Here is a 72089-nt window from a genome sequence, read left to right as displayed (position 1 = left end):
ATTTAATAAGTATTCTGTACTTTCACCCAACAATTAAATAAACAGAAAATACCGTAAAAATTGAATTTAACTTGAAAATGCTATTTAAAAACACAAGTACCTCATTTAAAATACGTGCTCATTTTTTTTTGGTATTATTATACAAACACCGTGACAGCGTTAGGGTTAGGGTTAGGATTAGGGTTAGGGTTTAGGGTTAGGGTTAGGGTTAGGTTTAGGGTTAGGGGTTAGGGTTAGGGGTAGGGTTAATTCGCTGTCACGGTGTTTGTATAGTTTTACCTTTTTTTTTTTAATACATTTTTACAGCCAAAATTGAATTATGTATCAGTTAAAATAAATATATAAGGTGTAAAATGTTATCTGTGTAAAAAATGAAATATTTATAATTAAAAATAAACATAAAATTTGATAAAAAGTAGATATTTCAAGGTTAGTGAACATTTATTTAGAAAAACACTGAGAATTTATTTTAATTAAATCCTCAGTGTTTTTCTTACTGGCATTTCTGTGTCCATGTGGGATTTTTTTTTAATAATATTGTTTGTGGATTTGACAAACTATTTGATTCTTTTTATAACCTTTTAGTTTAAAGAAAAACTTGAATAAATGAATATTAGTAGATTTTAAATTAATGTTTAATTAAAAATATATATAACAAATAAAATAAACGAAATTAAGTCGCGACATTAAAAATAAAATCAATTTCAGTCGCTCCCGATTATGTTTCTATATATAAAAAAAGGTTTCATTTTATTTTTATATTAAAACTAATTACTTCATGCGAAATCTTATTCAATGTTTCTATTTTTTATTTTTATTTTAGAAAATAAAATTAAAATTCAGAAGAAAAAAAAAGAAATATTTTAAATAGTTTTTCTTTTGTACGGACAGATTCGGTGAGCAAAAATATACACAAACTTACTTTTTATACGATTGGATCGTTCATCTATGGAACAACAAAAAATATAAATTTATCTAGAAAAACATTGGACCATTTCTTTATGGTGAAAAAACGTATTTTTATTTTAGGAAATAATAATAATTTAAAAAACGAAAATAAGTTAATGTTTCTTTTTAATTGAATTGGAATCGAAAAATGAAATACAACGGTTTCCTTTCATCTTTTTTTCATATGTGTCTTGGCTGTCTTGCTCCTTCGTTTTATATTTTTTTTAAAAAAGGCCGTGTTATATATACTAAAACAAAAAGCTTTTGCTAAGAAAAAGTTATGGATTCAGAAGAATTTAATATGTATACATTATCTTGTAAAATCGTGGATATCTGAAAACTAAAATAAAAAAAAATAAAAGAGAGAGCGACAGAGAAAAGAAAGGTGATTAATAATAAAAGGAATTAAAAAAAAAAAGAGGCGCGATGACGATGATTGTAATGTCGTTGATGCTGATAAGAATTTCTAAAAAGGGTTTTTCGGGCCTTTTTCTTTTTTAAAAGTACACTCAATAATAATAATAATAAAAAAAACTAAAAAGATTTTTTTAATATTCTACATTTTCTAAAACATGGTATTTTTATGTAATTTAATATGTAAAGTAATTAAGCTTACCTTTTTTTTTTTTTTTAAACAATCGAGAAGGAAAGAGAGGAAGAATGTACAAACTGGCCGGGATTTTAAAACGACAGATAAAAATGTTCAAAGGGAGGTAATCCACTATTAACAGATTAAAACTTTAAATAAAAAAAATGTTTTTTGTTTTATAAAATTCTATTAATTTTCGAACTCTAAATATAAAAGAAGTTCCATCGAATTTCGAAATACTAGAAATTAAATATTTAAAACTGTAAACAAAACGATAGGAACAACATAACTTTTCTTTATGATGTCTGGAGGCAAAGGTAGAATATTTTAAAACGGGGGACATGATCACCGTCGACACCGGTTTAGTCATTGTTCTTGTTTAAACAAAGAAAAAAAATATCATAATAGACCTTCAATAAGCCTGAAACAGAAAATGATACTTAGAAATTTTTTTTTATATAAAAAGGATTAAAATCAATTATCCTCCTATCAAAATTAGAGATTACAAATTTAAAAGGTTAAAACGAAAATATTTTTATTTAGAAAAAAGTACAAAGACAACTGGAATTCGTATTCCAACAAATTGAAAAGTTATTGTAGATACTATTTTTAGAAAATTTTAATTACAATTTACATTTGACATAAATACATGATTATCTTGACCATTACGGTTTCAATTTGATTTTCGGTTGCTCCTTCGTTTTTGATTGATTGTTTTTACGGTATCTTTTGTTTAATAAATTGTTAGGTGAAAGTACGGAATAGGTAAAGAAAGCACCTCCCTCCCCAACTTAACAGGTTTTTTTTTTTTTTTTTTTTTTTTCTAAATAATGACGATATTATTTAGAAATAAGAAAAATTCTGTAGATGGGGAGGGACAACCGGAAATGAAATGGAAGCTATAACCGTAAAGATAACCAAATAAATTTATAAATGGCATCAAATTTTAAAACTGAAAGCTTAAATAGTTTTAGTATTTGATGCCTGCAACAACGTGCCCCCCCTCACAATTTTGCTTTTCAAATTTCTATTAAGCACCAAAAGTTCAAATTTTTTAAACAAAAAGATTTTCAATTTGTATCAGAGTGAACTAAAGTATACCTGCCTCCCTATCTCTAAAATCTGTACTTTTAAGATTTATCTAAAAAATTTCTTTGATTACTAAATATTAAATATTAAACTAAATGATTGTAAGAAGAATAAAATTATGGGAAAATTGTTTTTATGCAATTAGGGGTTCTGTTTTGCTATGTAAATGTCTTGTAATATATTATTCAATCTATCAAGTCCAAAGTAAAAAAAACAGAGGATTGATTCGCATGAGTTTTGGCGAATAACAAACAAGGTCCTAAATAGATGCGTCTCTTCTATCCTGACCGTCATCAACAGGCCCAAGGCGATTTCGTTAGCATCTGACAAAGCCAAATTCTTTGCCAAGAACTTTGCAGAGAACTCAATCCTATGCAATCAGGGTCTCTTACCTCCTGAATTTCCCCCCAAAACTGAAAATAATCTGAGCGACATCCACATATCTGTTTGTGATATTGCCACACTCAAGAACTTTGATGCCAACAAAGCAATTAGTCCTGACAATATTCCAGTTATAGTACTCAAAAAGCCGTAACCCGAACTAGCACTTACAAAGCTGTTCAATCGATACATAAAGTAGAAATGCTTCCCAACCAACACCTCATTAGTTTGTCCAATATTTAAAAATAGTGGAGATTGGTCTTCTGCATCTCAATACAGACCAATTAGTCTTGTGTGTGTCATGAGAAAGTTGCTTGAATTGGTGTTAAATAGAGAAATTGTCAACCACCTCAGCAAAAACAATCTACTCAGCAGCAATCAATATAGTTTCCCTCCAGTGAAATCTACAGCTCCTGTACAGACTGTAATTTCACTTAGGATCAGTGAATCTACTGACAGGGCTTTCCTCTCAAGAGCAATAGCTCGACATATCAAAGGCATTTGATAAGGTTTGACATAAAGGTCTATTTCACAAGATTTCTAGTTACGGAATATCTGGAAATGTCTTCTCAACCAAACCATAAAATATTTTTCTCCGGTGGACTATACAAGTAGTCGTCGATGAGTAAAAGTGTGAAGCTCAAAGTATCAACATTGGCGTGCTTCAAGAAACCATCCTGGGCCCAACTCTCTTCTTTATCTTCATCAGTAATCTCCCAAATCACATTCTAAATTCATTTGTCAACATATACACATATGACACTACGATCTATGGCAACATTTCAAAGGCCAACAACAACCAAGATCTCTCTCTCCTCCAACCTTGAGTATGTGGTGCAATGGGGCAAAAAATGACTACTTAATTTTAATGCACCCAAAACTAAGCTTTTAGCTTTTCACCATAAATACTCTGATTCCTACTTGGCTCCAACTGATATAAATTGCTCTCGTCTAAAAGAGGCTTACTGTTTTGACAAGCTTCTACGACTGACTTTTACTCCTGACCTGAAATGGAAGACTTACATCAAATCTGTTGCCAATGTCGCTGGAAAAATGGTTGCATCATTTTAGCGCTCCAAGAGGTATCTGACTCGTGACACAATTCTGTACTTGTATAAGAGCCAGATAGTCCTAAAATGGAGTAATGAGGCCATATTTGGGCTGGCCCTGCTCAGAGCATCCTATCTTGCCTTGACAAAGTTCAAAACTGGCTTTGAAACCTAGTAGGTAATGCCCTTTTTTCTTCCTTTTAGCCTTTTCCCCACAGAAGAGACGTTACGAGCCTGTCTCTACTCTATTGTTATTTTCATGGCAAGTGCTTGTCTGAGCTTCAACTTATGGTCCTCCCCTTACTAAACTTTCACAAAAAACACTCGTCTAGCTCCAACAACTACCAACAGTTTCACCCACTCTTTATCTGTGTCAAAGTTCCATGAACAGAGCTTATTTCCTAAAACTGCCCATCTGTGGAACTCTGTTCCGCTGGTTTGCTTTCCAGCTGACTACGATATGGTCGTCCTTAAGTCCAGTGTAGAAAAGTTCTTGTTGAGCCTCTATCCGCCCCCTAAAAAATCCATTTCTGCTCCATTTCCACCACTATTAATATGCTGTTGTGTCAGTGACTACCGCACATTCATTAGCCCTTATCTTTGAGTGGCTTTTGGGCTTTGATAAGTCCCATGTAAAAAAAAAAAAAAAATACCAGAGATTCCAGTCAGTGTAAAAGACATAAACTATAAATGACAATTAATGCTAAAAATTGGTAATTGCAAGTCTTAGATCTCTTCACTATTTTAATCATAGTCATCGGCAATTCGATGTTTAAAGTATCACAAAAGAGAAAAGCTATACTGACAAATAGTTATGAGCATTAGATCTTCTAGCCATAACATCACAAAAGGTATGATCTATAATGACATTTTGTGTCATAGGTAGTGTTACGTCTCATAAAGACCATGTGCCCTGTTGCCTAGAGTGTATTTGAAGTCTTACGACGGAAAGTATAAACACCTCTCCAAAAGCAAAATTCTGAAGACAGATTTATTGAAATTGAAGAAGTTAAAAACTGAAAACAGAAAGAAAGAATAAAACAGAATTAGCGTGAAGCTTGGAGTGGAAGAGAATGCAGTAAATGCTTAAAAATATGGCAGAATTGAATAAGTCCAGAGAATAAAATATCAACGAAATAGAAAAGTAAAAAAAGAAATCAAAGTCCCAATGAGAAAATGAAAGAAAGGAAAAAACTTACAGTGAAGGTCTGACGTCAAGGAAAAACATGTTGAGGCAGTAGCAGCTAAACCCTCGTTGCAGTCACCTCATAGAAAGAGAAAAGGGAAACACCAGTGACAACTCATTTACCCATAAAAAAACTTGAGGAAACTAAGAAATTCCAGTAGATCTACCCAGAAGTAAATTAACAGGAAATGGTGTTTTCATCAAAAGTGTCCAACCTTTATCTATGATATAAAAAAGATTTGTAAATAGAACAAAATGTTCTATTAAACTATAAAATCATCATTGAAATTGAAAGTAAAAGACGCAGATAGTTTATTAATGAAATGTCCTTTTTCAAACCATTATGGAAATTAGTTAATCTTATAACTTTGATCAAATATGATTAGTATGTTAGAAATTTATCTACTTTTAAAAGAAAAATAAAGTTATAAATTATTATGCAAGGAAAAAACAGTTTTGCAGATACTGAAGAGGATCCTAACAAGATTAAGGGTGCTCGATATAAAAAATAGAATCTAAGTACAGTAGACCCCCAGGATACGTTTTTTTCAGGTGACGATGTGGAATACAATGTTTTTCCGGTCCCTGGTTACAGTATTTGCCCTGCCTTATGGTGCTATTTATAATGTTATTTGATTATATACATGTGTATTATATAATGTACTGTAGTTTGTCACTAATTTTTAATGCCGTACCCTTTGGTTCTACTGTATAATGAAGAAATATATAAAAAAAATAAACATGCGAAGGTGTTTAGAAGAAATGCCTCCTGTTTTTTATTCTACCTGAATGCATCAGAGGAGATTGCAAGTTGCATTGTTATGATGACTGAACTCATGCATTCATGATTTGAAACTTTCATTTCTCTGTTGCAAATATTGATGGTTTGAGACTATCTTCTGATGCCCATCTATGATGGGTTGCTACATGTCAAGGACGGGTATCAGAAGCAAAGATGCGTTAGGAATTCCAGGAAAATGTGCATTGAGAATGATGGTGACTTTGTAGAAAAATAAATTCTGGAGCAGAAAAGGTCACTCGTTTTAATGGGATCATTCCCATTTTCGTAGCTCTTCAACGTTTTAGTAAAAAAAAAAAAAAATAGAAGGCTTTACTTTTGGAATGACTCTCCTATGGGAAAGCACGTTTTGGACACCTATGCACAGCCGTTGTTCATCACTGGCAAAATTGCATTGAGAAGGCTGGTTGCTATGTAGAAAAATAAATTCTGATACACAAAAGGTCACTTGTTTTAGAGGTATCACTTTCGTCTTTGTAGCTCTTCAACTTTTTTAGTAATAAAAAGAAAGAAATGTTAATGATGTGATGGTAGCTATGCATGGGCATCCATATCGCACTTTGTCACTCATATCTATGTCGACACTCTAAAATTGGGAAACCCATCTCCTAACTGTTCTGACATCAACTGTACCGATTCGTAAACATTCAACAGGCGTTGGCAAATATTAATCAGTTCACTTTTATATGCAAGAAGGAATTTAATGATGTGCCTCTGCTTCTGAGGCATGCTCATGACAGGTGTTGTTTTCTTAGAGTCTCACATCATTGATATCTGCAACAAAGAGGTGAAACTTTCAGGTCATGAATGCATAATTCCAGTCATCATAACAATACCACTTGCAATCCCCTCTGATCAATTCAGACGGAATAAAAGATAGGAGGCATTACTTTTGGAACGACCCTCATATAATTAAGAAATATATAAAAAACAAACATATTATTCAAGTTTGAACACAGACTTGTATATTTTAGAAGTTTATTAGAAGAGGTCCTTATATACGAACATTTCAAAGTAATAAAATTGTACTCGTCTGCAGAAGAAAACTTGAAAAAGTGAATATATATTAAAAAAAAGTTTCAACGTTGCATCCCTTTGCCTGTTCTACAAGTACTTTAACGGTGAATGCTCTGACGAACTGCAAACACTTGTGCCCCTTCGACGTAAATACCTCTGACAAAACCGACAAGCAGCTACATCCCCCCCCTACACAGTAGATGTAAGAGAGCCTTCTGCTATCATAAAAAACCTTGACACTTCAAAAGCATGTGGACCCGATCTCATCCCAGCTGTGCTATTAAAAAAGAGCTCAGCCGAAGTAGCTCCAGTTCTCTCCAAACTCTACAACAAATGCCTTAATGAATCTTGCTTTCCAGGCTGTTGGAAAACTGCTTCTGTGGTACCAGTATTCAAGAATTCTGGCGAAAGAACTGACCCATTAAATTATCGCCCCATTAGCCTCCTCCCACTTTTTGCCAAAATATTTGAGACCTTAATTAACCATGCTCTAGTCCATCACCTTACGGATGCTAAACTTCTGACTGACCAACAATATGGATTTAGACAAGCCCGTTCCACAGCAGACATCCTAACTGTAATCTCTGAACGTATATACCATTCACTGGACAAAGCGGGAGAGGGCAGAGCGGTAGCTCTAGATATATCTAAGGCTTTTGACAGGGTATGGCATGAGGGTCTCCTCAGGAAGATTAGATCATACGGTATCACTGGTAGAATACTTAACATAATTAAATCCTTCTTAGATAAGAGAAAAATCCAGGTTGCCCTCAACGGTCGTACATCTAAACAATATGATATAAATGCGGGAGTGCCTCAGGGGTCTATCCTTGGACCTCTACTGTTCCTGATATTCATAAATGACCTCCCCGACAAAATTGCCTCTGAGATGGGTATATATGCTGATGACACCACACTCTATAACAGGCATGACAGGAAAACAAATGAACATATATCTAAAGAAATGGCAGAAACACTAGAGGATGACCTCCAATCAGTAGTGGAATGGGGACAAAAATGGATGGTCACGTTCAATGCCGCCAAGACTAAACTAGTTTCATTCAATAATTACAAGAAACCTTCTCTACCACCTATAGCAATGGCCAACGACTCTTTATCTGAGAGTACGTCTTTCAAGTTCCTTGGCCTAATGTTCACAGGAAACATGAGTTGGAACAATTACATCGAGGGCATTGCCAGGGCCGCTGCAAGGAAGGTGGGCTCTCTCTACCGTGCTAGAAAACTACTAACACCCGAAAGTATCCTGTACCTCTATAAGGCAACCATCCGCCCATGTATGGAGTATTGCTGTCATATTTGGGCTGGTGCATCGGCTACTAGTCTCTCGCTCCTTGACAAGGTTCAAAAGAGAGTCGCAAATCTGATAGGCCCTAAACTGGCATCAAAGCTTCAGCCTCTTTCCCATCGACGAAACGTTGCATCCCTCTGCTTGTTCTACAAGTATTTTAATGGTGAATGCTCTGATGAACTGCAAGCACTTGTGCCCCCACAACGTGAACACCCTCGACAGACCCGACAAGCTGCAAAATCCCACCCCCACACTGTAGAGATCCCTAGATGTAAAAGATTTTTCTCCTCCAGTAGTTTCTTCCCCAGAACCGCTAGACTTTGGAATTCCATTCCAGGTCACTGCTTCCCCAATTGTACTGACATGCATAAGTTCAAGTGCAACGTGAACCAACATCTTGCTGCCCAAATCCCTACATAGTACCCCAGTAGTTATTTCCCCTGATAGTAGCCCCCTACACCAAAGTGGCAATGTGCCTTGTTTGGGGTGAAAATGTAATAAAAAAAAAAATAAAAAAAAAGTTTCTTCCCCAGGACAGCTAGACTTTGGAATTCCCTTTCGGCTCCCTGCTTCCCCAACTGTACTGACATGCAGAAGTTCAAGTGTAACGTGAACTGACAGCTTGCTGCCCAACTCCCTACACAGCACCTCTGATGCCTATGTTTCTGATAGTAGCCCCCTACAACAAAGTGGCAATGTGTCTTGTTTGGGGTGAAAATGTAATAAAAAAAATAAATAAATAAAATTAGTATTTGAACAATTTTTTTTTATTGGTAGACGAGCATCAACCGGTATTTCCTTATTTTTTTTAAGTTGATATAGGATGTTGTAGTAATTCTATTTAACTTGTAAAATGACGTCATTGTGCAAATATAGTTCGAAGTAAATTTCATCAGCATTATCGGGGAATCGTTTTTCCATCCACTTTTTTCCTCCAACTATGTCATTTTAATTTTACTAAATTAAAAAATAGAGAACTTAATTTAATCATTATGGCATCGCTTTGGCCATTAATTAAACCAAATTCGATACTTGCCCACAATTACATTGAGGACATTGCCAAGATTGCTGCAAAGGTGGGCTCCCTCTACTGTGTTAGAAAATTACTCACATCCGAGAATATCCTATATCTTTACAAAGCTACCATTTGCCAATGCATGGCATGTTGTTGCCACATCTGGACTGGTGTATCTGCCACTAGCCTCTCACTTTTAGACAAAGGAGTCACCAACCTAATAGGTCGCGCACTATCAACCAAACTCCAACCTCTGTCCTATTGCCGAAATGTTGCACTCCTGTGCCTTTTTTACAAGTGTTTTAATGGAACGTGCTCCTAGGAACTTGAAGCACATACCTTCTAGGGTGCCTTTTTTCTTTCTTAGCTTTTGGGCAAAGATCAAAGTGTAGTATCTTTTCTTATGCTGCACTACACTTTTTTGGTCTCAGTTAATGGAGGAGAAATCCTTCATGACTGATACATTTTATATTTTTGTTACTAATTAGAGTGCCCCTTTTTGGGGAGCTGGTTTCCTCCCCACATTAAAAACCGACCTTGTGTCTAACTCTTCCCTCGTGAGAAAGCAAGTAAAAAAAAGAAATACTCTTGACTAACCTTAGCATTACAAGCGTATGCTGTATTTTTGTGGATATCAGCAATATTACATACCTAATGTGCTTCAAGATGTCATATCTTTTGTATTTGTGGGTCAATTTTTAAAAGAATTACATTGATGGAAAGAGAATAAAATAAGAATTTCAACGTTATTAATTTTTTTTGTTTTTTTTTTCATCTTGTTCACGTTTTCTTTTTTTGCTTTTCCGATTTTAAATAATTTTAACATTGTTCGTTTGCACAACGTTGGATTTTTTCGTCCCCCCCCCCCCGATTTTTTTAAGAAGTTTTAACATTTTTTTTTATATATAATATTTAAATAGGGTTATTACTTCGCTTATTCTTTTATTTGGATTTATCCCCCCCCCAACACACACACACACCTCTAAGCACCCGGGCAATGCCGGGTACCCCCACTAGTAACAAATAAAAGGTACTTTTGCACTTATGCTACCATGCTGAAATAATAACGTTATTATTTAGAAACCCATTCTTAACATGAGGAAGGAAGGGTGTTTTGTTAATTATTCTGTACTTTCACCTAACAATTAAATAAAAAAAAGATATCAGGAAACTTTAATCTATTTTTAACTCATTGTCAAGACCATTTTTTCGAATCTGTAAAACAAGCCTGTTTTTTTTTTTACTGAGGATATCTAAATAATAATAATAATAATAATAATAATAATAATAATAATAACAACAATAAGATTAATAATTTTTAATAGGCGGTTCGATAAAGAATTTCGTTATGATACATTTTGTAAATTTTGACCTTGTTTCCACCTTAACATTTTCTTTAAAATGACTACCTTTTAAGGTTTTCGAGTATGCTGAAAACGAATATCGCATTTAAATTTTCCGCAAATAAGTAGCTTTCCGGATATTAAGCAATGTCATTTCTTACATTATTGCTGGTGGCCAGCTTGGTATGCGCGTTTGTGCATAGTTTCTTGGGGTTGCGTTTGCACGCTTGTGCATACCAAGATGGCCACTAGCAATAACATAAGAAATGACATTGCTTAATATCCCGAAAACTACTTATTTGCAGAAAATTTAAATGCGATATTCGTTTTCAGCATATACTAAAACCTGGACAAGTAAAATCATTTTAAATGTTAAGGTGGAAACAAGGTAAAAAAAATTACCGTTTTATTTCTTTGTTTACATAATTGAATTTTCAGTAAAGGAACAATAGAAATGACAAATTACCATCAACTGGTAAATATATAGTTGTTGCTTATCAGGATTCCTGGTATCCTGGTACTGTGAAAGTTACATCGAGGATTTATGTAGAGTACGATTTATGGTTGCATCTCAGAAAATAGAGGTATATTTTGGGCCAGATACAAAGGATTTACAAAATTGAAAATTGGACTGGTCCAAAATACGTAAGTTTTAGTTGACTATGGGAATTTCCATCTTTTACAGAAATCCAAAATCTATATGAAAAATTTTCTTCAATTTATTTCTGAGATTAATTCATATCTACTCAATTTTTTTTTTCTTTGAGGGGAGTAGTAAATACCGGCCATGAATGCTCTTTAGGCATTCAATGGCTACACCCAAGATTAAGCTCTCCTTTGGCGAGGAGGCAGGAAAATGCCTATTCTCAATAAAGCTATATTTAAATACCACTATAATACTTAGTTTTGTTCATAAATAGACACCTATTGTATGATACCATGCGCCGGTTTAAAAAATATTGAAATTTGTACATCTGAATTTATAATTCATGGTTTATAGTAAAGAGATACATCAAATTTGACTGCATAATCAGAAAAAGCACACAATTTTACATAAGAGTGCCAAGTTTCATGAGAATAGCTTGAAAAATAAATAAATGGTGGCGAAATTACCGAATTTCTTGAAACGTTGAGGTTCGTAATTTAGCCCACTTTTTATAAAGAAAAATGTCCACGGAAAAGCCTAAATTTTGGCACTTAAAATTCTCATAACTTTTGAACTACTGATGGTATTTGCATAATTCAAACGGTTTTAAGCATCTTTTACATAGCTCTTTTAATGCAAGTTAATAAAGTAACAATTATCTAAAAAGAAAAAAATCAACTACTACTAACCCAACAAGCAGCAAAATTCCTCCCTACATTGTAGAGATACCTAGATGTGGGAAAACCTTCTACTCTAATAGTTTCCTTCATTAAATTGCTTTCTTGATTTTACTGACATGCAGAAGTTCAAGTATAATGTAAGCAGACATCTCATTGCTCAACCCCCTACATAGTCTCAATGAAAATTTGGTCCCGAAAAGTAGTCCCTTATGTTCAAGTGGTACTGTGCCTTATTTGGGGAGAAATAATTATAAAAAAAAAAAAAAAATTGACCGCCACCCTTGCCATATTAAAAACAAAAATAAAGAAAAATCTATGTTGATCAAGTAGTTTTATTTTTAAACAAGCCTGGGTGCCCGGCGTTGCCCGAGTGGCTGGAGATGTGTGTTGAGCAAAGAAAAAAAAAATTTAAAAATGGTAGTAGGCAGGCAGACTTGAACCCGTACCACAAAGGAGGAAAAGAATGTGAAAAAAAGCAGATAGTGAATTAAATGAGTTGGTAATTAACTTTTTCCCGGGTGGAGGATATTGGCATGAGGACGAAATAAAAAATTTAAAAAAAAAAAGATAGAAAGAGAAGTGGGATTGAACTTGAAAACGTAGGCTAATTAGTTTTCCTCACTAACCATTAGGCCATTGTGGACAGTGAACTCAATGAGTTGGTAATTAACTTAAGAATCATAAGAGTCATCACGCATGCACAGAAATGAATGTTGCTTTTAAATCTGGCCATGGGCCAGTAAAGCTTCCTGCTTGCTGCAGTTTTATTTATTTGTTTCCCCATGAAAGCAAATTAGACACAAGGTCGTTTTTTAATGTGGGGAAGAACTAGCCTCCCCCCCCCAAAAAAAGGAGGCACTCTGACAGTATCCAAATAAATAGCAATTGTCTGATATGAAGGGTTTTCCTCACACTGACCAAACCTAATTACTTAAGTGCCAAATGAAGTAGCAGAACAGATACTACACTTTGAGGTATCAAATCTTTTATTCACATGAAAAATATATAAAATACAAAAAACAAATGAACAAAAAATTTAGGCACAAGCCCAACTCCAAAAAGGAGCGAGGTGAGGTTGGTCGGTCAATTTCGTCTCTTTGGAACTAAAACAAAAAGGATTTCTCTTAGCTAGCATCTTTTACTGTGTTTACCCTTTCGTAATGTGGAGGGGGTTGTTCCTACTTAAATCCAATTTTTAAAACATTTTTTATTTGCATGAAAATACAAAAAAATCATAATATTTCATTTGTGTCGAGGGTGTGGGGGAAGAAAAAATAAAAATGTGGTTAGTAAGACCCTCCCTACCCCATCTAAATTGATAGACTGCCCGTTTCACTCTGGATTGTAAAGGAACCAGGGTTTTGCGGGCAGCCTGTGAGTGGGGGAGTGTCCTCAATATGGGGAAAAAAAGACAGGGGAGAAAAGAAAAAATTGGTGGGTAACGGGGTGGGGAATATTAGTGTTTGATTTCTCCTCCAAGATGGGTGAAATTTCGAGTGGGGGCAAAAGAAAAGATTGTGGTTGGGGGGGGGGTCTTGGAGGCTTTCTAAACGGGTGGGGGTGGGGGGGAGATTTACTTGGCTAGCTAAGTGTCTAGAAAAAGTTACACCAGAAGAAAGGTCGTATGGACCCCCAAAGCTGAGTGCGCCACACCTAGGTGAGAAACATGTATTCAAATTTCGCCCCTCTTCATAACCACAGACTTGCTACATGTATCCATCTTCTTTCAAAAACTGCGTGATGCAGCCTTCTTCTATCACATCTGATCTTCACCCATAGTTGGTGTTTAAAGAAAGTGATCAGATTCTGATCAGAAAAATACAGCACTCTCTGGCCATCTTGCAGTCATGACACCCAAATCACCATTCTCACCACATCCAGGATTGCAATGTATACCATTTGTCTTTCCCAGTCTCATAGCGGCCTCCCGTTGTCCACGACGTTGGAGACCCAGTCTGAACTACACGTCGAGGATCCAAACCGAGCCATCCGTCCAGCTGAAAGGTGCCAAGAAGTTTGTGTTGTCACTCCAGGTGCCCAACTGCAGTCCAACTAACTTGCTGTGGTTTATCTCGGCCCCCATGATTCTTTCGTACTGAGCGAGCATCTCCGACACGATCTCGATGTCTTTGAAACTCGATACAAAGACCGTGACATCATCCGTGAACGCGGATACCTTGGAAGCTGAGTCACCTGGCAGAGCCATTCCATGCAGAGCTAAATTTGCCTCCCCACATCTCAGTTTGCGAAGCAGTGGCTCCAAAGCCAGGGCGTAAAGCAGGGGCAACAGCGGACAATCTTGACGAACTGATCGACAGGTAACAAAGGGTTTCGAGTGCTTTCCGTTGACTTGCACGACAGTGGTGGACTGTCAATACATCACGAAGATCCACTTGAAGAAGTCCGGTTTAAAACCTTATTCAACGCTTTGGACTGATATAAATTGATCAGCACAGCTTCCATGTCTTCTATCCCTCTAGGATCGTGCGGATCAGTTGCAAGTTGTTCTGAATTGATCTCCCTTTCACAGCGTAGTCCTGTTCCGGTTCAACTAATTCGCCAATAACAACCTGCAGCCGATTCAACAGGATCTTGGCCAAAATCTTCAACTCTGTGTTCAGCAGAGTTATGGGCCTGTAGTCATCTAGTTCTTCCCTGGCATGCCCGTCGGCTTTCCTCAGCAATGTGATCACTCCTTTTGTGACTTTCCCCGGGATGGATCCCTGCGCAAACCAATGGTTGAACACATCCATCAGAAGAGGCAGAAACATGGGCGACAGCCTTAAATATAATTTGTATGGCAAACCATTGAGTCCCAGTGATCTGTCACAGCTGACCTGCTTCAGCACAGTAAAGACCTCCTGCTTCGTCACCCGACCCTCGCAACTAACCACTTGAAGCGGGGAGAGTCAGCTAAATAGTTGATAAACATGTAGACCGCGACGGGACGGCGGGAACTTTTTAAAACTTGATCAAAAAAACATGATGGAGATAATATCCGTTTGCGAATGTGAGATATTACAATCTAGGAAGTATGCAAAAACTCCCGGAATCTAACCGATGTGAGAACCCTCAACCCAAAAAGACTTTCGTGGACATACACAAATGCACGCGCCTATTTTGCCTTTTATATATATAGAAGATAAGAAAATTCAAATTTATGGCCAAACGAACATCTTCAAAACAAAAAAAAAACACTCGTCTAACTAAAACCACTATCAACAATTTTCCCCACTCTCTATCTGTGACTAAATCTAAACGCAAATTCCATAAACAAAGCTTCTTTCCTAGAACTGTCCATTCCACTGGCCTGCTTTCCAGTTGATTTCAAGATGGTCGTTTTCAAGTCCAATGTAAACAAGTTCTTGCTGAATCGCACCCCCTAAATAATCCATTTATGCCCATTTCCACCGCTAATTATTGTTGTCTCAATGCCGATCAAGAAAATACAACTTTGTGAGTGTTTGTTTTGCCATTTTTTAAAAAGTTTTATCCAAACATACGCATAGACAACTACCATTTATATATTATATACAAAAACCATTCTGAAAAATGGACAAATTCATTTTAATATTTTCTTAAATATACACACATACGAAATTTAAAAAAAATCTTCTTACGTTTTGAATTATAAGAAAAATGGAAAACATTAAGGACACAGTAATCAGAAAGAAACCTGTACGAGCCTTTTTCAAGTCTCACACAAAAACACACATCCACATTTCAAGCTATGTCATATACATACGCGCACACAAACATATGCGCCCATGTCCACACATGTCCACATATTTACGTTCGCGTACATACACCCACATTCACGTGTATAGACACACACGCTAACGCGCACACATGGACGACGTCACTTCCGCTTTCTAAGGAAAAATACACATGCGCAAATGACCACCGGAAACGAGTATAAAACAAAGAGACAAGCTGTTTCTAACCTTTTTAGGACCAACTCTCGACCAGAGACGTTGGGCTAACCAGCCGCCTCCCTTTCGGGAGGCGCGCGCGCGTCATGCCCACTTACTACTATGTATGGGACACGAGCTAACAGACCGTAGGTACGCATTCTCACTCTTTCTCTCTCTATCTACCACTGGTCCCTGGAACACCACCGTGTAGCTGACTGCTAACATGGCGTACAGCTTAACCTCTATCCTATCTATTCTTTCAACAGCAAATAAACGACGTTTATCTTATCCATCAATTGAGTCTTTGTTTCCTTCAATTCCATTCGTTTCATTATTTTCTTGTGGCAAGCTAGGGTATTATACCCTGGTCCACTACAAACCTTATTTTGGTTGTCACCGGAAAGTGGAACTCAGACAGAGCAGACAATTCTGTGTTTAACCGATTTGGAGAAAACTTCTGCTGTTTTGATGTTTGAAATAAAAGAACCTGTTTAATTGCATATTTACTGAGATAAACGACTTTCTGTTTTAAAAGTCATCCACACTAAACAGTGTAGCTGAATTTAAATAATTTTTGTAGCAATATCATCAACTGGATCTGTGTTTATCATGTAGTTTTATCATTTTAGGACAAATACACATTTTCTTTTCCATTGTGTTGAATTCATTTTATTATACTGTGAAAAATTCATATTTTTTAAATAATGTTAAGTAAACATTCATTTTATTTTTAATTTATCATATTTATTAATTTAAAAAATTTTTTTACTTCCAGTATTAATTATTTCTGTAAATAGCCATATTTAATTATAAAATATACAAATAAATGACAATAAGTCTATATTCCAAATTCCAAGATGTTGTCCATCTTACCGTTTATTTCTTTCAGCATATGAAAATGTCCAATTCTTGACGGCACCTGTTTCGTAGTGCAGAAACATTCATATAATTATGTCAGTTTTTGAATCTTTTCTACTCTGACTCATCAAAAGAATAGGAACTGATCAACTTTTAAAGAAAATAAAAAGAATACGAACATGATTACATAAATCTGAAAAAAAAATCGGAAGAGTAGTTCGCAACTGCTTTATGAATTTGGAATATAGATTTTTTTAACCATTTATCGTATATGCTTTGTGGTTACATTGAGCTTCATAAATTAAAGGATTGGCATGAATAAAAGGTGAAATATAATTGAATAAGCATATTTCCCCATAAGCATATTTTTAAGATATATTTATTAAAAAAAAAATTCTGCAAATAAACATTACTTCAATGAAAATATTCAGCTTTAAATATTCTTATGCGTTAACTTATGTTTTTGTCATAGTTTTCAAATTAGGCTACACTGTTTAGTGTGGATGACTTTTAAAACAGGAAGTCACGTGTCTTGGTAACTATACAATTACACCAAAAAGCATTCACAAAGCCTGAAAAAGTCAAAATAGGTTGTATTTTGTACTGATATAGTGTTATGTAATCGCTGGCAAACACCAGATAGAAAGCATTTCTTCAGTTATCGGTTTATTTATCTATCTAATTGTTTATCTGTCTAGTGAAGTAAACAATAGATCCAATTATGGGAAACAAGTTGAGCAAGATGCAGGGGCAGAAAGTGTCAAAGGGTCATGCCGTGACATGAATCAAACTCTGCAACCGATCAAATTGCACTGGAAGCTATTCAAACGGGGGACCAGATCTGACATGTCAAGGGTTCCAGTTTGAAGAAGCCAAGGTAATTTTTGTGAATTCGTTCTAAGATGTCGAAGAGACAAGATGTGTTAAACAGGCTCCCCATAAGGGGCAACAATTTCCAAATGGAACCACAAGCAAAGACCATTATTCACTTCAGTCTACTGTAACAAAACACTTGGGAGTGAATAAAAAATATATAAAACTTCACTTGTCTTGGGTTCCTGTCTTGAAAGCGTCTTTGTTAAAACAGATTCCAGCTCCCCTAAGAATGAGCAACGAACTTCCCAGAGGCCCAGCAGGAACAGGTATGCCGCTATGTCGTGCTTCATGTTCATATATTCTCTGTTCTGACACACATGCATGCATACTCAGAGACAAGATGGGCGCAGCTGTTAAGACAGACATTTAAAGACTAGACGATAACGGACCGTTAAAAAGAGTTAAATAAACAGTAAATAACTAAAAGAAATATGCAAACAAATAATTACGCAACAGACATCTTCATAATATAACAATAGTATCCAGTCTCGAAAAACAAAGGAGACCCCCTGTAGAGTGCAGCTGTGCGTGTAATTGTGAGGCAGGGGTTGTGCAATCCCAACCACACCTCTCCTGAATTGGCACTTTGTTTAGCCTAATGGCAAGGCGAAATCCAGGACGACTGGAAACAATGCCGAGATAAGCGGAGAGCACATAGAACACCCGGAAATTCCAAATGGTTAATCATTTAATGCTAACCAGGTTTACTGTTGCTTAACTTCGGTGATCCAGCAGGAACCGGTGTGTCAACAAAATTATGTTGTATTTATTGATATAGTCTAATACAGAGAGAAACAAGATGGCTACAACATATCTGACCCCCCCCCCCCACTCTCCAAAATTTATGGTGGTTGTCCAGAATTATCCCTATGTTACAAAACAAAAATACAGAAAAATCTGATGTATTTACCGGTAACAGAAAAAAAAAAGATCATATTCCAAAAATCACAAAAATTGATGAAGTAGTTCTGTTTTGTGCCACATTAAAAGCCAACCGTAAATGACATCTAAACAGAGCTTTATATTCCAAAGGGATTTATATCTCCAACGGAAAAGATTATTCACAAAAAAAAAAAAAACAGAAAAAATGACATAACCTGATGAAGACTTTTTTATAAGTCGAAAATTTGTTTCTTCTTTAATATAAATAAATAATTTATTTTGGAGAAAAATAAACCCAGACAACAAAAATAGAAAATTATATTTAGCGATTAATTATAAATTATAGCATTAAATGGCTAAAAAAAAAAAGAAAAAAAAAAAAAGAAAATCTTGAAAGTTTGAATTAAGTTATCTCCCTTCGTTTATTTAAGATGGTGTACAGAGACATTGTTGCACCCTCATCCATATATTAATAGGATAGCGTGTGTTATTTATTTTGTGTGTCATGCTTACATTCGAATGACTGTCGTTTACTTGTTATGGACTTCCATTTCTTGTAATAAATAATTTCAGTTTTGGTTATAGCTGATGGCACTCAAGTCATTTATTTTTTATAAATAATTTTATCAAGAATTCTTCATAAGTTTTGGTTTCAGTTTTAATAGCACTTAAGTCGTTTATTTTTTTTATAAATAATTTTACCAAGAATTCTTCATGAATTTTGGCTTTGGTTTTGATTATAGCTGATTGCACTCCAGTCATCTATTTTTTTTATAAATAATTTTATCAAGAATTCTTCATAAGTTTTGGTTTCAGTTTTAATAGCACTTAAGTCGTTTATTTTTTTAATAAATAATTTTACCAAAAATTCTTCATGAATTTTGGCTTTGGTTTCGATTATAGCTGATTGCCCTCCAGTCATCTATTTTTTTTTAAAAATAATTTTATCAAGAATTCTTCATAAGAACTCAAGTTATATATATACACATATATTTTTTTCATAAGTTCTGGTTTTGGTTTCGATTCAAGCTGATGAACCCAAGTCATATAGATAAAACTTTTTATTTTTGAAATCGCAACTTTATAATATATAAAAATCGATAGAACATTAACTCTATAATAATATATATGAAATCTGCAAGAATTAAAATATCATATTGAAGTGTGCACTAGGCGTCCCTGCTAGCTTAGATACATACATTTGCAGTTTTAATAAAAGAGCTACAATAATATCAGGGTGTCTCCATTTACGCTGAACATCTTCAGAATGCCATATATATATATATAAAAACTCAAAGAGTCTGCTGTAGAATTTCTACAGGTTCTGCTAGTAAAATTTGATTTTCTTAGTTAAACAAAAACTACTTGACTAATTTACATGATTTTTGAAATATGACACTTTTGTCGTGTCAAACAATATAAATTTTTCTTTCTTTTTGTTTCTTAATATACAGAGAATTCTAGACAAGATCCAAATTTATACATACTACTGGTAGGGTGACCCGACGTTGCCAGGGATTGAATTATGATCAACGAATGTTTCACATTCCCATATTTTTATTGTCATTGAAATCAATGAAATCACCTATGTCTGCTCTAGTTGGAAATCTATCACAGAGCACTGGGAGGAAGCTTCACATGCCTCTCGCAGCATCTTAGTTCACAATACATTGTAGTCTACATCTAGAGAAATACTGTTGATGTTATAAGATTATTTTTTATATATAACTAGCTTGGGTGCCCAGCGTTGCCCGGGTGTTTGTTAAAAAATGCTCCGCTGAGGTTGCTCCAGTTCTCTCTACACTCTTTAACAAATGCCTTAACGAATCATACTTTACTGGCTGCTGGAAAACTGCTTTTGTGGTGCCAGTTTACAAAAACTCTGGCGAAAGAACTGACCCATTAAACTATCGCCCAATTAGCCTCCTCCCTCTTTTCACCAAAATATTTGAGTCCTTAATTAATCAAGCTTTAGTCCACCACCTTACAGCTGCTAAACTTCTGTCTGACCACCCATATGGATTTAGGCAAGCCCGTTCTACTGCAGATATTCTAACTGTAATCTCTGAACGATTATACCAAGCACTGGATAAGGCAGGAGAGGGGAGGGGTGTAGCCCTAGATATATCTAAGGCTTTTGACAGGGTATGGCATGATGGTCTTCTCATGAAAATAAAATTCTATGATATTACTGGACGAATGCTTAGCATAATTAGATCCTTCTTAAATGAGAGAAGAATCCAGGTTGTCCTTGATGGGGATATGTCCAAAATATTTGATATAAATGCGGGTGTACCTCAGGGATCGATCCTTGAATCTTTATTATTTCTGATATTCATAAATGGCTTACCTGATAAAATTGTCTCTGAGATGGGTATATTTGCCGACGACACCACGCTCTATAGCAGACACGTGTGGAAAACTAATGAGCACATAATGGCTGAAACCCTAGTCTGTAGTGGAATCAGGTCAAAAATGGATGGTAACGTTCAACACTGCCAAGACAAAGCTCATTTACTTTAATAATTACATGAAACCTTACCAACCACCAATAGTTATGGATAGAGATACTTTACTTGAAAGCACTTCGTTCAAGCTCCTTGGCCAAACGTTCACAGGAAACATGAGTTGGAAGAGATACATCAAAATCATTGCCATGCCAAGGCTGCTGCAAAAAAGGTGGGCTCTCTATACCGTGCTAGAAAGTTACTTATGCCTGAAAGTATCCTGTACCTCTACAAAGCCACCATTCGCTCATGTATTGAGTATTGCTGTCATATTTGGGCTGGTGCATCTGTTACTAGTCACTCACTCCTGGACAGGGTTCAGAAGAGAGTCGCCAACCTGATAGGTCCTGAGCTGTCATCTAATCTTCAGCCCCTGTCCCATCGAGGAAATGTTGCATTCCTTTGCCTGTTTTACAAGTATTTTAATGGTGGATGCTCTAACGAACTACAAGTCCTTGTACCCCCACCCCCCAACGAAAATACCCCCGACAAACGCGACAAGCAGCAAAGTTGAGATCCCTAACCCTAACCCCTACACAGTTGAGATCCCTAGATGTAAGAAAGCCTTTTACTCTAATAGCTTCTTCCCCAGAACTGCAGGAATTTAGAATTCTCTTCCAGTTTCTTGCTTCCTCAACTGTACTGACTTGCAGAAGTTCAAGTGTAATGTGAACAGACACCTTGCTGCTAAACTCCTTACATAGTACCCCTACAACTTAGGTCCCTGATAGTATCCCCCTACATCAAAGTGACAATGTGCCTTGTTTTGGGTGAAAATGTAATAAAAAAATATATATAATAAAAAAAGCCTGACGCAAAAAGCCTTTCGTGGACATACACAAACACGCACGCCCATTTTGCCTTTTATATATTAAACTAGCCTGGGTGCCCGGTGTTGCCTGAGTGTTTGTGTTGAGTAAAAAAAAAGAAAGAAAGAAAAGTGGTAGTAGGCAGACAGGCTCGAACCCGTAAATGTGGAGAGAGGTGTTTAAAAAAAAAAAAAAAATGGTTGTCGCGTGGGAGGGGAATCAAAACAACAGTAGGCAGCCAGGGTGAAGAGAGGTGTTTAAAAAAAAAAATAAAGTGTTGGTATGCAGGCAGGCTCAAACCAGTGCCGTGAAGATGGAAAAGAAAGTGAAAGAAAATCTGACGTCTCAGCCAATGTCGCCATGACATAACCAGAAATTCAAATTAACTAAAGTCAATCGAACGGTGACAATGATTTGCTAAAATGTTGGTGAAAAAGATCACCCCCCCCTTGTACAAAATGTCCGAGTTTAAGGTGAAGGAATTAATGTTTTTGGCCAAGTTTTTGATATTTGTCGTCAGAGATGCCGAGCTTCAAAATGATTCTGATCTTGTCAGGATCCATCACCTCTGTCGAAAGTTTTTGCAAGATATAAAAACATACATTTAAACAGGCAGGTAAGATCTATATTATTGATGGCTTGAATTTAAGTTTAAAATGCAAAAGTCAAGTATCATGGGGTAATTGTGCTCTAAACAGAAACATTTATTTCAAATGCACCACTGTCATATCAAAGAATTTACTGTTGATTTTATATGCCTGGGCTTTTTAGCTTGTGTGGTAATAAAACTTCTCAAATGCACTTGTGATATTAGGCTGTGTAAGGTGTTAACTTTGATCAAAATCGCCTGTGCCTTCCTTCATCAGATTATTTTGATTATCGATACTTATCAAAGACATTTCGATATAAAGACCTATGTAAGAAAATTTCATGTGAAATTTCATAAAAATCAGCCCAGCCATTTTTAAGTCCATAGGGAACTCTCTTTTTCTCTCTCACACAGAGTTTCTTTTATATAGTAGTAGAGATAAGATAATGTACAACTGTTATGTGAAGAGTTTTCAGGCAGCTATCAACAGATTTACAAAGTGGCATGAGAGAATGGCAGTGCATAACACACATATTCAACCTGTGTTACTGCAAGACAGCGTCGACAAAACAATTGTAGCGATTACTTGGATATGGTGGATGATCTGCGAAGCATGGGATGAAGAAAATTGCCAATCTGGTACTTGTACAGTTTAATCAAGACATTAAAAAATGAAAATATTGAAAAAGTTATATTGTACGTACCTGTTATGGAATGAAGTTATCTGAAAAAAAAAAATTTCACTTATTTTGATCAAGGAGTATTTTTTTTTTATAGAGGAAAATCAAATTTTAATGAGATCGATCGTATTGTACCATTTTGCCTATTTTATGCATGAATGGGGTGCCTTTAAAGAAAAAGGGATTAACAAAGGACAACATGAAAAGATATGAGATTAAGTGGAAAAATCTAAAATATTTATGCTGGTATTTTTTCTGCCCATGTTTTTGACAAACTTGAAGTGGTGATGGAATTATCTCCCTTGGTGCAGCCCCCTCTTCATGCACGAAATAAACAAGATGGCAGGATACGCTCGATCTCGTTAAAATTTGATTTTTCTCTGTAAAAAAAAAAAAAAACTACTTGATCAAATTAAGTGAAATTTTTTTCTGAAGAACTTCATTCCATAACGGATACGTACAATATAACTTTTTTCAATATTTTCATTTTTTAATGTTTTGATTAAACTGTACAAGTACCGCCAATCTTATTGCAAGTACGTCATACAATGATGTCTCGATTGGTACGGTTATGTTACTTGCCATCAGTCATCCAAAATATTACAAAGGGGGCTTCTGTAGCATAATGGAATTTTTAAAAAAATGCATTTCAAGGTCTAAATACTTGAAATTTTAAATGTAGGTTACTTGGAGATGGATCAAACTTTTTAATTTGATTTGAGCACAAAAAAATAAATGTTAAGGAGTCAAAATTGGGGTCAAAGTTTTTAAAAATTTTACCATTGCGGTCTCTACCAAATTACTCAGCCAATTTCTGGTCTAGACATTTGAAATTTTACATAAAGTGTATTCAGAGATAGGGCAAGCTTTTTAATCGGTTTGGGTCCAAAATTTGAGCTGCCAAGGTGTCAAAATACAAAAGATTTGACCTTTGCAATATCTAGCAAACTACTCAGCCAATTTTGGGTCTAAACATTTGAAATTTATACATAATGGGTATTCAGACATGTGGAAAGCATTTTAATCAGTTTGGGGGCGAAAATTTGACTGCCAAAAGGTCAAAGTTGAAAGAGTTCACCTTTGCAGATTCTACCAAATTCCTCCCCCAATTTCGGGTCTAAAGACTTGACAGAGAGAATTTACGGAAACCACTAAAAAGCGCATCGAAGCACAAAAACTAGGAACTCGAGACTTCTGGAAAATCTACAACAGTGTAGTAAATAATGGGCAATCAACAATTCCCCCACTAACCAACAATCACGAGGTTGTCTCCTCAGCAACTGACAAGGCTAACATGCTTGCCAGTCGGTTTGCCTCAAACTCCACACTGGACCCTTCCAACCACCCCCTACCTGACTTTCCTATGCGGACAGACGCCACACTAGACGATCTGAAAACCACCCCTGCTCAGGTGCATGCTATCATAAAAAACCTTGACACCTCAAAAGCATGTGGACCCGATCTTATCCCAGCTGTGCTATTAAAAAAGTGCTCAGCCGAAGTAGCTCCAGTTCTCTCCAAACTCTACAACAAATGTCTTAATGAAGCTTGCTTTCCGGGCTGTTGGAAAACTGCTTCTGTTGTACCAGTATTCAAGAATTCTGGCGAAAGGACAGACCCATCAAATTATCGCCCCATTAGCCTCCTCCCACTTTTTGCCAAAATATTTGAGACCATAATTAACCATGCTCTAGTCCATCATCTTACAGATGCTAAACTACTGACTGACAAACAATATGGATTTAGACAAGCCCGTTCCACAGCAGACATCCTCACCGTGATCTCTGAACGTATATACCAATCACTGGACAAAGCGGGGGAAGGCAGAGCGGTAGCTCTAGATATATCTAAGGCTTTTGACAGGGTATGGCATGAGGGTCTCCTCAGGAAGATTAGATCTTACGGTATCACTGGTAGAATACTTAACATAATTAAATCCTTCTTAGATAAGAGAAAAATCCAGGTAGTCCTCGACGGTCGCACATCTAAACAATATGATATAAATGCGGGAGTGCCCCAGGATTCTATCCTTGGACCTCTATTGTTCCTGATATTCATAAATGACCTCCCTGACAACATTGCCTCTGAGATGGGTATATATGCTGATGACACTACACTCTATGGCAGACACGACAGGAAGACGAATGAACACATTTCTAAAGAAATGGCAGAAACACTAGAGGAAGACCTCCAATCTGTAGTGGAATGGGGACAAAAGTGGTTGGTCGCGTTCAATGCTGCCAAGACTAAACTAGTTTCATTCAATAATTACAAGAAACCCTCTCTACCACCAATAGCAATGGCCAACGACCCTTTATCTGAGAGTCCATCTTTCAAACTCCTTGGCCTAACGTTCACAGGAAACATGAGTTGGAACAATTACATTGAAGGCATTGCCAGGGCCGCTGCAAGAAAGGTAGGCTCTCTCTACCGTGCTAGAAAACTACTAACACCCAAAAGTATCCTGTACCTCTATAAGGCCACCATTCGCCCATGTATGGAGTATTGCTGCCACATCTGGGCTGGTGCATCTGCTACTAGTCTCTCGCTCCTTGACAAGGTTCAAAAGAGAGTCGCAAATCTGATAGGCCCTGAACTGGCATCTAAGCTTCAGCCTCTGTCCCATCGACGAAATGTTGCATCCCTCTGCCTGTTCTACAAGTATTTTAGTGGTGAATGCTCTGATGAACTGCAATCACTTGTGCCCCCACGACGCGAGCACCCTCGACAAACCCGACAGGCTACTAGATCCCACCCCCACACTGTAGAGGTCCCTAGATGTAAAAGATCTTTTTACTCCAATAGTTTCTTCCCCAGAACCGCAAGACTCTGGAATTCCATTCCAGGTCCCTGCTTCCCCAACAGTACTGACGTGCAGAAGTTCAAGTGTAACGTGAACCGACACCTTGCTGCCCAAATCCCTACATAGTACCCCAGTAGTTGTTGCCCCTGATAGTAGCCCCCTACACCAAAGTGGCAATTTGCCTTGTTTGGGGTGAAAATGTAATAAAAAAAAAAAAAAAAAAAAAATGTTAGACACGGGTAAAACTTTGTATTTTGATTTGAGACCAAAATAATAAATGTTAAGGGGTCAAATTTAAAAAAAAATTGACCTCTGCGGTCTCTACGAAATTACTTAGAAAAATTTTGGTCTAAACATTTGAAATCTTACATAAAGTGTATTCACATGTAGGGCAAGTTATTACCTGAAATACACTTGTTTAAAATTCCATTATACTGGAGAAGCACCCTTCAAACGGAGTCCCACATTGATATCGATGACTCAAATCTACATGGTAGACCGCTTAAGATATGAAGGGTATCAGTTGATGATACTGGTGGGTGGCACAAGCGAGATGGCAAGACAGGAGAAGCTGAAAAAATATCTAATCTTAGCAAGAGACAAGATGACAAAAAATTAAAAAAGAATTAATGAAAATGAATATTTACGGCATTTAAAAAGAAATTTTGTGAACTCAACGTTTTTTTGTTTGTTTTTTTAATAATGACCAAAATCTAAAGAATTTAATAAAATAAAAAGGTCGATATGTTATGAAAACAGGAATTTACAGTCGTTAGGCTAAATGCTCAGCTTTGAACTCCATGTACCAGATTGAAATACATATTAAATTTGGCCTAAAAAAAAAAAAAGGCACTTTTTTTTAATGGGACTTTGCAATTGTTTTTACTTATTTTGTGACGTATATATGAGCGGAAGGGAGATTTGTGGCGTATTAGCATACATTTGTAACGTGGGAAATACATGAGCCGTAGCGGGAGACATTTGGATTGTGGTTGGAAAGACAGGCATCATATGTTGCATCTGGTGTCCGTTACCGGCTGCAATAAGGCTAGGAAACTGTGACATTTTTACGCTGAGGTCATCAGGACTGACCACCTGGTCTATTTGTGATGACGTTGCATTTGGATGTGACACAGATGATATATTAAGATCAGAATTCAGTTCTTGGTTCTGTTCGGCCACTTGACTGTTGTCTGGTTTTTCGTTTTCATTAGCATCTCTTTTCTGAGGCTTTGGAGACAGTTGAACTTTCACGTCCTCAATAATGCTTGGATTGGGACGATGGATCTGATGGGAAGTAAAATTGGACTCGTTTGTAAGGTTGATGTTCAGCTGCTCTTGGGACGACAGCTGAAGACTGTTTCTATCTTCACTGTTGCTAACTGAGGAGGCAAAGCTGGGCGGTACACAGCTCAGCTTTCGACGGCCTTTATTTAGCTGATTATGTTTGACGAGCCGGTCTCGACGGCTGAAGGCAAACCCGCAGATTTGACATTTAAATGGACGTTCTCCTGTATGAATCCTACGATGCACTTTGAGGTGATCGCTGCGTGAAAGACCTTTACCGCAAATATCACATTTGTAGCGTTTCTCACTCATGTGCGACCCCATGTGGCGCACGAGATGGTGGTTGCGAGAAAAACTTACACCGCACGTCATGCATCGGTATGGTCGGATGCCAGTGTGGATGGTTGTGTGTAACTTCAGGTGATCTCGACGCGATAATGTTTTGCCACAAATGTTGCATGTAAACGATTTGGTAGTTTGTTGCTGTTGTGGAAGTGGGGGAGGAAGTGGAGGTTGATACGGATGCTGCTGATGATGTTGGTAATCCTGATGGTCCTGTTGATGATGATGATGGAGATCCTGGCTACCCAGGCTGACAGTGGTCGGAGTAGGAGGATGAGTAGGGGGCTCGATTGACAACAACTTTTGATGATCGCTTTTCCCGATGACACTATCTTCTGCACCATTACCAGGATGAGTATGAAGATGATGATGTCGATGATTGAGATTCTGTTGCTGTTGATGATGATTATGTTGATGGGTGGGCTGTTGGTGTGGGCGACGGTCAATTTGTTGGATGCTACTTGCGATCGGAAATGTTGTCCTTCCAATATTGCAGGCTGCTGGCTTCTCCAGAGAGAAATGCGTGTCTTTTGGTGAATTCATGGAGTTCTGGAGATCAGTTGCCGACATCCTGTTTTCTTCTTACATTAAAATCTGAAAAACAAATTTTTAAAAACAGAAATATTAGATCAACAAGAGAAAACACTAAAGCTCAAAATGTGGAACCGTGCACTCCTCCACCTGACAACAATTGCTGACCCCACTTATGTTTCCGCGGTTTTCTCTATTCTTCCAGTTCTAGCCATGTTGTCATCTTTCACATTATCAGCTGCCGAGGGAGCGCGCACTGGTCCACAAGGACAAAAAAAATAAAACAACTCAAAATGCAAACTTGAGAAATGGCTCACACTCTTCACTTCTATGAGAAAGAACTTGCACTTGTCATTAATGAGACCACTCCTTTAAAACCTTTCTCGTTCTAGGCCCACTACATGAATAAATACGAACTGGCTCTTCCGGGATTCAGCAAAATGTTTAACGAGTTTACAATCATTGATCTTGGAATTATCGGCACAATACGGATTGTATTTCACGTCTATATATATAAAAGCGAAAATGTATGTGTGTATGTATGTTCGCTTTTCCTCAATGTCCACGAAAGGCTTCTTTCAAAGAAGCGCTTGCTCGCTTCACAACTTTTTAAAACTTTTTATATCATCTATAAATTGTAATATCTACGAATTATCCACGGAGCTCGCCTCTCTATTTAATTTTATTGACTTTCAAATGTTAATTATTCCACATTTCCCCGCATCGGCACGCGTTACATTCGGTTTTCGGTATAAAAATCACAGGCCCAGAGCCAGTTTGGTCAATGTCGACTTAGTTATATGAGACTGTAGCTTTCATTTCGCTCCTCCTAATAAACAGGGAGCGGATTTTTAAAAACAAACAAACCGATTTATTCAAAACTGTCCCGCACAAAATAACTGCTGAATACCTATCGCCGTCACGTCAATCAAAAACGCGCACCTGTTTTTTTTTAAACACTTTACTATTTTCCAACTGAGCTTCGTCAACGCTTCGGGTTTTTTCGCATACCCTGAAAAACACCCGGGCAACGCCGGGTACCCCTCGCTAGTATGATATAAGGGTAAGTATTAAAAAGCGGAAAAAGTTTGTATTTTGCATTTGCTTGATTAATTGGAGCACTGGGTGGTGCTGGTGTTTAGCTGGAAAGGACATGCAAGAAACTAGAAATCTCTCTGATTTAGGATTTGGCAAGCCAGAATTTGATTTCTCACCAAAAGAAAAAGTAAGTGTTTCTGGCAATCACATGTTTCCCAATACGACAAAAATCCCCAAAAAACAGAATAATTGTAGGGATTACTTGTATATGGTGGATGATCTGTGATTTATTGCCAACAGCAGGGACGTGCAGAGAAGAGTGCTAGGGGTGCCCAAGTACCTGCCCCTTTTACTCCTGTTTTAAAAGTGACCTTTACAGAGGAATGTATTATAAGCCTGTATCCCATTAAAATATTCCTTACTATATTTTTGCCGTTTTTTTTTTTTTTTTCACTTGAGCACCGGCTCTGAAAAAGTTCCATCACTGGCCAATAATTTTTTTCTTGTGCATGTTCACATGACCTGCTGGTGCATTGGATATTCAGTTTCTATACCAATAGTCCACGGCTGATATTTATAAACATATCGTAGCTACCCCCCCCCCGGAATAACGTGACAACTGAACACCAGATGACTCACACTCTTCACTCCTGTGTAATAGAACCTGCATTTTTTATTACGCAGACCCTTCGTCTTCTTAAAATCATTAGTCATAAGCCAATTAATATTAGGCAGCCATTATCATTCTATACAGATCATAATGGAGCGATCCTCTTTTGAAATCGTCTACAGCGACTTTTTTTTTTTATCTCTATATTTCTTTGGATAATTTTCCAGAAAATATTTCACACGTTGTTGGTTGGTTCATTCTTCTAGTTTTCTATCATGAAAAGTTTTGTGTATTTCCCGCAGTCCTTTTAGAGTATTTTCATGGCAGGTATACTCGTTGATGGTCGTACGTCAAAACATTATGATATAAATGCAGGTGTACCTCAGGGATCGATCTTTGGACTTTTATTATTTCTGATGTTCATAAATGACCTCCCAGATAAAATAATCTGTGAGATGAGTATATTTGCTGACGACACCATGCTTTATAACAGACATGAGAGGAAAAACAAATGAACACATATGCAAGGTAATGGCGGAAAACCATTTCTATAAGGCGCAGCAAAAATATCTCCCACATTTTGAGATGTGATCTTCCCAGTCAGACTCTTGCAGTTTCTGAACAATCATTGATTTGTATGGATGGAACTGCATATCAGTGTGTAGAATTCTTCTGCCTGTTTGATCAGACAATCCCAAGGTCAAAGCATGTTTGTGAGCTGAACGTTTAGGAGACTGAGTAAAAGAAAGTCTCACAGCTCGAATACTGTCTGGCCTTCCTGATAAAATAATCTGTGAGATGAGTATATTTGCTGACGACACAACGCTCTATAACAGACATGGGGGGAAAAACAAATGAACACATATGCAAGGTAATGATGGAAACTCTAGAGGAAGACCGCCAGTCTGTAGTAGAATGGGGACAAAAATGGGTTGTTCCATTTAATGCTGCTAAGACTAAGCTTCTTTCTTTTAAGAATTACAAGAAACCTTATCAACCATTAATAGCCATGGTTAATGACACATTACATGAAAGTACTTTGTTCAAACTCCTCGGCATAACACTTACAGAGAACATGAGTTGGAACAAATACATAGAGGACATTGCCAAGATTGCTGTAAAGAAGGTGGGCTCTCTATACCATGCTAGAAAGTTACTTATGCCTGAGAGTATCCTGTACCTCTACAAGGCCACCATTCGGCCATGTATGGAGTACTGTTACCACATTTAGGCTGGTGCATCTGTTACTAATCTCTCACTCTTAGACAAGGTTCAAAAGAGAGTCACCAACCTTATAGGTCCTGCACTGTCCGGTAGGCTTTAACCTCTGTCCCACCGACGAAATGTTGCATCCATTCCTCTGCCTGTTTTACAAGTATTTTAATGGTAGGTGCTCCAACAAACTACGAGTCCTTGCACACTCTCTACATAAATACCTCCCAGACAAGCAGCAAAATTCCTCCCCTACACAGTAGATATCTCCAGATGCCAGAAAGCCTTCTATTCTAATACTTTCTTTCCTAGGATATCTAGACTTTCAGGTTCCTGCTTTCCTAACTGTACTGACATGCTGAAGTTCAAGTGCAATGTGAACAGACATCTTGCTGTTAAACTCCCTACATAGTATCCCTACAATTATACCCCAGATTGTAGCTCCCTACATCAAAGTGGCACTGTATCTTGTTTGGGGTGAAAATGCAACTAAAAAAAAAGAATGAGTCAGAAAGGGGGGGGGCATTTTACATTAAATTTTAATTCGTTCTCCACCACAAAATTCAAAAATACTTTTAGGGTGTTCTGTTATCCGATAATTTATTTTATTTATTTATGTGTGTGTGTGTGTGTGTGTAAACATTTCTCTATTTATTGAAATATTGGTACTTGTACATAACACTTTGTTATGATACCGAGCAAAAGGTTCGATTTTTAGGAAGAAAAGCTACTATTAAAGATGGGGAGGGAGTGCCGGCGCTTAAAACTAAGTTATCTCCCCGTGTCGCGTTCAAAACATTCCAAGATGGTTACCTTCAACGTGCTGTCATAAAAACGTGTTTTTCCGCTGTAAAAAAAAAATAAAAAAAAACAACCAAAAAACAAAACAACAACAACAAAAAAAAACTACTCAATCAAATTAAGTGAAATTTTTTTCCGGAGATCTTCAGTCCAAAACGGACACGTACAATATAACCTTTTTTTTTTTTTCGATATTTTTTAATGTCTTGATTAAACTGTACAAGTACCGAAATATTTTTTTAAGCAATAATACTTTTGGTGTAACTAAAAACAAAACAAAAACTCTTATAAACATAGTTGCTCGCGAAATAAAACTAACAAGTCCGGTGTGGGAGGTAGAACAATTTTATACGTAAGCAGTTTTCAACTGACACCTGTTTTGGTCGCCAATTCTAACGTTACCCTTTATAAAATCTAAGAAAAGTGTAATTTTACCCAATTTTCCGTAAAAATTACTTTTAACTATAAATAACTTTCTACTCGATGAATTTTCGTAAATTTTGGATACATTACTATTTTCGACATGACAATTACTTATGTAATATTAATTTTGCTTCAAATTACATTTAAAAAAAAATTGATCTGTCGATCGACTATCTCAACAAGAAGCACCCTTAAAATCCAAATCGATCTGTGGTTTTTCTTTGTACAACACCAAGAAAGATAAAAAAAAATATAGGTACGGAGAAGAACCGAAGAACGATATGTTCTAATTTGATAACAAAAAACCTCATTCTCTAAAACCAGAAAAACAGAATCAAATATTGAATTAAAACTTTATAGATGTTTTTACTTTTTTTTGTTTTTTTTTAACTACATGTTGCAATGTGATGTTAAAATCGCAAATCAAAAATGGAATGTGATGGATTTTGAATTTGGGACGCTGAATACGACAACGAATTTTAATGGCAAATATTTTGGCTTTTATTAAAAAAAAAAAAAAAACACAAGGAAAGAAATTTATAAAAAGAAGTCTGAATTTTAATTTCTATATATATTCTTTTCATTTTTTTTTTTTTTTTTTACTGTTTAACTGAGTTTTACTATTATTTAATGGTATTTAAGTTTCAATTCTCGGCGTTAAATTTATAGTTACTTTGTTTTACTAGTGGAAACGGATCATCACGTCACATGATGACGTCACGCGCACATGTTTATTGTTATAAAGTTGTCAATTCTAAGTTCAGTCTGGGATTCTTCCTTGACACTTGTTTTTATATATTGATATAACGTTAAAAAAAAAAAAGTCAATGATTTTTTTAAACAGTTAATAGAAAAGAATATTTTGTTTTATTTTTATATTCTGATGAATTTAAAAAAGTAAGTGTATATATATATATATATATATATATATATATATATATATATATATATATATATATATATATATATATTGTAGCAATTATATACACAGGAAAAAAACCTAATAATTAGTGATTATCAAAAATAAAATATATCTTTCAATCATGAAAACTTTGTATACTATATATATATATATATATATATATATATATATATATATATATATGACTAATTCGGTAAAATACACTTAGTGGCCACTATTTCGAAGTCACAATCGTAATCCGTCAACACTGTTTCTCTGTAACCAAACGATCATAAACAACATTTAAAGTTTAATTTAAACCGCTAAAATAAATAAATAAATAAAATCAGTAAAATATTTTATTAGACTTATTTGATGGTAATCAAGTAAAAATATTTAAAGCTATTTAATTTTCATTAAAAAAAAATATAGAAATCGACGACTCAGCAGCCACTAGGTGCAATAATAGTTTTACGATTAATTAAAGCGAGAATATTTTTTTTTAAATAAATGTTTAACTTAAACTTATTTAACAATGTAGACAAAATAGAACTAAAGCAGTAAACACAAAGAAAAACGAAATTCTGACATTGAAGAAATCCAATGACTGACAGCGATAATTAGGATTATTAACAACAGTGTCGGTCGGTTTTAATTTAAAAATAACTTTTATCGTTTAAAATACAAGGATTTTTATGTACTTTTTTTTGAAAGTCGCGACAATGGATAAATTAAATAAGCTAAAGTAGTCGGCGTACCCACCTCTCATACTCTGGGTCATCGCTGGCGTATGACATAAACAATCGTTGCTGCTGCTGATTGTCCATTTTTGGCGGGAAATCATTCTCCTTTAGATGTCTTGGCAGAAGGTCCAGATTTTGTAATTTTTACTCTTTGCCCCCACACTGTATGCGAAAATATTAATTTAATTTTTTCACGTAAGATTTTCCACTAAACACTCCGTAATTATTTGGAAATGCATGGTTAATCACCGAGTTTTGTACCACATAGCGTAATAAGCATTTTTTTCATGTATTTCTAAAATAGTCGCATATTTTCAATTAAATTTAGGAATAAGAATGGAAATCGAAGCATTGAATTTCAAATAAAAGCAATGTTATCTACTTAATTGGCATGTTGAAATTATTAAAATATCCCAAAATTACGAAAAACGATAAAGTAGAAAATGAATTATTATGCCCAAATTTTTGTGTACAATCACGAAATTTTTACACATTATAGGCCACATCGTCATTATTTACCTATAATTGCACATACTTTTTACGGATGCTGTTAGTTTTTTTTTTTTTTTTTTTTTTTTTGCTATTGTTTGTGTTAATTTTATTAATTAGAGCCCCCCCCTACATTTTTTAAAAAATAGGTGCTAAAATCAAGTCCCTCCCCTCTAGAAATAAACATCTTTTAACAATTAAAATAATTTCAGGCTTTAGTTAAATTTGCTATTTTATAATTGCCAGTAATCATTTTTTTTTTTTTTTAATATTATATGAAATTATATTTCTTTTAAATTGGAAAATTTTACTCAAAAATCTATATTTAAAACTTTATATCGCAGAATATTGGAATTTTATTCTATTTAAATTTTTTAAAAATGAATTATTTTTTAGAATTCTGTTTTTTTTTTTGTTGTTGTAATTTAACTAATTATTATATATATTGGGGAAAAATGTTGATTTTTTAAAATATAATAATATTAATTTTATATAAATTTTTTAGTTACAACTTCAAGGTAAGTAAATTTTGTAATGGTTTTGTCACTTCCATGACAACAATAATGAAGGTGGAATCTGAAAGAGAGACGCCATGAAGATTGACTGAGTCACATGTTTACAGATCATGTGATAGGGGGGAAAATGGATAACAATGGTGTGAGAGGTGGAAGAGGGGAGAAGGAAGGGAATGAAGTCAACAAGCATTTTGTTTAACCAATACCAGGAAGCAACTGTTGGAACAGTGGGATTCCAGGCATCCCTGACATTATTACACAACGGACCGTTTTTTTTTCCTTGTGTGGGAAACTTGTTGGTCACCTACCAGCCTGTGGCTGGCTCTGTGCAGCTGTGAGTGTTATTAAATATAGAGTGAATTTGGTGACCACAGGTTGGGATGATGTACCGGATGACACCCTCCTAACTCTAATGAAACTCTGGAGAGAGTGAATGAGAAGGACCCTGCCTGTTGGGAGTGGTGCGTTGATGGTGATGATGTAAATGTGTGGGTCAACGCCAGTTCATTGGTGTTGGGAGTCTCATTAGAGCAAAGAGGAAATGTGTTTGAAGATGCACGTTCGCTGTGACCCGTAAGTGATGTTCAGCACAATAACCTGGCGGAATTGGATGCTGTCGTAAAAGATATAAATCTGGCGCTGCAATGGCAGTTGAAAAATTGCACCTGTACACAGATTATCTCTGCGTCTACCACTGGGTGTCTGACACACTTTCGGGATGAACAAGAATCCGTACTAAGGCGGCCAGTGAAATGTTAATCTGGTGAAGACTAGACACACTGAAGAGTCTGGTCTCTGAGTACGGGCTATCGGTGAGTGTAACACTGGCAGCATCACACTGTAATCGTGCTGACCAATTAACCCGTGTGCTTCACAAATGGTATGAAACCATGAAAATGAGCATGGAGTGCACTGTTTGATCTTGTGCAGTTGCAGTTGGTGCGATTAGCCCATGTCAAATAAAGGAGCTTCATGCACAGAGTGGACATCTAGGTATCAAAAGAATCCTGCATTTTGCAAGGTGTGTGGACCCAGCAGTGATAAGGGCAGATGTCAGGCAGATCATCAAGCACTGTGAGGCATGCCAGTCTATTGATCCTGCACCAGAGCAATGGCAGAAAGGGCGACTGGAAGTTAAGATATATGATAATGGGTGGCGATGGATACTACCCATTATAGTGGGAAGCCCTTTTTAACTCTTATTGATTGCGTACCTATGCGTTTTGTGGTGTGGTGACAAATGACCATTCAGGACTCGGCAAATGTGGTTCACCAATTCTTATCCATCTTTTCTGAGTGAGGTGCATCAGAAGTGATCTGGAATGACAATGATGGCGCTTTTTGCAGCCAACGTCCAGCAGTTGTTAGACGAATAGGGCACCCGACTCCGATTGTGATGTGCTCATGTGCCACCAAGAAATGACATTGCTGAGAGGAGCTATTGCAGCATTAACAGAGGCCACGTATTTGTATAACATCACGCCAAAGGACAGGAAGTCACCTACAACAGCGCCTGCCAATGCTATACACACATACCATGTCAGAGTAAAGGAAATTGACATTACACAGCCAACCGGCGAGGAAACATGCGACAGATATGGGATAGGGGATCCAGTCTGGGTGAAACCTCCAGGAAACTCGTGCACCACCAAGTTCAAATGTATGGCACAATCATGTTGACCCACAAATTCTCGTCAGATCACCAAAGTCAAGCAACATTGAGCCTAGCCAGTACCAGATGGGTGACCATTTGGGAAGGCGAGGCGCTGTATGTACCTTCTGGGAAGGTTGGGCGTGAGGCCAGCACCCTCACCCCGAAAAAAGAACTCCTCGCTACAAAAGCATCTACAAAGTTGTAGATGGCCTATGCCCCTCCAGGGGCTCAAGGCTATGGATGGATGGATAGACCAAGTTCAAATGGGGACGAATATCTTTATTCTCATTGATGGAACCCCATGCCATGTACGCGATCTTCGCCCAGCTGCTGAGATACATTACACAACTATAGAGGAGAGTGATGAATCATCAAGTGATGAATTGCTGATAAATGCGATCAGCGAACCCTCTCCGCCAGAGAGTATTGGCTATAGTTCATCTGATGAACCAGAACCAGAGATGATGAATGTGCCCCTTCATAGAAGCGAGTGGAATAAAAGACCAACCTCGCAATATGTGATCATGAGATCAGAGAGGTGTGTGATAGTCATCAAAGAAGCAAGCGCCCACGTGTTTGTGCCTTGTGTGGCTGTACATAAAAACGGCAACAATAATTAACTTACCTTCAGGTGGAATCTGAAAGAGAGACGCCATGAAGATTTATTGATTGACTGAGCAAACCCAAGTCACATGTTTACAGGTCATGTGATGGGGGGGGGATAACAACGGTGTGAGGAGTGGAAGAGGGGAGAAGGAAGGAAATGAAGTCAACAGGCATTTTGTTTAACTACCACCACTACCAGTAAGCAACTGTTGGAAGAACAATTTTTTTTTTTTTTTTTTTTTTTTGAAAGGAAAGATCGGCAACTGAAGTTATTTCAACAAAAATATTTTTGAAAATATTTGTAAGTTATAGTTATATAATTAACGAACAAGTTCATATGCTAGTAAGGGAGGTAACTGCAGTCTGTTTTGTTATATTTCAATGGCGGATCAGTCAATCATGAAATCATGAAAGTACATGTTTTATGTATAAATATAGTAATATGTTACTAATTGCGACCTGACAATAAAGTTGAAATTGATATAAAAATCAAGTAGATAGCACTAGTTTTTAATGAAAATTTTGTGGCTTTTGATTTTCGTTCTTATTCTGAAGACACACCTTATTTTCTTTTTAAAATTATTAGTTTATTATTTTTTGTTAATTAATTTTTTTAAAACATATTTCTTCAAACCAAACAACGCATATTGCCACTTGGACATAGAGGTTTACTATTTTGGACCATAACTACATGAAGTTTACATAGAGAGGTGAGCAGTGAGATATCTGTTCATATTACATTTAAATTTTGCATGTTGGTACAGTGACCAAAGCAGGAAATAGTGAGTTCAAGCGAGAAACTATTACAGTAAAATGCTTTCTGGTATCTAGGGATATCTACAGTGAAGGGATGAGATTTTGCTAAGTGTCATGTTTATTGAAGGACATAATTCCTATGAGTTCATCAGAGCATATTCCATTAAAGTTTTTTTTTTTTTTTTTTAGAGGTGCAAGTATGCAACATTGCGGCGATGAGACAGAGGTTAGTGCTTGTTTGATAGTGCGGGACCAATTAGATTTGAGACTCTGGTTCAGTACAACATTTGAGTTATATTGACTGATTCTTAAGAGAATCGATATAGGATAATTAGGATGTTCAACTGACCCCTAAATATCACATGGTCTAGAATACAAATTGAGAACAACAACAATCCTGTCTACTTTGACATAATTATAGAGCACATTCTCTCCCTCAAGGCATGTAAAGAAGATTAAAACAAAAATCGGCTCTTGGGACAATATCCTACAGAAACTGATAAACTCCAAGTGGGGAGCCACAACACATGCATTCAAATGTGCTGCCTTGGTTTTGGCATTGTGGCAAAAGTAATGCACACCATGACTTACACAAGTGACAGCACCTCTTTCTATCCTGTCAGGTGACAGAATTAAAAAAGGAAAGAGAAAAGAAAGACTTTCGTCTATAGACGGGTTATTAATATAGATATAACATTAATGTGCATATGAGGACAATGACCGCTGTGAAAAAGAATAAAGGGGAAAACATAGGGCAGTCTTCTTTTTTGGATAGCTGAGAGAGAGAGAGAGAGAGAGAGAGAGAGAGAGAGAGAGAGAGAGAGAGAGAGAACAGTCGGTGAAGATTACAGTTGTAGTTAGGAGTGGCCAAGAAAGAGTTTGGATGAACATTTTAAACGTTTTAACTTTTAGTTTCATTGAGGCATATGTTTGTTCTATTAATAGGACTTATTCTGCCTTGATAGAGTTCAAAATAGACTTTGTAGCCTCGTAGGGGATGTCCTTTTCTCTTTCCTGCAACCTCTTTCTCACAGAAGAGATGTTGCGAGTTTGTCTCTGCTTTATCGTTATTTTCATGGCAAGGGCTCGGCTGAGCTCCAATCTATGGTCCTCCCTCGCCAAACTTTCACAAGAAACACATGTCTAGCAGAAAACACTATCAATAATTTACCCCACTCTTTATCTGTGCCTAAACCTAAACGTAGATTCCATGAGCAAAGCTACTTTCTTAGAACTGCACACCTATGGAATTGTCTTCCGTTTTCCTGCTTTCCAGCTGACTACAATATGGTTGTCTTCAAGTCTAACGTAAACAAGTTTTTGATGAGCCGTTCCATATAAGTTAACAAACTTACCAAATTTCCATTACTAATGATTATTATATTGTCCAATTGTCTGCTGTACACTCTTTAACCCTTATCCTCGAGTGGCCTCTTGGGCTTGATAAGTGGTGATGCCTATGTAAAAAAAAAAAAAAAAGGAGAGATCAATGCATAAAAAAAAAATCAAACTAAACTCAGCTTTGAACAACATCTGCTTCTTGATCACTGGCTTTCTGAAGTCTACCAACCTGAACAGCCTGCACCTCCTCACTAGTATTGTCTGTTCAGATGTGAGACGGGAAGTTATCAGCTGAGTAGAGATCATGCAAATGGCTGTGTAAAAAATTAGGAAACTGTTGTATGATTATATGCTGTTGTATGATTATATGCTGTTGTATGATTATATGCTTCAAAGAAGAAGTCCTGAGGCAGGTCAGCCTGAATAGTTCTCCAGGGATCAATAGTTCACTCTGATGTACTTGAGGCAGTCACACATTTTGTTCACTTGTTAACAGTTTTATTGAACTCTTGATTTAGGAACAGGTCTATTCCTCAGTATTTTACTAGGGAGATTTTTGAAATTGCTATTCGATAGGAAAAATAGTGAAAATTAGAGAAGTAATTTTTGATCCTTGATGATGTTAAACCTAAACAGCCAGCACCTTCTAACAAACTTTGTCTCTTCAGATTTGAGACAGGAAGTTGCTAATCGAGTAAAAATCATAAAAGCTATCAGTGATGAACGCCAGCCCGTTTATGAACTTAAACCAGCAATTCAATAACTGGTCAAAGAGAAGCTTCCTCAGCTATGTTGAACTCAGGAAGAGACTGGAGTACAGCTGTGTACTAAAGAATGGCCCCTCCTACTAAAATGAGAATCTCTCCTACTGAGATCCTCCCTCTTGGTTAAGAAGCACTCTACCTCCAGTAGAAAATACCCAGCCACTTAAGAACAGGAAGATGGTGATCAAAAACTGTAATGATCAAATGATGCTACAAAACTGAACCAACCATCTGCAAATACGGGGAGGGGGGAGATCATGCAATGCAACGGTGCATTGTCTGTCTGCTACTGCTCAACCGGTGCAGCATGAAAGAACTGGTAGAGTACAACAATATTGTAAAGGGCTGCATTAAATCGTGGAAAACTGTCGTATAATCACATGATTCAAAGACACACGCAAAGAAGAAAAAAAAAAAAGGAAAAAAAGGAAGAAAAAAAGAAAAAGGAAAAAAAGAAGAATTTCCAAGTTTCCATCATACAGTTTACTTGGATCATAGACTCATGGTCCATTTAAACCCAATCCTAGTATGGCTACATACTGGAAGCTCAACACATTGTTGTTGTTTGATATGAAGAGCTACCAGAAACAACTAATGCTAAGCATAATGCAGGAAATGATGTTCACTCTGATTTGGAATAAGTGGTGGGTTCATCTGAAGAAAGTCATTATGTCCTTTTCTGCCGACTTTAGCCGACGATTCAACCTAGAATCTAAGGCAACTAAAGCAACACTAGAATATAGATTAGATTTGGTGGTGGAGGTAAGGGTGGCACTAATGTTACTATAATTAAAAACAAAGCTGGCTTCTTTGACTATAAACCAGACTTAAGTAGTTGGGCTGCATTATAAAAAGAATGCGTCAGGAAGCAACAAATATGGCTGCCAAAATGTGTGCAGAGTGTTGTGTTGTTGGTCCCAGAAAATGCTGGGTAGTGATCATGGGCGCTTTTTTTTTTTTTTTGTATAGGCATCACCTCTTATCAAGAGACCACTCGAGGATAAGGGTTAAAGAGTGTACAGTAGACAATTGGACAATATAGTAATCGTTAATAATGGAAATTCGGTAAATTTGCTAACTTATATGGAACGGCTCATCAAAAACTTGTTTACGTTCGACTTGAAGACAACCATATTGTAGTCAGCTGAAAAGCAGGAAAAAGACAATTCCATAGGCGTGCAGTTCTAAGAAAGAAGCTTTGTTTATAGAATCTATGTTTAGGTTTAGGCACAGATAAAGAGTGGGGTAAATTATTGATAGTGTTTTCTGCTAGATGGGTGTTTCTTGTGAAAGTTTGGTGAGGGAAGACCATAGATTAGAGCTTAGTCGAGCACTTGCCATGAAAATAACGATACATCAGAGACAAACTTGCAACATCTCCTCTGTGAGAAAGAGGTTGCAGGGAAGAGAAAAGAGCATCACCTACGATGCTACGAAGTTTATTTTGAACTCTATCAAGGCAGAATAAGTCCTTTCTAGCAGCTCCAGCCCAGATGTGGCAACAGTACTCCATCCTTGGACGTACCTGGCTCTTATATAGATAGAGAATTGCATCAGCAGTGAGATATCTACTGGATCGATAGAAGGATCACACCATTTTTCCAGCAGCCTTGGCAATGGATTTAATGTATGTGATCCATTTCAGATCAGGAGTAAAGATCAAGCCCAGAAGCTTGTCAAAACATAAGGCCTCCCGAAGACAAGAGCCATTTATTTCAATTGATGCCAGATGGAGATCAGAGCGTTGATGATGTAAAGATAAGAGCTTGGTTTTAGATGCATTAAAAGTAACCAGCCACCTCTTCTCCCATTGTACCACGTGCTCAAGATCAGAAGAGAGAGAATCGGAGAAAACTTGGTCGTTTACAGTCTTAGATGTGCTACCATAGATAGTAGTGTCATCAGCATAAATGTCTATGAATGATGTAAGGATGTGATTTGGAAGCTATAATGTAGCTGGAGATCTTGTGACGTAAACCTTTATGCCATGCTCTATCAAAGGCCTTTGATATGTCAAGAGCAATTGCCATAGAAAGTTATCCTCCGTTCAGAGATTCGCTAATCCTATGAGATATAACTGTAAGTACATCTGCTGTAGATCTAGCAGAATGGAAACCATATTGTGTGTCACTAAGAAGGTTATTTTTGCTGAGATGGTCGATTACTACTCTATTTAACACAGATTCCAGCAACTTACTCATGACGCACAGGAGACTTATTGGCCTGTACTGAGAGGGGGATGAACGATCACCTGAATTCTTAAATACAGGGCATACTGATGAGATTTTCCAGGGTGATGAGAAGCAATTCTCCTTAAGACAGCGTTTAAACAGTTTTGTAATTATGGGCGCTATTTCTGGTTGAAGTTTTTTGAGTACCATGATTGGAATACCGTCAGGGCTGGTTGCTTTACTGGAATCAAGGTTTTTGATTAGCTTGGCAACATCATGTACAGATATTTGTATCTCACATACCATGTTTTCTGATACAGGAAGAAATATTGGGGGTTGGCGGTTTTGGTCGCAAAGGGTAGAATTAGCTGCAAAGTTCTTGGCAAAGAGTTTGGCTTTGTCTGATGCTGACGAGATTACCTCAGGTCCATTGATAATAGTTGGGATAGAGCACACGCTTCTGTTCAGGATTCTGTTTGCTATTTGCCAAAACTGGTGGGTACCAAGCCGCTGCTCAGCTACTTTGGACTTGACGGACTGAGCATACAACTCTCTTACATTCTTTATTACTTTTTTACAGTGGTTGCTGGCAGTCCTGAAAGCGCCTTTAGTCTCGATTGTCAGTGTTTAGTTAGTAGAAATATTTCAATAACAAAAAGGAATGTTTGAATGACAGAAAGAATGTTATTGAAGCTGGTTAGGTATTTCAAGATAAAATATTAATGGTAAAATATGTACCAGGAATGTTGACTCGGTGAAAAGGAATTTTAGTTTTCATAACTAACATAAACAAAATTATGTGATAGAGATGAGGTGATTTTTCTTTTTGTACTACATAAGTGTAGTATCTGTTCTTCAGATGCTGCACTTCCATTTCTTGTTCTCTGTCAGTGGAGGAGAAATCCTTCTCGACTGAGACAATTTTTAATTTTTGTACCTTTTCTCCACGTTAAAAAATGACCCTGGTGTCTAACTCTGTCCCGTGGGTAGGCATTGTAAATAGGTACATAGATTTATTATTGATGACGTCAGAGAACGAAAGAAAGAAAGAATTTAGATAGATATACACTTGGGCAGTGAGGAGAGATGAGATCGTTACCCAATGCCACATCTTTCCATCAGTGATGGAATCCATCACAGATATTTACTTGCTGCCTTGCACAGCAAGATATGACACAAGGTTAGAAGGTGGGTATGTCAAGCCAGCGTCCCTAAAAGAGGGGCACTCTGGCCTATCAAAAATTGCTTGAGCATCTCCATTGGTATTCCCCAATAGGGACACCTCAGGCAACAAGCAATAAATTTGCCCCACTCTCCCTGCCGGGTAGCAAGGCCTGGGAGAATTGACTTGCTAGGTCACAGGTAATACTTAAGCAGTATATCTCCGTCCGACAGGTAGTGAGCCAGTTCCTGGCCTCGCACATGTCGGGATTGGTACTTTCTACCCAAGTCTCCAAACAACCGAAGCAGCAAGGAGACCAACCCTGCAACATTAAAAATAATGGGAGGGTATCTATCTGTCGTATGGAGGAAGTAAATAAAGTAGAGTTATCTCCCTTATATATGTTTCCATTCAATGCACCACGTTTATTGTATATTTTTTCGTAGTAACGTTAAAAAAAAAGAAAGAAACTTAAAGCCACATAGTTTTTGTTATCTTTAAACAATACAATTATATATAGAAAATCAGAATCATATGTTTCTTTAGGTGATTAAAAAATCGCACTGATCAAGTTGCTTGTTTTACCGGATGTCGATAAATTCATTTCATATTTTATTTTACTTTATTTCTCCATTTTTTTTCTTTCTTTTTAATTAATTTTCCTTTTTGAAAAAAAAAAAAAAAAAAAAAAAAAAAAAAAGGAAAAAGAAAAAAAAAAGCGAAAGCCAAAGAAATCGACTTTTCAAGGTGAGAAAATATTTTTAAAAGTATTCATAATTTATTGGTAACTTCATCTGATCACTTTTTTTTTCGTTTAAATTCGACAAAAATGTTTATTTTTTGCTTAAAATTTTGATTTTTACTTAAAATTACGGATTTTATTTGAAACTTCGGTATTTGTACAATCAAGACATTAAAAAATGAAAATATCGAAAAAAAAAAAAAGAGGTTATATTGCACGTACCCGTTATGGAACGAAGTTCCCGAAAAAAAAAAGCGGTTTCACTTAATTTTATAAAGTAGTTTTTGTTTTACAGCGAAAAAACAATTTGTTATGATACCGAGCAAAAGGTTCGATTTTTAGGAAGAAAAGTTAGAATTAAAGATGGGGAGGGACCGGCGCTTTACATGGAGTTATCTCCCTGTGGCATGTTCAGCAAATTTCACAATGGTTGATTTCAACGCGCTCTCATAAGAACGTGTTATAAAAAAACTACTCGATCAAATTAAATGAAATTTTTGTCGGAGATCTTCAGTCCAAAACGGATACGTACAATATAACTTTTTTCGATATTTTCATTTTACTGTACAAGTACCGAAACTTCAAACTAAAAATCTTGAGTGATCGCATGGTATGGACCATACCTGACCGGTAAATTTATACAAACACCGTGACAGCGAATTAACCCTAACCCTAACCCTAACCCTAAACCCTAACCCTAAACCCTAACCCTAACCCTAACGCTGTCACGGTGTTTGTATAATAATACCACATGACCAAATTAAAAATAATATAAATTAAATTTATCGGTAATTTTTTTAAGACCTGCTCTACCCCAACCTCCCCATATTAAGAACGTCTTTCTCAAATAAAAAATACCCCCAACCTCGAAAACGTTCTTAACATGGAAAGGTTGCAGGTGTTTATTCCGAAAGCCGTTCTTAACATGGGTAGATTGGGGGTGTTTATACTATGCTGTGCTTGCTGTGGTAGGTCGTAAAAAATACTAACTTATCTACTTCAAACCATATTATTGCCTAGATTTTTTACAAGTCTTATTTTGAAAGCGCTAAAAAACGAAATTATACTCTTAAAAATTGATTCCTTCGACCGTATTCAAAAAATAATGGTTAATTCCTTTTTCCGTCACAAATTATATAGAGTGGGTTTCGGCATTACTTAAACCATGTGATAAAAAAACAACAAAACACACACACACACACACACACACACACTGAGAAAGTAGAAGATACAATATTTCTGCATTTTTGAGATGAGGATTGATAATTTGCATTATTCGGGCTAGTGTTCTCATCTTGAATGCTATTCTTACAACGTTTCGGCCTATGAACCCCCCCCCCCCGACCTTCTTCGGGCGTTTCTTGTAGACCTCTGGACTCTTTCTGTCGATCCTCAGTACAGACGATACTAAGAATACAATTACAGATTACTTAAGACTTCTAGGTGCTTATTCAAATTGGCACTTATGGCGGCAATTAAAAGTAAAGAAAATACAGACAAGTCTGTATGGTGTACGTACTCGTTACAGAACGAAAATATCATATTCCAAAAATTAAGTACTTTTATTTAAAACTAAGAAAATTGAAATTTAAGATTTTTAACTATTTTATTACTAAACTGCATTGAACTTAAGGCTTATTTTTCATCTCGACACTTCTATTTGAGTTTTGTCCCCCTTATTTATTTCATTGGATTTAATCATGGCCGACGAAAACACTATGACTCGTTTAATATAAACAAAAACTACTTGATCAAATTACGTGATTTTTGGAATATTTCATCTTCCTTCCCTAACTGGTACATACATCATACAGACTTTTCTGTATTTTCTTTACTTTTGATTGCTGCCATAAGTGCCAATATGAATAAGCACCGACTTCTATCCAGTCATGGCTGATGGAACGAGAGCAAGTTATCTCCGTGGATTAAATAATGGAGTACATCATAAATGCCGTAGATTCTTTAGTTCAATAAAACTTGAAGAAAGTCGGAGGTTACATCGTTCAAAACGTTGTAAGAATAACACTCAAGATGAAAACAGTTCGAATAATCCAAATAATTTGAAAGTTAGAATACTTTTGTTTCATTAATGAATGCCTTCCTGCCTCCTTTAAAACATATCAGTCAATGATTTCAGTATAAAACATATCACCCCCTCCCTCCCAACTTTTTTTTTAGCCGATAATAAGTGAACACTCTGGTTAATGAGGTCCCCCCCCCCCACCTCCCCGGTTGAAAATTCCATCTCAATTACAGATTTTTTTGTCATTAGTGACTCATTGGTTTCAGCCGATGTAACTTCAAATCTTCCTCAGCTTTGCACTTAAAAATGATCCAAGATGGCATCAGCTAAGCTGCTGTAAATAACACGGATCTCATCACGTTAAGACGTATTATCCAGTTCTCTACAATTTTTTGAAGCGGCCAGGTGAAATGGAACTCCAGGATGCCACATCTGCTATCAACAAAGCCAGCCTAACAAAAACAACTCTTTTTTTTTTTTTTATGACGTTTCTGAATTTTTAAGATGAGGATTGGGTATATGTATTCATGATCGGACTACTGTTCTCATCTTGAGTGTGATTTTCACAATGTTTCGGTCGATCTAACCTCTGACCTTCTTTAGGTGTATCTTTTTGAACTCGGGAATGTTTCTGTCGAATTTGGGAGTTTGGCCAGAATTTCGAGTGGAACCCTTTATTTACTTCACAGGGGTAGCATGCTCTTGTTCCGTCAGCCATGACTGGATAGATGTCCTAAGTAATTCACAATTGTATTTTTTTTTTTGGTCGCCGACACTGAGGATTGAACCTTCAACCTTCAGGAGAATATCACTTTTACAATTGATTTTTTCCAGTGCTCTAACCACTGCACCACAGGTTCCGCTCAAAATTCTGTCCAAATTCCCAAGTTCGATAGAAACATTTCCGAGTTCGATAAGATACACCTGAAGAAGATCGGAGGTTACATCGACCGAAACGTGAAAATCACACTCAAGATCAAAACATTAGTCCGATGAATAATAATAATACAAATATCTTTTTTATTCCCTTTGAAAAAAGCTGATTCATATTTCAGTGGAGATGTTAGTGTTTTCATTGGAAAATAGTCACCCTTTTCTCATTCAATATTCAATTCCAGTCAGATGCATCCAGGCTCGGCTAACTCTACCAAGTGACTTTGTTCGTCTTAATGTTTGATAACCAATCATCTTACAACTAAAAACTTTTTTTTTTTCATTTTCAGGTTATATTTATGATTAATTGTGATTTGTCTTGCAAGACTGTTTATAACCACTTTGCCCTTGGACTCTGTGAGCACTAAGTTGACATTATATTGAACTTATCATTGGCTTACTTGTTCTGCTTGCTAGACTGTTTACCTGAATTGCAGAGTCGATATAAGGTCTGACTCTTAGAGTTACAACAAGATAGGCTTTGTTTTGAATACCACCTCTCTGTATCTGGTGAATAAATTGCTCAAACTCTGTATTATGAAAATAAACTGATATATATATATATATATATATATATATATATATATATATATATATATATAATTTAAAGGAGATTAGAATAATAGTCTAAAGAGCTAAGTGTATTTTAATGTAATAGTGAAATTACTAGTTTAATTAAAATACAGGAAATGCTCGTTGTAATTTAGATATATAATAAGCTCGATAGTTAAATGTCCTAGAGCTAATTCAATATTAAGTAATGTGATTTATAATTTAAAAATTAAAAAAAAAATTTTTAAATTTAAAAATCAAATTTTAATTAAATTAAAAATCAGTTTCATAAGAAGGAACAACAACAAAGTCAATTATCTGTACGATCGTTTCGGAAATCCGTGCTTTTTATTTGTGGTATACATGAAGTCACGTAGAACAATTATACATAGTTTTTTTGGTAAGCACGGTCTCCTCATCAGCAAACTTAGGAGGATTTCTATTGAATTGTAAAGACACCAAAAATAAACCTAGCATTAAAAGTAAGGCAGATGAATCTTTTAGTTTTTCTTTTTTTGATATATATATATATATATATATATATATATATATATATATATATATGGGTAACTCTCCAAAGTTAGAGGCCATTGGTTGACATGCATACCAAAAAATTAAAATGTGGATAAAATGTTTTTAGTGGCGTTTTCTGATAGACATCTATTGCATGTTGTGCTATTGGAAATTTTATAAAATAAAAGAGTGTGCTTGTTATATATGATGTCAAAGTTTACCAAGGACACAACTGTCCCGTGTAACATGGCCACCAAATGATTAGCAAAATAGACAAAAGACATCTTAACGAGGTTATTTCTTTTATTTTAGCATTATTATGAACTTATATTGCTCATTACAGGTTACTTTTCAGTTTTGAACCTTTGCCGAACGCGGTTTGGGTGCAGATCTCCCTCTGTCCAAAGGCCTGCAATTGAAATATTCAAACACAACCCAGTGCCACTGACACAAGGCTCACAAAAACAAAACAGTTCTCTAGTCATCCCCTTATTTCCTTCACATCTAATACCATGCACTTTTTGTGTGTCTTTAATTGTTTTTGCTGGCCTATTCCTCTTGCGGTCTATATCTTCAGATGTGACAATAAAGAACGATCTGAAGTAGTTTTCATCTTTGTTGCAACTGCTGTCCTGTGGTTGTTTTTTGAGATGGCTTTCATCACAATATTTATAAAGTTCTCTAGCATTTGAAATGACCAAATTGTCCCTCATGCGCACAGCCCTTTCTGCCCCACTTTTCACAATAGCTCTTTCACCGTCTGATGGATTTTTGCCGTGACGGGAGCCAAAAAAGTTTCGTTCCAGTGCGCAATCGAGATCCTTCAATGCACACGACACATCAGCAAAGGGACCCTTCAACTTATACTGTGCTGCGCAGCCATCTGTCCACTGAACATTGTGGTCAATATGTAGCCCTCTTGTGGTTTTCAAATGCTGAACAGCTTGTTGGGTTAATCTATGCACAGCATGATAGTTGTGAGTTTTATCGTTGCTCATGAATATAAGTGACTCTGTTACTGTTTAGGTGCACCGAGTGCAGGCATAGTAACACACAATTGGGTGCACTGTTGCTTCTTCGTAGTACCAGTGAGCAGCCTGCACCTCATTTTGATACTTGCAGACATAATTTTCTGCAAAGTCAAGCACCATCACAATCTTGCGGCGAGGGAAAGGCTTTTGGTGGCACAGTCTGTCAAACTGGGAAAACTGCCAGTCGGCACGGAAAAGGTGTCCAATCAGGAAACGGAGTTCTTCTTTCAGCTCTGCAACAAGACACCAACAGTCAGGAGCTGGATTGATTCACCGGGTGTCTTGTTACATAGGACAGGAATATTTAAACAATCCCATTTTTTTCGCCAACTCCTATAAATTTCACAGCAAAAATCGGTTTGAAGATTACTTTAATATTCTACAACTTTACTTTGAACAAAAATTTGACTAAAACAAAGCAAATTTTTACGAATTAGCTTTTTTCCACCCACGTTTCTTCACGCTTTCACATAGGTAGTCGAACAGGTTTACGTCTATCTGTATACAGGACATACATTCCACACTCGAAACCAATTTCAAATCACAATATTTTTATCTAATTTTATACACATATACTTTCAAATGCATATTAAGAACGTTTTGATAGCAAAAACTCACCCTGGATGGCATAGGTGATGAAACACAGTCCAACGTAACACAATGACACTTTCAGGACACGTCAACTTCTCGACGAATTTTCAGCCTTAAATGTGTAGACACTGAGAAAACTGCAGGGGAAATCCCTTTCCGGTGCTTTGTGTCAGTGCCTGATGAGAAAATAGTTCCGAAAATTTTCTTTTTGATCGAGATTTATTTACAATTGTTTTGTCCTACGTAACGCTGAAAAGTGGACACGAAAGATAAACATGAAGGCTATTTCATCATTTGCTTTTAATTGATCGTTTTCGGTAAAAGAAAGGCACTCAATGTGTACACATATGTGTACACTTTGACCCAGTAACGGTCATTTTGTATTCTTGCCTGACTTCAACCGAAACCAGTAGAGAAAATTTGTAGGTACTTTTGGACAGTAAATCATTTTGAGGCTAATAATAAAAGAAACTTTATTTGTGTGTGAAATTATGCTATTAGTTAATAATTTGAACTAGTTCGAAAGCATCAGTGTGGGTATATTTAGATTGGCTGCCTTTATTTGAACTTTAGTAGACTGGTAAAAATCCCCGTGCACTCATGTCAACTTTTTCGCTCGCCATTTTCGCCAAAAAGTCACACAAAAACACATCAAAGTCACTGAAACAAACACACATCACTCCAATATTTATACAGTTTATTTAAACATCACTTTGAACTGAATAGCCAATCAACGTACCATGTTAAAAGCTATAAAACATGCAAAAAATGTAAAAAATCAGAAACCGCATCAGTGGCCCCAACTCTGGAGAGTTACCCATATATATATATATATATATATATATATATATATATATATATATATATATATATATATATATATATGAGAGAGAGAGAGGGAATTAGACCTGGAGTCTAAAGAGCAAGGTTTATTTTGATGTATTAATACTTTAAAAGAACAGTGCTTATAGTACTGTATATATATATATATATATATGTGGAGAAAGTGGCTTAGCATTAAAGAGACTGCACGTTTGTGCCTGCAGAGCACAAACTAAGAATCAAGATGGCGCCCGCATGCATTTATGTGGAAAAAAGTCTCGTGGAATCTCGGAGAATCTCGGAGAATCTCATACCCTGATTCCATAAATAACGAGGACAGGAAAGTGGGAAGAGAGACGATTTTGAGTCACGAAAACGAACGGACATGTGTAAAAGAAGAGGTAGAAGAAAAGAGTGTGGTGAATGAAGCAAACAACGACTCGGTTGAAAGTAGAGTTGTAACGAACACAAGCTATATTCGTCAATGAGAACCTTATGTCAGCACAATCGGTTAGAACGCACTTTGAAAGCTTTGAACTGACATGTAAGGAAGCAGAGCGTCTGTGCGATAGAGCAAAACTTCTCGGCCTGCACGTGCGCAATAGCAAGGATGGACTTTGCTGGAGAAGAGGAAGTCACGTTCCCAAGGTCCCAGCAGACATCACTCGACGAACAGTGTTTTTGCTTTGTGGAAAAATGGTAGGCCATTTCCCTGTGTGCGGTTGGCTCAGGGTGGCCGTGACAGCCATAAAGAGCCGTGCAACAGCCGTGTCGTCGGGATGGGATGATGCAGTACACGATGTCACCCTAAGGAGCATGTTGACAGAGACTGTGTCCAGAGTGACCAGTGATGACCCCGTTCAGGGAAAGTGGTGCGTCAGCGGGAATGAGTTCACGGTCTGGGTGGATGCTAGTTTACTGGCCCTTGGAGTTGCCCTTGCAGTTAATGATTCCATTATTGAAGATGCCTGTTGGCTTCGGCCAGAGAATGATTCAAGGCACATAAACCTGGCCGAACTTGATGCCACATTGAAGGGCGTTAACTTGGCGCTTCAATGGCACGCCAAGGTTCTACATATCATGACTGACTCGGCATGCACTCATCGGTGGATAACCGATGCATTAAGTAGAAGAGCACGGCTGATGACACGAGCATCGAGTGAGATGTTAATTCGAAGATGGCTTGCCACCTTGGTCGACACCATCACAGAGTACGACCTGACCGTGGACGTAGTGTTGATCAGGTCTGCGCTCAACAGAGCAGATGCTTTGACAAGAGTCCCTCAACGATGGCTTCTGGCTGGTGCTCGGAGAGATGCTGATAATCTGCAAAACACATGTGTAGCAGTTGTGTGTAATGTGGATGCAGCGCGCATCATGGACATTCATCGACAGTGTGGACATCCTGGCATCAAGCGAACACTGTACTTTGTCAAGATGATTGATCCAGGAGTAGGAAAAAAAGATATCCGAAGAGTGGTGGAAAGTTGCGAGGCCTGCCAATCCATCGACCCAGCTCCAGCACGATGGAAGAAAGGGGAGTTAGGAGTGAGTGGTAAGTGGCAGAGAGTGGGTATGGACATCACACACTACGGTGGCAACCACTTCCTTACCCTCATCGATTGCGGGCCTACACGTTTCGCAGTCTGGAGACTCCTTGGGCGCCAGGACTCTTGCAACATTATTCGCCAGCTGTCATCCGTGTTCTGTGAAAGAGGTGCTCCCGATGAAGTGCTGACGGACAACGACCCAGCCTTTTGCAGCCATCAGATGAGGCAGTTCTTACAAGAATGGGGTGTGCGGCTGCGGCTTAGATGTGCTTATGTGCCTTCTGGCAATGGTATAGCTGAGAGAAGCCATCGCAGCATCAAAACAATTGCAGCCAGGAAGCAGTGCACCATCGCAGAAGCTGTGTACTGGTATAATCTCATGCCAAAGGATGGTGTCTCTCCAGGAACGGCGCCTGCAAACGCAATCTATCAGTACCGTGTCCGAGAAAAAGGAATCCACCCCGATACAACTGTGGCCACTGAGATAGAACGGAATCGATATGCCAAAGAGGATGCTGTCTGGGTGAAGCCATCAGGAAACCGGTGTACTGACAAGTATAAACGAGGCACAGTGACCGATGTGGTGAGTCAGCAGTGTGTCCAGGTTGATCGCGTACCCCGTCACTTTAGGGACCTACGGCCGGCGACACATGTACCACCTCCAGTGGACGATGAGAGTGATTCTGACTCTGAGACGAGTGGGCCATCGCTTTGGTTTGCACCATCCCTATCAAGCAGTGACTCTGATATCAGTACCCTCCTCGGAGATGAAGCCTTCCCCGACCATCAGGCGGTGGATGAGAGCGCACGCAAAGACGAGAGCAGCACTGTCCCCCTTCGTAGAAGCACCCGACGGCGGTGATCACCACCCCCCTGTCGTCTCTGTGATCATGAGATCAGGGGGGAGTGTGGAGAAAGTGGCTTAGCGTTAAAGAGACTGCGCGTTTGTGCTTGCAGAGCACAAACTACGAATCAAGATGGTGCCCGCATGCGTTTATGTGGAAAAAAGTCTCGTGGAATCTCGGAATATCTCGTACCCTGATTCCATAAATAACGAGGACAGGAAAGCGGGAAGAGAGACGATTTTGAGTCACGAAAACGAACGGACGTGTGTAATATATATATATATATATATATATATATATATGTGAGTAGGTAGTATTTTGCTTGAAGCATTGTTGGTAAAGAAATATAGAGAATTTTTTTTTAAAAGCCAAAGACAATGCGGGGAAAGACCGGAATTATGAAAGTAAAGAAAGAAAAACAAACAAATGTAGACAGGTGTGCTTGAGTAGAGGAGTATTTAACCTTTATTCGTCTATCTTTCCTCACCTCAATGTATAATTATTTTATACTTCAATGTATAGTTATTTATAACCGAGTTGCTGGTATGTCCGGTGTATGTAAAGTCCGTGGGTGGTATGGAACTTTGATTAATTTTGAGAGAAAGGGACCTTTCTTTTTCAAAAGACAAAAGTGGATTCAAGATGGCAGAAAAGAACGCAGCCGGACTGCAGAAACAGGGCAGGGTCAGTTGGGGGCAATTTTATTTTACTTATTTATTTTTTTTATTATCTCTGTTTTAAGCTTTGGTTATATATATATATATATATATATATATATAGATATATATATTATTTTTCCTTTATTTTATACAATATTGTATAATTTATTATTATTATTATTATTATTATTATTATTATTATTATTATTATTATTACTGCTATTGCCATTGTTATCATTATTATTATCATTATGATTGTTATTGTTGTTATTATTATGTGGACAAGGGGCTTCATTCTTTACAATAATAGTATCACAGTGAAGATTCACGTGACCTGTTGTGTGGGGAGGTAGAAGATAAAAGTTTAAGACCTTATTTTATCTCTATTAGGTGTATTATTATTATTATTATTATTATTATTATATATATATATATATATATATATATATATATGTTTTATATTTGTTTCTATTAAATATTAAATATACATATATATATTTTTTTTTTCTCCCATTTTTCCGATGCTGTTGTTGATGCTTTTATTTTGTGTTCTTTTGTTTATAGTTGTTTTTTTTTTTTTACGTTTTTGTTTTGTTTTATCTTTTATGTATCTGTATTCGTGTGTTAAGGAGGTGATTCGGGCTTAATCTTGAGCATTTATGTTATTTATTTGTTTTATTTTGTAGCTATAATACTCTGTCTTTGTTTACGTATATAGGCACTTATTTATATATTTTTTTAATTGAAATATGCAGTACCGGGTAAATTATAGTGTAAGGAAGATAATTCTGTTTGGCTTTATTACTTGTATCTTTTCTTTCTTTTTATTTATTTACTTATTTTTTTTTTTATCTTGCTAAAGTTTGGTAAATATATACATACTATATATACCTACCATACATGCATAAACGCCCTTTACTTTCATAATTCCGGTCTTTCCCCGCATTGTCTTTGGCTTTTAAAAAAAAAAAAAATTATATATATATATATATATATATATATATATATATATATATATATATATAATAAGCGCAATAGGTATATTTATCCTAGAGCTATATTAATATTGAGGATAAAAATTAATAATTGTGAATTATAAATCAGTTTCACAAGGATGAACAAACAAAATCAAAATCAATTGATTTTGATTGTTCATCCTTTTTAAACTGATTCATAATTTAGAATTATTAATCTTTATACTTAATATATATATATATATATATATATATATATATATATATATATATATATATTATTTATTATATATATGTATATATATAATAAATAATATATATATATTATTTATTATATATATGTATATATATAATAAATAATATATATATATGTATATATATTATTTATTATATATATATATATATACATATATATAATGAATGAATACAAAAGTCTATATGTCAAATTCCATGATGTTCACCATCTTACAATTTATTCCTTTAATCCAGTTGACAGTTACAATTCTTGACAGTATCTGTTTTGTAGCACAAAACCAATCACTTAATTATTACATTAATCAGTGAATCTTTTGTCATTCATTCCTTATATGCTCTGTAATTACATTGAACTTCTTAACTAAGGATTGTTATATATAAAAAAGAAATATAAGTGAATAAAGAATATTTCTACAGAAATATATATATGGATTTGTTCCTTGTTAATGGAGTCTGAGATGGCTTTGTTGTTGGATTTGAATCTCCCGACCGGTGGTAATCGTGACACCCTGCATGGATGCTTCCTGAAAGGCTGAAACACTGTTGTCTGTAGGTATTAAAAAATAATTATAGTAATAATTATGTCAGCCCCTTTAAAAAATCGACTCTTATTGTTTAGCATTCTAAGTTGAAGTTAAAAGTCGGTCACTTAAGCTTACACGTGCAGATCATGGTGTCATAATCATTAGATCACTATCACTGTCTTGGCATTTAAAAATAAATGTTTAAATTACAACTATATTCCTCGTAGTTAACATTGGCCGTGTGGATTTGTTCCTTGCTAATTGAGTCAGAGATAGCTTCGTTGCTGGGTTCAAATCTCCCAACCGGCAGTAATCGTGACACCCTGTACTGATGATTCCCAGAATGGATGAAACACTTGTGTCTGTAGGTATAAAAAATAATTAAATAATTATAGTAGTAATTATATATATATATATACATATATATATATATATATATATATATATATATATATATATATATAGGTTGAGTTTCAATCCTGGCTTGAGGTAGTTGCTGGTCTAGCCACATTGATGAGCTGTGATACAGTGAAACAGTACTATATGTGAATGACTATAAATGTTTCCTACCTTGGATTGAGCATATTAGGAAACAAAATAAGAAACTGCCACTAGCATAAAAAGCAATGCTCTTTGTATAAACAAATAGAGCTTAGGTCGTTTGGAGAATGTTTATAACATTGTCATTTTGCATACTCATCTCAGCAGCAGCCAAATAACGTAATGGTGAGAAGTGCTATCGCCTGGGTGGTTGAGTTTCAATCCTGGCTTGAGGTAGTTGCTGGTCTAACCGCACTGATGAGCTGTGATACAGCGAAACAGTACTGTATGTGGATGACTATATATATATATATATATATATATATATATATATATATAATGTTATAGACAAGATAAAATAAATATGGGTGTATATGAATTTATTTGTCACTTGAATAAAAGAAAATATCACTAGGAAAAAGGGCTATAAATGCTATTTCTATCTAGACATTTCAAAGCCTAATGCTTCTCATCAGAAGAGGAGACAGAAGGTAGGTTACAGATATAGGAAAATGTAACAACTAGCTTAAGTTACATTAGGAAATGGTAAAAGACATGAGGTGGAACCAAGAGATTAGAAGATTTTTCTCTGAGCCTTGATAAGTGGTGATTCCTTTGTAAAAGAAGAAAAAAAAAACTTTATTCATATACTTTGCTCCGCCCCAATGTTGAAGATTTTATATCTTGATAAGTCTCTATTTAAAGAATCCTTCAATATTTTTTAATCCCCTACCATCTACCTACTATTATATAAAAGGAACTTTGTATGTGTATGTGCGAGTTTGTTCCCGATAAACTCTGAAAGACCTGGGCTGATTTTTAAAATTTCACGCAAAAATACTTGATGTGTCTGGGAGTGTTCTTACATAGGTTTTGCATCTGATGAGTATCGAAAATCGATAATCGAAAAAATCCGATTAAAAAAGAAAGTCTGATTTTGACAAAAGTTAACACTTTTATACAACCTAACATCATGAGTCATTTGAGAAGTTTTATCACAGCACAAGCAGAATGGCCCAGCCAATAAAATCAACTGCAGATTCTTTTATAAGGCAGGGGTGTATTCAAAATGAATGTTTCTGTTTAGAGCACAACTGAACATGATACTTGACTTTTGCATTTTAAACTTTAAGTGAAGCCATTATTTACTGATAGTTTTATAAAATCAGTAAATTCTCTACAGTGCAATGTAGACTATGATGTATTGTGGATTAAATTACTGTGGGGAGGTATGTGGAGCTTCCTCCGGTACACTGTGGTTGAGGGTCCCTAACTAGGGCATTCTCAACCTTGACTATATATATATATATATATATATATATATATATACTTAGTTATATTTTTGGAAAAAAGGATTCCAGCTGAGTACTCTATTATAAGGGGAAAATGTCGAAAATAAGAGCATATTATTTACATTTTTATTTTCAGAAAATTTACATGAGATAAGTCATCGGTACCGTTGGTTTCAAACCTGATAATAGGGGACCGTCTAATACTCATATCAAGCTCTCTTCAGCCGATACTGAAGAGAGCTTGATATGGGCATCAAAAACGATCCCTTATTATCAAGTTTGAAATCGACAGTACCAATGACTTATCTAAACCTTTTGAAAATAAATAAATATATATATATATATATATATATATATATATATATTAAATGACTTACTGACTAGATGTTTTTTTAATGAATGATAAAAAATAATTTTTTGTGTGGTTTCAAATGTTAAAAACTTCAAAGACTATATATATATAAATAGTATTCCAAGTTAAGAATGTATTGCTAGGATAAAAATCCAGAGGATATTCACCAGATTTATATAATAGTGCTTAATAATTAACAGAGCTATTTATTTTAATATTTATTCATATTGAAACATTGTCATGTCAATGTAGTAAAGATTGTACTGTTCCTTAAAGTCTATATTCATTGATCTGGGTTATGATGTTCGATATACTACATAGTACACTTAACAGACGCGCTAACTGAGTGCCAGATTATTGTCTACAGGTTGCTTATAGGTGATAAAGCTCAGCTATGCTAATTATTTTGATTAATTGCTAGCCAACCTTAACCGCATTACAATCTGTATTTGGGTTAAAAGAGAAAATGAATTGATTCTAATTTTTTGTTAAGCATTTGACTATTAAATCTGTTTGTCTTCTTTTGCTTGTATATTCTGTGACTTTATGTTCGTATCCTGCTTACATCTATATCAGTTTGGCATGCACTCTATTACATTTGTTGATCATGATCTTTCAGAAAGTATTTAATGTATATAATATTGATTGAATTTTATTTTCGACAAAAATGATGAAGCATTTTTCATTTTTTGCCTACTCTTCTCATTTGGGTTTTTATTTTCACGATTGTTCAGAGGATGTAATCTCTGACCTTCGTTAGGTGCATCTTTTCAAATTTGGGAATGTTCATTTCAAACTTAGGAACCTACATATAAAGAATTTTAAAGTGAATCCTTTATTTAATCCAAGGTGGCAGATTGTTCTCATCCTTTCAGCCATAACCTAATAGAAATATTATTTTATATTATTCTCAGTTATTATCGTCTCCAGTTAAGATTGAACCTGAAACTTTGAGACAACTAGGATTTGAAACTGATTGTTAATCAACGCCATTAACATAAAATAATGAAAACTTCTATTCGGTTATGGCTGACAAGACAGGAACAATCTACACTGGATTAAATAAAGAGTTAGAGTTATAAATTGCATACAGGTGCCTGAGTTTGGCATAAAGATTCCAAAATTTTTAAAGAAGCATCTAAAAAAAAATGGCATAAATGATTTTCTTAGAAAAAAAAAAACTAAATTAAAGAAACAAGAAATCAAATGAAAGGAAAAAAAAAAGAAATTAAAATAAATGGAAAAAATATTTCATGTTGTTTTTGTTAAATAGTGCTAAATTAGGAATCATTTTGTGTTAAAATCCATTTAGTATTATGCATGTAAAATTGAGAAAAAATATGCTTGAAATGTATCAACGTTATGCGAATAAACAAAATCAAAACAAGATGGCAACTGAATTTGATCTGATGTCATGTAATTTCGCTTATTTAAATAATGTTGGCACATTTCAAGCATGTTTTTTTTAAGTTACATGCATAATACTAAATGGATTTTAACTCAGAATGATTCGTCATGTATTAACAACATTAAACCATTATTAATGCTTATACAGAAGTTTTTTGACATTCTGCTCTGTCTGCAATCTTTTATCTGAATGAATACTAAAATTAAATTGTTATACTGTTAAACATAATACGTTTTATTCATAGAACGATTAAAAAGTACAAATTGTACTGACTGGTCCTGGAACAGATCGCACTTGACTTTATATTCAAGTTAACATGATCCAATATTTGTTATAAACCTTCCTCATAAGTAATCAAGTCTTAGTTGTTCCATTCATCATCTTCAATCCTCTCATAATATTCTTCATCATTAAATTGACGAGCCATCCATCGCATTTACCTTGAATAATTTTCTCCATTGATAAGTGATGAATCATGAATAAACAACACCAGCATCCTTCCATCTGCATCGATGAAATATGTCTGTTGAAGACCCCAACAGTGAGGCTCTTCTGTCACTGTTTCTTCCAGCAGGCTTTGAACTCCGAACTTTGAATATAAGGAGCTACTATTTAAGACAAATCTACATGAACACTACGTATGGAGTTGAGCAGCGAGATCTTTGTTAACATTATACTTGAACTTCTGTATGTCAGTACAGTCAAGGAAATAGGGAACAAGGAAAGAATTCCAAAGTCTAGCACTTCCGGGGACGAAAATATTACAGTATAGAGCTTTACAGTTAAGAGGTGGGATTTTGCTGCTTGTTGGGTTAATCCGGGGTAATTATATCGACGGAATATGAATGCTTTTAATTCGTTGGAGAACATTCTATTAAAATAAAAGCAGCTTATCCTATCTTGGCAGAGTTCAAAATAGACTTCATAGCTTAGTGGGGGATGCCCTTTTCTCTTCCCTGCAACCTCTTTTTCACAGAAGAGACATTCCGAGCCTGTCTCTGCTTTATCGTTATTTTCATGGAAAAATGCTCAGCTGAGCTTCAATCTATGGTCCTCCCTCGCCAAACTTTCACAAAAAACACTCATGTAGCTAAAACCACTATCAATAATTTCCCGCACTCTTTATCTGTGCCTAAACCTAAATGCAGATTCCATGAACAAAGCTTCTTTCTTAGAACTACACGCCTATGGAACTCTCTTCGAATTGCCTGCTTTCCAGGTGACTATAATCTGTCTTCAAATCCAACGTAAACAAGTTCTTAATGAACCGTCCCCCTAAGTAATCTAATTTACAATTCCCACTACTTATGTTTACTACGCTATAATCACATTGACTAATGTATACCCATTAACCCTTATTCTCGAGTGGCCTCCAGGCCTTGATAATTGGTGATTCCTTTGTAAAAAACAAAAAATGCTTATAAAACAGGCACAGGGATGCAACATTTCAGCAACAGTACAGAGGTTGGAGTTTGTTTGATAGGACAGGATCTATTACGTTGGAGACGCTTTTTTGACCTCTGGAAGGAATAGTTAACACTCAACTAAGCCCAAAACACAGGACAACCTGCACAAGTGGGGCTATGTACAGGACGCTCGGTGTCTCTGTGCCGCTGACGTGCAAGACTATTGCACACATCCTCACATATTGTTCGCCGAGTGTTTTGCGGATGCATATCGGAGTCTGTATATATCGGGGTACACATTGGAGACACATATAACGGACTCAGAACGGGGATAACAATGATGATGACTGAGAGAGAGACTTTTACATTCTTTAGTACATCATGACGACTGTGATGATAATTCTTTTATCATATTATAATACGGAGCTGCAACATTTATACAGTTCTTGTTAGCACAGGAGGGGACACATTACTTGAGAGGGGAGCTTATGCAAGGTTCATTAGCAATGATAACAAAATACACTTACCTTTTCGGTTGTAAGGATGAGACAAACAGTTGACAAAATATAGATGGTGATTTCTTTATTCATCTGTCGGCCGATTGATGATGTCAGGAATTCAAACTTGTATGACTACATGGTCTCTCTTCTACCCTTTGCCTCTAAGGGGATCAGCTTCACTCTCTGACCCCCTCTCTCTCTGGCTGTGAGTGTGACTCTCTGATTATCTCCGATTATTTGATCCTAACTTCAAACCCTGTTTCAATATATGGAGAATCTCCTTTATTTATGATGTCGGACTGTGGCTCTTAACCAACGTGACTAAATTTCACATGGATTTGACATATGTATGTCCAAACACACTTTTGACAAACAAAGAATTCCCAATTTTAATTGTTCAATATCAAATCTATTTTTAATCATTATCTATAAACTCGCATTGTCCATTCTTTTAACTGACATATTTAATATTTAGTTATTTCTAAAAGAATGGACAATCTTTTTCTGACATAAATAATATTTAGTTATTTCTAAAAGAATTAACAATCGACTGCATTCCTAAGATTTCAATTAACACTTGCTTACAGGGTTCGATCCTAGCCTTTTCCTCATATCATTTCCACTTATCTAGTCTGCCTTCTTACTTACATGAGAAGGGGACAGCCCTTCTTATGTAACAATGCTGCAATGTAAACTTGAGAGATGCCTCGGACTCTGCCCGATGATGGATCCCTAGATGGAGCAAAACGCTATGATGATGAGGTTTATGATGATGATGAGTTAAACAGAAAAAGGTCAGAGGTTACATCGACCGAAACATTGAAAATAACAACCAGGATGAGAATAGTAGCTTGAAGGATCGAAAAAACCTAGATTCCAGTAAAGCAACTGGCCCTGATGGCATCCCAATTATAGTGTTAAAAAAGCTTCAACCAGAACTTGCTCCCATACTTACGAAACTATTTAAGCGCTGCCTTAAGGAGAAGTGCTTTCCGACCCCCTGGAAGACCTCATCAGTTTGCCCTGTATTTAAGAATTCAGGTGATAAGTCATCTCCCTCTCAATACAGACCAATAAGTCTTCTCTGTGTTATGAGTAAGTTACTGGAATCAATATTAAATAGAGAAATAGTCAACCACCTCAGCAGAAACAACCTTCTTAGTGACACACAATATGGTTTCCGCTCTGCAAGATCTACCGCAGATGTGCTGACGGTTATATCCCACAGGATTAGTGAATCTCTTGACAAAGGCTTCCTTTCTAGGGCAATTGCTCTTGACATATCAAAGGCCTTTGACAAAGTATGGCATAAGGGTCTACTTCACAAGATTTCCAGCTACGGTATAACTGGAAATGTTTTCTCAATCATTAAATCATTTCTCTCCGATAGGCTCATAAGAGTAGTGGTAGATGAACAAAAATCGGAGGCCTGCAATATAAATGCTGGAGTCCCTCAGGGGTCAATCCTCGGCCCAACTCTCTTCCTGATCTACATCAATGACCTCCCTAAACACATACTTAAATCATTCGTTGACATCTATGCTGATGACACGACCATCTACGGCAACACATCAAAGGCTGTAAATGACAAAGTTCTCTCGGATTCTCTCTCCTCTGATCTCGAGCGCGTGGTTCAGTGGGGGAAGATGTGGCTAGTTACCTTTAATGCATCTAAAACCAAACTCCTATCCTTACATCATCAACGCTCTGATCCCCAGCTGGCATCAATTGTGATGGATGGCTCTCGTCTGGGTGAGGCCCCGTGTTTTGACAAGCTTCTGGGTTTGACCTTTACTCCTGATCTGAAATGGAACACGTACATCAAGTCTGTTGCCAAGGTCGCAGGAAAGATGGTGGGATCCTTCTACCGCTCCAGAAGATATCTCACTACTGATTCAATTCTCTATCTATATAAAAGCCAAGTACGGCCAAGGATGGACTACTGTTGCCATATCTGGGCAGGAGCTGCCAAAAACAGCCTATCATGCCTTGACAGAGTACAAAATAGACTTCGTGGTTTAGTGGGGGATGCCCTTTTCTCTACCCTGCAACCCCTCTCCCACAGAAGAGACGTTGCGAGCCTATCCTTGTTTTATCGTTATTTTCATGGCAGGTGCTCGTCTGAACTCCAATCCCTGGTCCCCCCTCGCCAAACTTTCACGAAAATCACCCGTCTAGCTGAATCCACTGTGAAAAATTTCCCCCACTCTATATCTGTGCCTAAATCAAAACGCGGATTTCATGAGCAAAGCTTCTTTCTTAGAACTGCACGCCTGTGGAACTCTGTTCCGTCTGCCTGCTTCCCTCCGGACTACAACTTGGATGTCTTCAAGTCTAATGTTAACAAATTCCTAATGAACCGCCCCCCTAATTAAACACTTCATAAAATCTCCTCACTAACGTGATGTACTTGCAATAACCCTTATCCCTGAGTGGCTTCCGGGCCTTGATAAGTGGTGATCACTGTGTAAAAAAAAAAAAAAAAAAAAAAATTATCAATCCTTATCTCAAAAACTCCAAAACATAATGACGAAACATTTTATTTTTTTGTTTTACAGAATCGAATGCTTTCGAAGAACATTGGTAAAAGAATGGAGCAAACGATCATAGACGCCGTGGAGGTGGCAGAATTCTGTTCCAGTTTGTCGCAGGTGACAGCCCAGAATATCAGCGTCTTGACCCTAAACATCATTCCAGATACGCTTTCCGACAAATTGATTCCGGGCACAGAATTAACCACGGAAATTTTTACCAACACAATCGAGATACCAGCGCCAGAATCTCAACCAAAGAAAGAGAAGAAATTTAAATGCAGCTTTTGTGATTTTTACTTTTCTCTAAGTGGCGACCGCAAGCGCCATGAGATGACACATACTGGAGTGAAACAGTTCAAATGCGATGTGTGTGAGAACCGTTTTTCCCGCGCCACCACACTCAAAATTCACAAGATGCGACACAGCAATGAAAAGCCATTCCCTTGTGACGTGTGTGGGGCAGCATTTGCTCTTAGCAGCAGACTAAAGCGGCACAAAATGTCGCATTCAGGTGAGCGACCATTTAGGTGTGACATCTGTGACCGTACGTTCATTGTGCGGCGAGACCTCAGGGTCCACCAAAAGACGCACACAGAACGGGAGACCAAAATTCATCCGTGCGACCTCTGTGGAACAATGTTCAGCCACAAGAGCACGTTGAAAGCACACAAAAAGAGCGTGCACGTCAACGGGACGCCATTTAAGTGCAAGGTTTGTGATACGGCTTTTCAGTCAAGCGACGAACTAAAGGAGCACAAAAGGATACATGTGGGTGAAAAGATCTTCAAGTGCGATGTTTGTGAAAATAGTTTTGCACGCAAACTGACGCTCAAGCGACACAAGTTGACTCATTCTGGATTGAAGAACTATCGTTGTGCTATATGTGGATCAGCATTTTCACGCGGAAACACATTGAAGATTCATCAGATGACACACACAGAAGATAAACCATTCAAATGTGAAACCTGTAGTGCATCATTTGCACTCAATGTAAGGTTAAAAAGACACAAGATGATCCATTCTGGAGAAAGACCATTTAAATGTGAAACCTGCAGCGCTACTTTTGCTTTCAGCAATCGACTGAAGAGGCATGCAGCAACTCACATTGAAAATTCTTCAAAAAAAAACTGTGATAAAAACAAAGACAGCTTCGACTTGCATCAATCAAAACTTACCAACGGAAACCTCAACCAACGTTCGAAATCGACTCGAGACATGGTTAAAAGATCCGCCGCAAAGAAAGTCAAGCCGCTGGTGACGAAATGTGAAAATAAATCGCTTGTTTGTCAAATATGTGGGAAGAAATTTTTACAGGAAAAACGCTACAAAACGCATGTTGACGGGCATACGATAAATGGGAAGAAAAGTAACATCTCGGGTTCTGGGATATCAGATCCCGATCCGAACAAGGAGGTGACGCTTGAAATGAATTCTGAAGTGCAAAAGAAGAAGAAATCCCTTTTTTGTGATGTGTGTCAGTTTTCGACTGTGTCAGGCTCCAAATTCGAGCAGCACAAAAAAGTACACGAGAGGGAAATGGAATGTCCCAAAACACATCATTACCACACACGTCGTTCATCGAGATTGTCAAAGAAAATATCTGAGAGTATAACTCTTCAGAATAGTGAGAGTTTGTGACTCTAATTTTTGTAAAATTAAATACTTTCATCATCATCATCCTCGTCTCAAGTTTATCAATTCGAAATTCGGATCAACCATTCCCAGCTATCATCATCATCATCATCATCTTTGGTTTAATGTCCATTGTAGATGCTGGCATATGTTGGACTGCCTTTAGAAATTGATTTCCAAACCAGCCTATTTCTGGCCAGGTCTTTGGTTTTGTTTTCCTTCTTTCTCTTAAATCCACCCTTGTCACCTCCATCCCATGTTTTCCTTAACCTATCTTTGCCAGCTGACTCCGCTACCTCAACTGTTCTACATCTACTAACACAATTTCTTTCATCATTTCTTTCAATGTGACCAAACCAACAAAGTCCTCTGTTATACACATTATCCTTATAATGTCCACATTTAATCTTTAACGCTCTTATTACATATCCATTGTACCATTCTCGTATAGAGTCTTCTGTGAGTTAAAAATGGTTACACTCTGACGATCAAAAGTTCCATAAACATATTCCATAGAATCCAGACTCTTACTATCACACTAGAACCAGCTAACACCCAGCAGGGTCAGTTTACAGTGGAAAGCCACGAAAAACATGGGAGAGAGTGATAAGGAGGGACTTGATAGAAAGAGGGATAGTTAAAGACCTAGCCAGAGATAGCTTAGTACAGAAGTCAATTTTTAAAAGACACTGAAAATATGCCACGTGTAAAATAGTTAAAAACATATTATTATTATTATTATTTTTTTATTTGTACTTCCTAGGAATTCTCACACCAATCAACACCGGAGATTATTCACTGACAACAGATTTCCAGTGCTTTCCATCTCTTTTGATAACCTTTGTAAATGAATTTGTATTATTGCAACAGCTGTTTACCATTAATTTCTCGCTGAAAATGAAAATTGGTCTTCACTAGAATTTGGGTGGCACTATGCCTCCCCAAGGTCCCAGTACTCTCCCTAACCAATCCTCCTTGACCATTCACAACTATTTTGTGTGTTATCAACCTTGGCTGATGCATTTTTCAGGGGGAGGAGGAGTAATATTATTTTTATTATTATTATGACAATGATGATGATGATGATGATTCAACCTTTTGGTCCATTCAATTCAATTTATTGAACTTTATGTCAGAGCAACATTTTTCTTCCTCTGTGAGTCTCCATGAATGATACTTTTTTAATCTTTTTAAATAATCTTTAATTATACTTTTTTAATATGTGGCTTACTTGTTCCTATTTACTTGCCTCCCCACGAGGGCAGGGTTAGGTATAGGGTTGGTTTTTGATGCGGGGAAAATTCAGCTCCTTAAAAAAGAAACACCGAATTGGAACAAAAAATTTAAATTACCTCAGTCTAGAAGGATTTCTCCACTGATCGAGAACAGAAAAAAGGGGAGTGTAGTATCAGAACAGATACTTTGCTTCTAGCCAAAAGGTAAAGATTGATTTGTTTTTCATTTCATTTACAAGAAACTCGTTCAAACTCGTTCACTGTTTGAAAACTTTGAATAATTCGGTTATAGTCAGCTAACTTACTTCCTAACTTTCGGCATGGCTATTACCGGAAGCGGTGACAAGGCAAATCAGTTCCTTTGCTTTTTTTCTTATGCCTATATCCCCCGTGTGCATGTACTCTTTTTATTACATTTTTCCAGTCTTTTTTTTTTTTTCGGCCTTATTTTAATTAAGAATTATTGAAAATCAGTTTTATTTTTTAAAGAATTATTGACAAAACTTTTTGCATTTTTTTAAAAAATAATAATTGTAAAAATTTTTTGGTTTTATTTTAATTATTAAGAATTATTAAAATCATTTTTTTTTTATTTATTGAAACACAGTCTTTATAAATTGTATTATTTTTATCTATAAGTTTGTTAATTTTTCTTGTATATTTTTTTAATAACGACCTTTTCTTATATTTATTTCAATAAATCGCTTCACAATAAAAATACTGAAGAACAATAAAAGTGAAGGAACTGATTAGTCTTGTCACTGCTTTCAGTAGCAGACACACCGGAAGTTAGGAAGTATGTTAGCTGACTATAACCAATAAAATCTTATTTTTTCAATTTTGTTATTGAAAGTGCAAACAAAAATAAAGATTAATTTTGTTATTTTTGTCTAATTTCGTTAATTTTTATTGTATACTCTTCAATAATGTCCGTTTTTTTTATATTTAATTTCAATAAATCGCTTCACAATAGAAATACTGAAGAATAATAAAAATGAAGGAACTGATTTGCTTTGTAACCGCTTCCGGTAGTGCTATGCTGACTATAACCAACAATTCTGTTGCCTTTCAGATTGTCCAAATCTAAAATCAATTCAAAGAATTTCTGCTTATAATAAATACTTTCCTTAATCTTTCAGCACGTGTATTTTTGCAAAAAATAAATGAGCTCAATTATCAGTTAATAAACATTTCTCTTTATAAAGAAAAATTTTGCACTCAAAATGTTCATAAAAAGTCATCAGTCAAATTGAAGTTATCTCCCTTTCACCGATTACCCTCTGATTGGTCAATATCAGTTATGGCCTCTTATTTAGGATTTAACCTAATTAAAAAAAGAAAAAAAACAAACAAACAAAAAAAAACAGGAAAATCTTTATGATGTACATTCCTGTCACAGAACGAAGATGCCATATTCCAAAAATCACGTAAACTGATCAAATAGTTTGATTGTTAACTAAGAAAATCAAATTTTATGAGTGAGCAAGAAGCGATTGTCTCATATCGCCATCTTGACAAAAAAAGTGCAGATAAGTCCACAATAATTCATAAATGAGAGATTAGCATTGTAATGCTACCGATTTTACATTAAACACTTTAAATCGTTTAAAAATGATTTTCTTAATAAAAATAAAACTACTTGATCAATCAATATGACTTTTGGAATATGACATTTCTGTTTCAACATGGGTACGTACATTATAAAGACTTTTCTGCAGTTTTGTTTTTTTAATTAGGTTGAATTCTAAATAAGAATCCAGTTTTATAAACCTGATGATCAGTTCAACAATGTAATTAAGAATAGGTGAAGCAATCTTTAGTCTTGGTGGGCATCGAGCAATCACCTACAAATGGTCTCTCGATAAAAACTAATGAACCAATCATTAGGTATTTTGGAACATAGCTGCTAGGTGTAAGTATGCATAATGTGAGTTATATTTAGTTTTACTTTTACACAAAAGAGGCAAAAAAGGGGCAAGCCCTTTGTAAAAATTTAGGTATTTCTGATGTTTATGAAATTATAACAAATAGATGTCCGGCATTAATAAAAAAATATTTCTCAAGTTATGTGCACAATCTCATATTTGATATTCAAACACCAGTATGGCAAGATTCCTTGAATTTCAGTTCTTTCTTAAGATCCCTTAAGCTTTAAATTTTAGACATTTTTTTAGAATCGTGTAATAGGTTTTGATCAAAATTAGAATAAGGATTCTGGACATAAGGTTTAGTATCATTATATCTTGATTTTAATTTTCCTAAGGGGACACAAACAATATTACATATTTAGTTGTCATGTCAAAAATGGTAATATATCTGCAAATTATGAAAATTCATCAAGTAGAAAAGTTATTAATAGTTAAAAGTAATTTTTACGAAAAATTGGGTAAAATTGCATTTTTCCTAGACATTATAAAGTAGATTAAAGAGGAGACATAACTTGAAACAAATACTTTAGATTACTTGTTCATGACTTGTAATATTTGTTGTCTATAGCAATAAACTTTTTTTTATCATTAAAAACACAATATCAATTGTTTTACTCAATGAATTTTTGTAATTTTTGGATATATTACTATTTTCGACATAACAAGTACGTAATATTGTTTTTGTTTTAAACGCCATATTAAAAAATAACTATCTTAACAAGCACCCAAATACTATAAAAAATATTACAGGATTATCATAATTACTTCCCCTTTTCCCATTGTAACAATGTCTGGGAATGATTGAGGCTGTCTAGTAAAATTAGTTTGGTCCAATTTGAGCATTTTTAGTTTTTCAACTTTTATGCTGGTTCAATAATCAGGATTGTGATACAAATCAGAAAGATCTTTATCATTATTGTTCTTTGATGTATTGCCTGTGGTTAAATAATCGTGTTAACTATTCTACATTTGACCTGATGGATTGTTAACTATGCTGCACTTCCAAATTACAATCTCCAGGGGTAAATTCAAGACATTGTTGTCAAAACTTGCTACTATTAGGTTGGTGCAAAAATAATGTTGTTTTTTTTTTTTTTTTTGACGTTCAACTATATATATTTATAAAACTGACATTATTTTTGCACTAATCTAATATTTGCTGTCAAAACTTGTTACTGAAAAATTCAACATTCTGCTGTTAAAATTCGTTATTTCAAAACTCGACACACTGATGTCAAAACTTGCTACTCCAACATCCAAATCTAAATCTAGTGAGTCTCTGAAAAATCAGGATTTTTATTGAAACTGGAAACATCTCATGAAGTAAGAAGATCAGCAGCATATTAAAAAAAACTATCTTAACAAGAAGAGAAGTAGCAGAAATTTTCTTTTCTTCATTCTTTTTGTTTGCACTGGACACTAGTCTACTGAGAGAATAGGTTTGTACACATTTTTAAGGAATTTAATTTAAATTGCTACAACTGATGATGGTTGTGTCATCTGCATAAGTGTCAATGAAGGTATATAGTTCTCTGCCACTGCAAGAACTGTGACACAGGGTTGGAAAGTGAGATTGAGAAGTCAGTGACCTTGAGGAGGGGCACTCTAACTTGCAAAAAGTGCCTGGGCAGACCCATCAGCATTCCCCGGTAAGTTCTATTGAAGAAAACATTACAAAAACTACAAAAAATTGGATACAAATGAATGCAACTACATAATAATAACCCTAGTTCTGGCTTGATAAACCCAACTAAACCAGAAATAGGTAGAATTAGTAAGATAATTCTTTCTAGAGTAAACAAACAAATCAAACAAGACCAAGAATTAAACCAGTGGGCAAATACATAGTTTAAAAATATAGAAAACAAAAATAAATGTACGTTTCTACAGTTTGACATTGTGGATTTCTATACCTTGATATCCGAAGAACTCTTCAGTATTGCCCTGGAGTTTGCCGAGGCATATACCGATATATCCCCAGAAGAAATCCATCTTATTAAAAAATGTAGAAAATCAGTTTTAATAAATAACAATAACCAATGGATAAAACAAAAATAACAAACTCTTTTGATTTGACAATGGGTTCTTTAGACTCTGCAAGGAATCAGATCTTGTGGAATTATTAATTTTATATATCCTCACAAGTATATTTGATACTACTGATATCAGTCTATATAGAGATGATAGATTAGTTATAATAAAAGATTCTAACAAAGTCAAGGGGGAAAACTTTAAGAAAATCATATACAAAGAAATGAAAAATTAGACTTACAAGTAGATGTACTAGCTAACATAAAAATAACATTTCCTGAACGTCACATTAAATTTAGATAAAAATACATATGAACCCTACTTAAAAGAAAACGCTAATCCAATATATGTAAACCCTAAGTCCAATCACCCCCCCCCCATCAATTATAAAACAGATTCCTAATTCTATCGTAAGTAAACTCAGCAATAACTCAAGTGATGAAAATGTATTTAACAGGTCAATCATCAACAACTACGACACAGCTTTAAAAAATAGTGGGTACAAAATATTGATATTAAATATAAGCAACAAAACACCAATAACTATAATAAAATTAAAAATAGAAGAAACAGAAATATAATCTGGTATATGCCACCATACAATCAAATGTTAAAAACCAAACTTGGCAAGAAATTTGTAAACCTCATTGGAAAACACTTCCCTATAACCAATCCCCTACACAAAATCTTCAATGAAAATGACCTAAAGTTATCCTATAGCTGCTGTGAAAATTTAGAGTTGATAATTAAAGCACATAACAAAATATTAAATAAGAGCAATGAAAACAATAGCAAAATAAATATTAAAAAAGTGAATAACATGACAAAAATAAAACTAACAGAAAGGACAAAAATGTAATTATTAGAAATAATAAGAATAAACCAAACCCAAACAACAACAACAACCCTAATAAAAATAAAAGTCCTAATGATGAACAAGATAAATACAACTGTAGATCCTGCATACTCTGCCCACTTCAAAAAAAAGGATAGTTTACCAAGCCACAATAATTACCAAAGAAAACCCGAATAACAAGAAATATTACGTAGGTATAACTTCCTTAGATTTAAAAACTAGATATTATGACCATAAAAGCATGTTCAATAACAAAAACACATTGAATGAAAACAGCACTAGCAAACCAATACTAGGAACTCAAAGAAAGTGGACGTTCGCCGATGGTCGAATGAAAAATGGTAAGACAAGCAAGTACATATAGGGATCTAGACGATCCATGTGGATTATGCCTGAATAAAAAGTCGCTATCCTATTATTTAAAGAACCCCAACATCTATTAAACTTTAGGAAAGAAATAGTGAACAACTGTGTGCAAAGGATAAACTTTACTCTAGGATAGCGATACAAAATAATTTTAATATTGACAATAACAATAGAAAATAAATAAATGAATAAAATAAAAAATACAATAAACATATGTATTCATATAATAAATAATTTTATAAATAAAGCTAACATAATATCTAAAATATAAACCAAAATAAAAAATAACATATCTAACTATACCTAAGTTGAAAGTAAGTCAGCTTCCTACACACAAAGGATATCCCATAAAAACACAGAAAGGGAAAGGGTGTGCCTGAGGTCAACTGTACCTTTGCCATGTAAGTGCCCGACCATTGGCTGATTAGGATGGGTGCAGTTACAACTAAGAAGCTGATTGGCTTACTAGAAAATTAAATACCATGAGTTTTATATAAAAATGCACGATAACCACAACTTTTCGCATAAGCCTGACAAATTCTCGTGAGATTGAAATGCGGAATATTCTGTGTAGCTTAAATTGCCATATATATTTTCATCACTTACTACTATATATATATAAGGGATAAATCACAGATTAGAATTTAAGTGAATTGTCCTATTAGATATTACAGTGAGGT

General features: G+C 35.9%; 3 protein-coding genes across 4 annotated transcripts in view; 1 reads left to right on the top strand and 2 right to left on the bottom strand.

Moving 5' to 3' along the window:
- LOC145242122 (uncharacterized) overlaps window positions 1-1686 on the bottom strand; it is a 12175-nt gene extending 10489 nt beyond the window's left edge. Inside the window, exon 1 of the mRNA XM_080105038.1 lies at window positions 1565-1686. The gene's annotated coding sequence lies outside the window, so the exon portion shown is untranslated. The remainder of the gene's footprint in view (window positions 1-1564) is intronic.
- Window positions 1687-26517: 24831 nt separating this feature from the next.
- On the bottom strand, window positions 26518-44385 carry LOC145242121 (uncharacterized). Of its 2 annotated transcripts, none has more exons than XM_080105037.1 (2): window positions 44280-44385; window positions 26518-28192 (listed from the first exon to the last, which is right to left on the bottom strand). In XM_080105037.1, exon 2 carries the CDS (start codon window positions 28166-28168, stop codon window positions 26852-26854), a length of 1317 nt encoding a protein of 438 aa, XP_079961163.1. In that variant the 5' UTR covers window positions 28169-28192; window positions 44280-44385; the 3' UTR covers window positions 26518-26851. The 2 variants fall into 2 exon arrangements, with proteins under 2 accessions (XP_079961163.1, XP_079961162.1); XM_080105036.1 differs by lacking the exon at window positions 44280-44385 and adding an exon at window positions 33877-34431.
- Window positions 43564-65038, top strand: LOC145242120 (uncharacterized). Its single transcript, XM_080105035.1, has 2 exons — window positions 43564-44062; window positions 63386-65038. Exon 2 carries the CDS (start codon window positions 63392-63394, stop codon window positions 64997-64999), a length of 1608 nt encoding a protein of 535 aa, XP_079961161.1. The 5' UTR covers window positions 43564-44062; window positions 63386-63391; the 3' UTR covers window positions 65000-65038.
- The last annotated feature ends 7051 nt before the right edge of the window (window positions 65039-72089 follow it).

The sequence above is a fragment of the Euprymna scolopes genome, chromosome 21 (assembly GCF_053919585.1).
Source record: "Euprymna scolopes isolate OS-2025 chromosome 21, ASM5391958v1, whole genome shotgun sequence".
Classification (NCBI taxonomy): Eukaryota; Metazoa; Mollusca; class Cephalopoda; order Sepiida; family Sepiolidae; genus Euprymna; species Euprymna scolopes.
Note: the sequence above shows the minus strand (reverse complement) of the source record. Positions and strands in the feature narration are given on the sequence as shown.

Excerpts from the sequence above, each read along its gene's own strand:
- LOC145242121 (XM_080105037.1), bottom strand. The coding sequence starts at position 28,168 with ATGTCGGCAACTGATCTCCAGAACTCCATGAATTCACCAAAAGACACG.
- LOC145242120 (XM_080105035.1), top strand. The coding sequence starts at position 63,392 with ATGCTTTCGAAGAACATTGGTAAAAGAATGGAGCAAACGATCATAGAC.